Source organism: Nicotiana sylvestris, chromosome 4 (genome assembly GCF_000393655.2).
Source record: "Nicotiana sylvestris chromosome 4, ASM39365v2, whole genome shotgun sequence".
Classification (NCBI taxonomy): Eukaryota; Viridiplantae; Streptophyta; class Magnoliopsida; order Solanales; family Solanaceae; genus Nicotiana; species Nicotiana sylvestris.
In genome coordinates, this window is record NC_091060.1 from 36,810,168 (window position 1) to 36,882,256 (window position 72,089).

Sequence of the window (72,089 nt, forward strand, 5' to 3'; positions counted from 1 at the left end):
CGGTACCACTTCTGCAATTGATACTCTGCATCTGCGGAACTTCATTAAGTCCCGCCTGGCCGCATTTGCGGTCCAATAGCCGCATCTGCAGTCCCAACCAATCCTCGCCTTTTTCGTTTCTGCAACCCCCAACCCGCATCTGCGACACCGCACCTGTGGTCCCCAAACCACAGGTGCTAAAATACCTGAAGCACCAGCAAATCTGCAACAACACAAGTCCAAACTCTTCCCGTTAGCCATCCGAAACCACCCTGAGGCCCCCGGGACCTCAACCAAACGCACCAACGCATCTTAAATCATCATTCAAACTTGTTCCAATAATCAAATCACCTCGAACAATACCAAAACCGTCAATTCACATCGAATTCAAGCCTAAGTTCTTCTAAAACTTCCGAAACACGCATTCGATAAAAAACCCAACCAAATTACCTCCGAACGACCTGAAAATTTACACACACATCCCAAATTACCCATCGAAGCTACTGCAACTCTCGGAATTCCATTCTGACCCTCGGATCAAAATCTCACCTACCAACCAGAAATCGCCAAAATACTAACTTCGCCAAAACAAGCTAATTTCTACACCGGACCTCCAAAACCACTTCCGATCACGCTCCTAAGTCACAAATCATCCCTCGAAGCTAACCGAATCACCGGAAATCACATCCGATCCCTCTAACTCATAAGTCAACATCCGGTTGACTTTTCCAAACTAAGCCTTCCTTATAGAGACTAAGTGTCTCATTTCCTACCCAAACCAATCCAAATCGACTCGATCACACCAATTACAGATAATGAAGCATAAAGAAGCTAAAAACGGGGAAAACGGAGCGATAACTCATGAGATGACGGGTCGGGTTGTCACATCCTCCCCAACTTAAACAAACGTTCGTCCTCAAACGAGTCAAGAAACATACCTGAAGCCTCAAACAGGTGAGGATATCTGCTCCACATCTCCCGCTCGGTCTCCCAGGTAGCCTCCTCCACGGGCCGACCTCTCCACTGTACCTTCACCGAAGCTATATCCTTTGATCTCAACTTTCGAACCTAACGACCCAAAATAGCTACTGGCTCCACATCAAAGGTCAAATCATCATCCAACTGAACCGTGCTGAAGTCCAAAACATGAGACGGGTCCCCAACATACATCCGGAGCATAGAAACATGAAATACCGGATGCACACTCGACAAGATGGGTGACAAAACAAGCTTATAAGCCACTTCCCCAATCCTCCTAAGTACCTCAAAAGGCCCAATTAACCGCAGACTCAACTTCCCTTTCTTTCCAAATCTCATAACACCCTTCATGGGCGAAACCTTCAGCAAGACCTTCTCGCCAACCATGTAAGATACATCTCGAACTTTCCGGTCTGCATAGCTCTTCTGACGCGACTGCGCTGTACGAAGTTTCTCCTGAATCAACTTCACCTTCTCTAAGGCATCCTGAACCAAATATGTCCCCAATAACCTCGCCTCGCCGGGCTCAAACCAACCAATTGGAGATCTACACTGTCTCCCATACAATGCCTTATATGGGGCCATCTGAATACTGGACTGATAACTGTTGTTGTAGGAAAACTCTGCAAGCGGCATAAACTCATCCCAAGAACCTACGAAATCAATAACACAGGCACACAATATGTCCTTTAATATCTAAATAGTACGCTCGGACTGCCCGTCCCTCTACGGATGAAATGCTGTGCTCAACTCCACCTGAGTACCCAACTCTCACTGAAAAGTCCTCCAAAACTGAGAAGTAAATTGAGTACCTCTATCTGAAATAATAGACACTGACACACCATGCAATCAAACAATCTCCCGGATAAAGATCCCTTCCAGCTGCTCCGAAGAATATGTAGTACACACCGGAATGAAGTGCGCGGACTTGGTCAGCCGATCTATAACCACCTAAATAGCATCGAATTCTTCAAAGTCCGAGGAAGACCACTTATAAAATCCATAGTGACTCTCTCCCACTTCCACTCGGGAATAACCATCTGCTGAAGCAAGCCACCCGGTCTCTGATGCTCATATTTCACCTGCTGACAATTGAGACACCAAGCTACATACCCCACAATATCCTTCTTCATTCTTCTCCAGCTGCCTCAAGTCCTGATACATCTTCGCGGTACCCGGATGAATAAAGTACCGCGAGCTATGGGCCTCCTCCAGAATCAACTCCCTAAGCCCATCCACATTGGGCACACAGATCCAACCCTGCATCCTCAACACGCTATCATTACCTATGGTCACATCTCTAGCATCATCATGCTAGACTCTGTCCTTAAGGACAAGCAAATGCGGATCATCATACTAGTGCTCTCTGATGCGATCATATAATAAAGACCGAGAAACCACACAAGCCAACACCCGACTAGGCTCCGAAATGTCTAATCTCACAAATCGATTGGCCAAAGCCTGAACAAAAACTGCAAGGGGCCTCTCCCCAACTGGAATATACGCCAAACTCCCCATACTCGCTGCCTTTCGGCTCAAAGCATCGGCCACTACATTGGCCTTTCCTGGATGATACAAAATAGTAATATCATAATCCTTTAGCAACTCTAGCCACCTTCGCTACCTCAAATTAAGGTCCTTTTGCTTGAACAAATGCTGAAGACTGCGATGATCAGTGAATACCTCACAAGATACTCCATACAAGTAGTGCCTCTAAATCTTCAATGCATGAACTATGGCAGCCAACTCCAGATCGTGAACAAGGTAGTTCTTCTTATGGGGATTCAACTGACGAGAAGCATAAACAATCACCCTACCCTCCTGCATCAATACACAACCAATCCCAACTCTCGAAGCATCACAATACACTGTGTAAGAACCTAAAGCTGATGGCAAAACCAATACTGGAGCTGTGGTCAAAGCTGTCTTAAGCTTTTGAAAGCTTTCCTCATACTCGTCCGACCATACAAATGAAACTCCCTTCTGAATCAACTTGGTCAAGGGCAATGCGATAGATGAGAATCCCTGAACAAACTGGCAATAATAGCCTGCCAACCCAAGAAAGCTACAAATCTCTGTGGCTGAGGACGGTCCAGGCCAACTCTGAACCACCTCTATCTTCTTTGGATCAACCTGAATACCCTCGCTGGATACCACGTGCCCCAAGAAAGCCACTGAACCGAGCCAAAACTCACACTTTTGGAGAATTTTGCATAAAGCTTCTCCTCCCTCAATATCTGCAATACAACTCTCAAATGCTCCGCATACTCCTCCTGACTATGCGAGTACACCATAATATCATCAATGAATACAATAACGAACGAATCCAGATAAGGTCGAAATACACTGTTCATCAAATGCATGAACGCTGCTGAGGCATTGGTCAGCCCAAAAGACATGACAAAAAACTCATAGTGACCATATCTAGTCCTGAAAGCAGTCTTAAGAATATCTGAATCCCTGATCTTCAACTGGTGATAGCCAGAACGGAGATCAATCTTGGAGAACACCCTCGCTCCCTGAATCTGATCAAATAAATCATCGATGCGAGGCAAAGGATACTTGTTCTTAATGGTTACTTTGTTCAATTGCCTATAATTAATGCACATTCTCATCGTGCCATCCTTCTTCTTCACAAACAAAACTGGTGCACCCCAAGGTGACACACTAGGCCGAATGAACCCTTTATCTAGGAGTTCCTGAAGCTGATCCTTCAACTCTTTCAACTCTGCTGGTGCCATACGATATGGCGGAATGGAAATGGGCCGAGTGCCCGACACCAGGTCAATACCAAAATCAATATCCCTGTCAGGTGGCATACCCGACAGGTCTACAGGAAATACATCGGGAAACTCCCTCACAATTGGAACATAATCAATGCTAGGAGTCTCAGCTCCAACATCTCTCACAAACGCCAAATATGAAAGATAACCCTTCCCAACCATACGCTGGGCCTTCAAGAAAGAAATCACTCTACTAGGAATGTAATCAGTCACACCACGCCACTCGATCCTCCGTACACCTGGCATAGCCAAAGTGACTATCTTGGCATGACAGTCCAGAATAGCACGACACGGAGACAACCAATCCATGCCCAAAGTGACATCAAAATCCACCATGCTCAATAGCAATAAATCTATTCGGGTCTCCAGACCCCAAATAGTTACCACACATGACCAGTACATACGGTCTACAACAATAGTATCGCCTACCGGGGTAGATACATGAATAGGTAAGGCAAGAAACTCACGGGGCATACCCAAATAACGAGCAAAGTATGATAACACATAAGAAAAGGTGGAACCAGGATCAAATAATACAGAGGCATCTCTGTGGCAGACTGAAACAATACATGTAATGATAGCATCTGAGCAATAGCATCTGGCCTGCCTGGAAGTGCATAGAAATGGGCCTGACTGCCCCCTGATCAACCTCCCCCTCTGGGGCGACCCCTAGCTGCCTGACCTCCACCCCTAGCTGGCTGGGTGGGTGGTGAGGTAACTAGAGCATAAGTCGAGGGCTGACCCCTTTGCTGAGACGAACTAGTAATACGACGAGGACACTGCCTCCACACATGTCCAAACTCTCCACACTCAAAACAACTCCCAGGTGCTGGAGAATGGGACTGAAGGGAACCCCTCACACCGGAGTGACTAGCTGATCCACTCGGCATGGAAGAACCCTGAAAAGACAGGGCACGAGATGAACTCTGAGCTGGTAGGGCACTAAGTGAAGGCTGACCCTGCTGAGAACCATGATAACCACTGCCTGAAGATGCCCCACAATACTCGAGATGGGTCGACTGAGCGGGCCTGAAAGAACGACCTCTACCATGCTGGAACTGGCCCCTAAACGGAGCACCACGGAAACTGCCAGAACCTCGAGGCCTCTTGGCCTCCCTCTCCTCTGTATCCTGCCGGCGAGCCGTCTCAATCTCACAAGCGATATCAACCACCTCCTCAAATGAAATATCCAAGACTCTCTCTCTAGTCATCAGAATACAGAGATGATAGTTAAGGCCATCCACAAACCTCTTGATCCTCTCACAATCTATCGGGACCATCCAAGTGGCATGACGAGCCAACTCAGGAAATCTCGACTCATACTGTGACACAGTCATATCCCCCCGCCGAAGCCAGTCAAACTGCCTACGCAGCTCCTCCCTGCGGGACTGCGGTACATGCTTCTCCAAGAAGAGAGTGGAGAACTCCTGCCAAGTCAAAGGCGCTACACCTGTTGGCCTACACCTCTCATACGCCTCCCACCAAGTGAAGGCAGCCCCAGTGAACTGAAAGGTAGTAAATGCCACACCACTAGACTCAAGAATCCCTTCCGTACGGAGCATCCACTGACACTTGTCGAGAAAACCCTGGGCATCCTCACCCTCAGCACCACTGAATGAAGGAGGCTGGAGCCTACCAAACCTCTCGAGACGACGCTGCTCATCGTCTGGCATAGTTGGACCTACAAACTCCTAAACTGGTGCAATCGGCTGAGATGGAGGTGCTCCCGGCGTCTGCAATCCCTACACTACCTGCTCAGGTGTGCGAGCAGCAGGGGTCTGATTGCCTCCCCCGACCTGTGAAGTAGCTGTTGCTGTAGTAGTTGAAACTGCCTGAGCCAGGCCAGTGCAAACCGATAAGATCTGAGCAAGGGCCTTCTGAAGACCCGAAATCACGATGTGCACAGCTGGTGCCTGAACTAGTGCTGCTGGAGCATCCATAGATGGATCCTGGTCCTGAGCTGGGGCAGCTGGTGGATCAACAGGTGCTGCCCTCGCTGCTCTGCCTCTACCATGGCCTCGACCGCGTCCACGGCCTCTGGTGGCCTCAGTGGGGTACTGGTGGTTGTCCGCCTCGTCCGGTAGCACGAGTCCTCACCATCTGCAAGATAATAGAATATAATGTTTAGTTCTAGGACCAACAGAATCGCACGACAATAATTTCAAGGATATGAAGTTTTTCCTAAAGGTTCTGCAGCCTCTCGAGGATAAATACCGACGTCTCCATACCGATCCGCAAGACTCTACTAAACCTGCTCATGACTCGCGAGACCTATGTAACCTAGGATCTGATACCAACTTGTCACAACCCAATTCCCAAATTCGGTCGTGATGGCGCCTCTCGTGAAGACAAGGCCAGCTAAAACAAACGAAACACCTCTTTTAACATTTAATTAACATAAACAAGTCTAAAACATAATTAATATAGCCATAATTGTGGAAACATCGATAATATCAAAAGGAAAACCATCCCGACACAGCCCTCACTGGGGTGTTACAAGTCATGAGCAACTAAGAAATCCGGATACAAGTCTACTGAACACTAATTCCAATACAATAGTTCTAAAAACATGAAAATGATAAGATAAGGGAGGCACGGGGCTGCGAACGCCAACAACTACCTCGTAGTCTCTGAATCACTACTTGAACTGGAAAAATCAGCACTTAGGAGCGGACTCTGCGATGCCTGAATCTGCACACATGGTGCAGGGAGTAATGTGAGTACTCCAACTCAGTGAGTAATAATTATAAATAATGACTGAAAGTATGAAAACACGTAAAGGCACAAAGCAATTCCATATCAAGTAGTAAAATCACTTAAAGCAGTAAATCAGTAAAGAAATCAAATGATATTCCTTTTTAAAACAAGTAAAACATGTAATTTAACAGGTAAGTAACAAGTAGAAAATCCGCCCCTCGGGCACAGTATCAATCGCTCAGAACAGTATCAGCCCCTCGGGCTAACTCTCAGTACAGTATCAGCCCCTCGGGCTCAGTATCAATCACTCAGAACAGTATCAGCCCCTCGGGCTCACTCTCAGATCATAATGGGTACCCGCGCTCACTGTGGGTGTGCAGACTCCGGAGGGGCCCCTTACGGCCCAAGAGCTATATCAAGCTACCTCGTGGCATCATCACTCGGCACTCGGTGTCACATCACTCGGCACTCGACCTCACATCACTCAAGCCACCTCGTGGCATATAAAGTATCTCAGTCCCTCGGCCTCGTATCACACAACATATCCTCACATATGGCCCTCGGCCTCACTCAGTCCAAAAATCATCACAAGCCCCTTGGGCATTAGTAAAACAAGAGTTCTCAGCCCAAAACATGATGTAGAAATATCATTTAAGTTTCAAATCTGAGTAAAAGTGGTTGAGTTTGTAAAACAGTAGATATCAATAGGACTGAGTTCAAATAATAAGTCAAGCAGTGGGGAAACATTCTTGAATGCTGAACACCTGTATTTTAGTTCACGCTTTATGCATCTTTGGGCCTGAGGCCGCAATTATGTATATGTATACTTGGGCCCGAGGCCGCAGTTGTGTGTGCGCACACACACACACACATATACATATTAGGCCTGAGGCCGCAGTTTAATATTCAGTTAGACAGGTTGTTCATCATTCAGAAGAGGGAGCATTCACATCCTTACTTCCTTGTTCAATTATCAGTTTATCAGCTAGCAGTTCAGTTTCAATTTCAGTATTTATAGTTCTTTTGTTCAGCTATTTTACATACCAGTACAATTCAAATGTACCGACGTCCCTTTTGCTCGGGGTCTGCATCTCGCGATGCAGGTAACGATTTTCAGGTTGACGATCCTGCTTGCTAGGACATCTCGTATCAGCTATTGGTGATCCCTAATCTTACGGGGCCTTATCTATCTTTTGTTTTAGTCATTATAGTATTTAAGTTAATAAGGTATACTGGGGACCTTGTCCCGGTAAACAAATAGCATTTTCAGCATTCTTTAGAGGCTTCGTAGACTATAACCCAGTCAGTCAGATATTAGCTGGATTTCATGTGTTAGCCCTGTCGGCTACTTATTTATACTTGCAGACCTTTCAGTATTTTCTGCATCTATGATATTTCAGTCAGACTCTTTAGTAGATTATCATATTTTATATTTACCTCTAGCTCATAGTTATACCACGTGTTGATCCAGCCATGCAGTTGGTTCGCTCGGTCACATGCAGTCAGGCACCGAGTGCCGTGTTACGCCCAGACCATGGTTCGAGGCATGACAAAGCTTGGTATTAGATCCCTAGGTTCAAGAGTCCTAGAGAGTCTATGAATCCGTGTCTAGTGGGGTCTCTATTATGTGTGTGTGCGCGCCACACATGTAAATAGTTGACCACCAAAACATCTAGGATTGTTCCATTTCTTTCATACTCAAGGTCGTGCAATTAGAGCTATGATTTCATGAATCTTTCTAACCCGTGCGAATCTCGTATTTCAGAAAAATGCCTACAAAAAGAAAGTACACACCAGGAGGGCCACAACTACTAGCCAGGGGGCCACAACTAATGCTGCTCAGGAGGAGGGAACTCCGGCCCAGAGGGTTGCACTGGGCTCAGTGCCCAGTGATTCAGACATGGATATCAGGGGAGCTATCCAGTTGCTCACCCAAATTGTTGCTACTCAGGCTCAAAGGCAGGGAACAAGTGATGTTCATGAGACGGGTAGTTCCAAGTCTAGGGATGTGACGACCCAAAAGGGTCATCACCTGTTTCTAATTGAAATCTGTGTTTTCGAGACCCTGAAAACCTCATTTAGAGTCGCCTCAATTTGTGTGCGCAGTCCGGGCGCGTAGCCGGAAAGCTTAAATGTGAAATCTTGTAAAAATTGCTCAGTTTTGACCTCGAAATGAATACGTTTGACTCCAGTCAATATTTTGGGTAAACGGACTCGGACCCGTGATTTGACAGTCCCAGAGGGTCGAATTCCGAGATCCCAAGCCCGAGTTATGAATTTTTAAGTGAAATTGTTCTCTGAAAATGTTTAAAGAAAATGGAAATGAAATCTGATTAGAAAGCAATGGTATCGGACCCGTATTTTGGTTCTGGCGCCCGGTACGAGTCTTATATATGTTTTGAATCACTCCTGTAAAGTTTGGTAAAAAACGGACGTAGTTTGACATGATCCAGGCCCAAATTGCGAAAATTGATGTTTAAAAGGAAATCTGAGAAATTTCATGGATCTTGAGGCTCAATTCGATGTTCATGATGTTATATTGGTGATGTGATCACACGAATATGTTTGTAGGGTGTTTTTTAGGTAGTGTTCATGCTTGGTTTAGAGTTTCGAGGGCTCGGGTGAGTTTCTAGTAGGTTCCGGGATGCCTTAGGCTTTAAAAGATCAGATGTTGCAGGTTCAGGAATTTTGACAGGTCTCTGAACCCTTTTGCGCGGCCCGCGAGGAAACGTGTGTGGCCGCGGTCTCTTTTCCGTGGTCCGCAGTGGGTGTTGCGGTCGGTTTTGCGCGGTTCGCGTGGGGCATAGGTCCGCAGGCCTTCAGGAAGCCTGTGCGGCCGCGGTCCTTCTTGCGCGGTCCGCGGTGGGAGCTTCAGAGGGGTATAAATACACGTGAATTTCAGTTATTTTACACTTTTCAAAACCCCAAAACATAAGAAGCGATTTTCCAAACAACGTTTCTTCTCCGAAACGATTGGTAAGTGATTTCTAACTTATTTTCATCACTTCTTAATATCTTTTAACATGATTTCAACTTCACAACAAAGATTTTCATGGGGAAATTGGGTGATATGGGTAGAACCTAGGTTTTTCTAAAATTAGGGATTTGGACCTCAATTTGAGGTCCGATTTTAAAACAAACCATATATTTGAATTTGTGGGGGAATGAGTAATCGGGTTTTGGTCTGAACCTCGAGTTGCGACCACGTAGGCCCATGGGTGAATTTTTACTTTTGAGAAAACTTTGGAAAACTCATTTTCATGCATTGAGGTTGATTCATTTAGCATTTATTAATGGGATTAAGTAACTTATGACTAGATTCGAGCGGATTGGTGGTAGAATCAAGAGGTAAAGCTATAATTGAGACTTGAGTGGTGTTCAAGGCATCGAGGTAAGTGTTTGATTTAACCCTAGCTTGAGGGATTAGGAGTTGAGTCATATTTGCTACTTGCTTCTTGTTGAGTACGACGTATATGCATGGTGACGAGTATCTATACGTTGGTGTCAAGCATGACCATGGGTCTTAACTTGAAAGTTTTTGTGTTTTTGAATGACACCTTGTATACTTTAATTAATGATCCTCTATGATTAAGTATTTCCATTAATTGAACGGAGTACTAGCAAAGTAAGATTGGTTATAGCTGATTCTCCCTTGCCGGGAAGTTATTATATTACTTATGTTCCCTTGCCGGGATTTCTTGTGATTGTGTGATGAACCGAAAAGGGAGCGGGTGGTACGCCTACCACAAGATATAATGAAATGGGAGTGGGTGGTACGCATACCACAAGATATTATGAAATGGGAGTGGGTGGTACGCCTACCACAAGATATTATGAAATGGGAGCAGGTAGTACGCCTACCACAAGATTGATGAAATAGGAGCAAGTGGTACGCCTACCACAAGATATATGAAATGGGAGCGGGTGGTACGCCTACCACAACATTGATGAAATGGGAGCGGGTGGTATGCCTACCACAAGATATTTGAAATGGGAGCGGGTGGTATGCCTACCACAAGATATAATGAAATGGGAGCGGGTGGTACGCCCACCACGAGATATGAGAAATGGGATCGGGTTGCACGCCTGCGACAAGAGGAAACTGAAAGTGAAAGTTGCCTTTATTTTATTCATTTGTGATAGAAGTTATAGTGATAGCTTCTTTATTATTCACTGTTATTTCCTTTAACTGCTATCCCCGAAGCATGTTCCCCTTCCCCAGTTTAAACTGCTTATTGCTTGTTTACTTGTCTGCCACATATTATATAACTGTACAGGTTTATCTGGAGTCTGGTCCTAGCCTCGTCACTACCTCGCCGGGGTTAGGCCAGACATTTACCAGTACATGGGGCCGGTTGTGCTGATACTACGCTCTGTGATCTTTTGCACAGATCCAGGTTTGGGAAAGCAGAAGTAGCACGGGAGCCAGCCTTCAGTCCAGTGAGACACTGAGGTAGCCTTGGAGGCGTTCGCAGGCCCGACGTCTCCTCTATTTTTTATTTTCGTTTGTTATCTCATATATTCGAGACAAAACAATTTATATTTTCTTTCAAACGGTTGTATTTAGCACTCTTAGAAGTTCGTGAGTAATGTGAAACCAGTTCTTGGGTAGAGGCATTTGTTGATTCTTGCATTATTGATCAGTTTCTTTAAACTTAAGTCTTCCGCTTATTTATTTAATTCCATTGTTTTCATGCTATCGCTGATCATTATTAAAAGAAGTAATTGTTAATGAAGTAAGTAGTTAAGGATTGGCTTGCCTAGCTCTCATTAGTAGACACCATCATGACTCCCGAGGGTGGGAAATCCGGGTCGTGACAAGTTGGTATCAGAGCTCTAAGTTACATAGGTTTCACAACTCACGGACAAGCTCAGTAGAGTCTGAGGGATCAGTACGGAGATGTCTGTATTTATCCCCCAGAGGCTACCGAGTTAGGAAAACTTCACTTTTGTTCTTCTTGTCGTGCGAATTTGTTCCTCAAAATGCTAATTGAACTTTTTCTCTGTTCTTCGTAGATGGGTAGAACACGCACTTCCTCATCTACTGCTCAGCAGCCCGAGCCCCCTACAACAGCTCCCACTAGGGGCAGAGGGTGAGGCCGAGGTAGGGGTAGAGGTCAGCCTTGAGCAGCGACACCAGTGGCGGAGCCTCAAGTTGATTTTGAGGAGGAGCTTCCAGCCCCAACAGTTCTGGTGGGCCCAGCTCAGGTCCCAAAAGGGGTTTATCGCTACCCCAGTTCTTCAGGATGCTCTGGTTCGATTGGTGGGCCTTATGGAGAGTGTCACCCAAGCAGATTTGCTTCCTGTAGCACCAGCCACTTCTCAGGCTAGAGAAGGGGCTCAGACTCCTGCTACACGCACTCCGGAGCAGGTAGCTCCCTAGATTCAGGTTCCAGCGGTTCAGCCAGCGGTGGCAGTTCAGCCGGGTGTAGTGGCTCAGACCGGCGTTGGAGCGGCTATGTCCTCCAATTCTTTGTAGAGACTGGACAGATTCACCAAGATCTTCACTACTACTTTCAGTGGAGCTGCTTCTAAGGATCCCCAGGATTTCCTATACAGCTGCCACGAGGTTCTCAGGAACATGGGCATTGTTGAGACCAATGGGGTCGATTTTGCTGGATTTCGCTTATTTGGATCCACCAAGACTTGGTGGAGGGATTATTGCTTAGCGAGACCAGCCGGATCACCATCTTTGACATGGGAGCAGTTTTCAGTGTTGTTTCTGGAAAGGTTTCTCCCCGTGACGCAGAGAGAAGCCTATCGGAGGCAGTTTGAGCGCCTTCAGCAGGGTTCTATGACGGTCACTCAGTATGAGACCAGGTTCATCGATCTAGCTCGCCATGCTCTTGTCCTACTTCCCACCGAGAGAGAGAGGGTGAGGAGTTTTATTGATGGTCTTATTCAACCGATTCGTCTTCAGATGGCCAAGGAGGCCGGGAGTGAGATTACATTTCAGGAGGCGGCCAATGTAGCCCGCAGAGTTAAGATAGTTCTATCACAGGGAGGTGGTTATGGGTCGGATATGCAGCCCCATCATTCAGGTAGATTCAGTGGTACCTTGTCCGAAGGTAGAGATTCATATAGTAGAGGCCATCCTCCTAGGCCCTTTCAGTCAGCTCTTCAGGTCTCCCATGGTAGTTCAGGTGGTCGTAGTTATCAGATGCACTATTCTGATCAACATCCTTATAGTGCACCATCAGCACCTATCAGTGCACCGCCGCTTCAAAGCTTCTAGAGTCGTCAGCCCCAACAACCGAAAGCTTGTTTTACTTGTGGCGACCCGAGGCACATTGCTAGGTATTGCCCTCGAGCTTCGAGCAGTTTTTCGCATCAGGGTTCTCGTGTTATGGTACAGGCACCAGATGTCCCACAGCCTGCCCAGTCAGCTAGAGGTAGGGGCAGAGGTGTTAGAGGTGGAGGTAGAGGTCCTAGAGGTGGAGCTTAAGCCGCTAGAGGTGGAGGCCAACCAGCAGCAGGCCGTCCCAGAGAGGCAGTTCCAGGTGGTGGGGCCCAGCCCTGATGTTATGCACTTCCAACCAGGCCCAAGGCTGAGTCTTCAGATGCAGTCATTATAGGTACTATACTGGTTTGTGATAGAGATGCTTCAGTGCCATTTGATCTAGGGTGTACGTATTCGTACGTGTCATCTTATTTTGTCCCATACCTGGTCATGCCTAGCGATTCATTGAGTATTCCTGTTTATGTGTCTACACTAGTGGGTGATTCTATTATGGTCGACCGAGTTCATCGTTCTTGTTTTGTAGTGTTTGGGGTTCTTGAGACCCGTGTTGATTTGTTGCTTTTAGACATGGTCGACTTCGATGTTATATTGGGAATGGATTGGTTATCCCCGTACCATGCTATCTTGGATTGTCATGCCAAGACTGTGACCTTAGCCTTACCGGGTTTGCCTCGTTTAGAGTGGAGAGGGACCCCTGGTCATTCTACCCGTAGTGTTATCTCTTATGTGAAGGCTCGGTGTATGGTCAAGAAGGGGTGTTTGGCCAATTTGGCTTATGTTCGCGATTCTAGTGTGGAGGTCCCTTCTATTGATTTTGTACCCATTGTTCAGGAGTTTCCTGAGGTTTTTCCTTCAGACCTTCCGGGTATGCCGCCCGACAGGGATATCGACTTTTTCATTGATTTGACTCCGGGCACCCAGCCCATTTCTATCTCGCCGTATCGTATGGCCCCGCCGGAGTTGAAAGAGTTAAAGGAACAGTTGTAGGATTTGCTTGAGAAGGGTTTCATTAGACCCAGCGTTTCGCCTTGGGGTGCGCCGGTGTTGTTTGTGAAGAAAAAGGATGGTTCAATGAGAATGTGCATTGATTACCGACAATTGAACAAGGTTACGATCAAGAATAAGTATCCACTGCCGAGGATTCATGATTTGTTCGATCAGCTTCAGGGTGCCAAGGTATTTTCAAAGATTGACTTGAGATCTGGCTACCATCAGCTGAGGATTAATGCATCCGATGTCCCTAAGACAGCTTTCCGCACTCGGTACGGGCATTATGAGTTCTTGGTTATGTCATTCGGGTTGACCAATTCCCCAGTAGCGTTTATGGAGTTGATGAACCGAGTGTTCAGGACTTATTTGGACCTTTTCTTGATAGTTTTTATTGATGATATTCTGATATATTCCTGCAGCCAGGAGGAGCACGAGCAACACCTCAGAGTGGTTCTTCAGACTCTGAAGGATAGTCAGTTATATGCTAAGTTCTCGAAGTGTGAGTTCTGGTTGAGTTCAATGATATTCCTAGGTCATGCTGTATCAGTAGAGGGTATTCAAGTTGATCCAAAGAAGATTGAGGCAGTCAAGCACTGGTCTAGACCAGCATCAGCTACAGAGGTTCGGAGTTTCTTGGGATTAGCAGGCTACTATCGTCAGTTCATGGAGGGGTTCTCATTTGTTGTAGCCTCGATGACCAGGTTGACCCAGAAGGGTGCCCAGTTCAGATGGTCGGACAAGTATGAGACGAGCTTTCAGAGGCTCAAGACAGCCCTGACTACGGCGCCGGTGTTAGTTTTGCCCACAAGTTCAGGGCCTTACACCGTTTATTGTGATGTATCTCGCATTGGACTTGGTGTATTATTGATGCAGGATGGCAAGGTCATTGCCTATGCTTCGAGACAGTTGAAAGTTCATGAGAAGAACTATCCAGTGCATTATTTGGAGTTGGCAGCCATTGTTCACGCATTGAAGATTTGGAGGCATTACCTGTATGGCATGGCATGTGAGGTGTTCACAGATCATAAGAGTCTTCAGTATTTGTTCAAGCAAAAGGAGTTGAATTTGAGGCAAAGGAGGTGGTTGGAGTTGTTGAAAGATTATGACATCACTATCCTATATAACCCGGGAAAGGCCAATGTGGTGGCCGATGCTTTGAGTAGAAAGTCAGCCAGTATGGGCAGTCTTGCTTATATTCCAGTCGGTGAGAGGCTGCTTGCTATGGATGTTCATGCTTTGGCCAATCGATTTGTGAGGTTTGATATTTATGGGCCTAGTCGAGTATTAGCTTGCACGGTCGCTCGTTCTTCGTTATTGGAGCTTATCCATGATCGACAGTTTGATGATCCCCATTTGTGTGTCCTTAGAGACACGGTGCGGTGTGGGGGTGCCAAGCAGGTTACCTTAGGTGATGATGGAGTTCTAAGATTGCAGGGTCGAGTTTGTGTGCCTAGTGTGGATGGGCATCGAGAGTTGATTTTAGAGGAGGCCCATAGTTCCCGGTACTCTATCCATCCATGCGCCGTGAAGATGTATCAGGATTTGCGGCAGCATTATTGGTGACGTAGAATGAAGAAGGATATCGTTGCCTATGAGGCTCGGTGTTTGAATTGTCAACAGGTTAAGTATGAGCATCAGAGGCCTGGTGGTCTATTTCAGAGGATTGAGCTTCCCGAGTGGAAGTGGGAGAGAATCACTATAGACTTCGTTACTGGACTTCCGTTGACCCGGAAGAAGTTCGATGCAGTTTGGGTCATTGTTGATAGGCTGACCAAGTCAGCGCATTTCATTCCTATGGTAGTCTCTTATTTGTCCGAAAGGTTAGCTGAGATCTATATCCAGGAGATTGTTCGTCTTCATGGTGTGCCGATATCTATCATTTCGGATTGAGGTACGCAGTTCACCTCACGTTTCTAGAGAGAAGTTCAGTGAGGGTTAGGGACCCAGGTATAGTTGAGTACAGCATTTCATCCTAAGACGGATGGACAGTCCGAGCGGACTATTCAGATATTGGAGGATATGCTCCGATCTTGTGTTATTGACTTTGGAGGTTCGTGGGATCAGTTCTTGCCTTTAGAAGAGTTTGCCTACAACAACAGCTACCAGTCGAGTATCCAGATGGCTCCTTATGAGGCTTTATATGGTAGGCGGTATCGATCTCCGGTTGGATGGTTTGAACCGGGAGAGGCTCGGTTGTTGGGTACAGATTTGGTTCAGGAGGCCTTGGACAAGATCAGGATCATTCAGGATAGGCTTTGTACAACTCAGTCCAGGCAAAAGAGCTATGCAGATCGTAAGGTTCGAGACGTGGCTTTTATGGTTGTTGAGCGGGTGTTGCTCCGAGTGTCGCCTATGAAGGGCGTGATGAGATTTGGGAAGAAGGGAAAGCTTAGCCCTAGGTTCATTGGTCCATTTGAGATCTGTGATTAAGTGGGAGAGGTGGCTTATAGACTTGCATTGCCGCCTAGATTATCAACCGTGCATCTAGTGTTTCATGTGTCCATGCTTCGGAAATATCACGTCGATCCATCCCACGTGTTAGATTTCAGCACTGTGTAGTTGGACAAGGATTTTTCGTATGAGGAGGAGCCGGTGGCTATTCTAGACTGGCAGGTTCGCTAGCTGAGGTCAAATAACTTTCCTTCGGTTTGTGTTCAGTGGAGAGGTCAGCCCCCTAAGGCATCGACCTGGGAGTCCGAGTCCGATATGCGGTACCGGTATCCCCATCTTTTCCCCGACTCAGTTACTTCCTTCTTCTGTCTGTTCGAGGACGAATGATTGTTTTAGAGGTGGAGAATGTGACGACCCAAAAGGGTCATCACCTGTTTCTAAATGAAATCTGTGTTTCCGAGCGTAGCCGGAAAGCTTAAATGTGAAATCTTGTGAAAATTGCTAAGTTTTGACCTCGAAATGAATAATTTTGACTCTGGTCAATTTTTTGGGTAAACGGACCAGGACCTGTGATTTGACGGTCTTAGAGGGTCCGTAGGAAAATATGGGATGTGGGCGTATGCTAGGAATCGAATTCCGAGGTCCCAAGCCCGAGTTATGAATTTTTAAGTGAAATTGTTCTTTGAAAATGTTTAAAGAAAATGGAAATGAAATTTGATTAGAAAGCAATGGTATCGGGCCCGTATTTTGGTTCCGACGCCCGGTACGAGTCTTATATATGTTTTGTATCACTCCTGTAAAGTTTGGTAAAAAACGGACGTCGTTTGACGTGATCCGGACCCAAATTGGGAAAATTGATGTTTAAAAGGAAATCTGAGAAATTTCATGGATCTTGAGGCTCAATTCGATGTTCATGATGTTATATTGGTGATGTGATCACACGAATATGTTCGTAGGGTGTTTTTTGAGGTAGTGTGCATGCTTGGTTTAGAGTTTCGAGGGCGGATGCCTTAGGCTTTAAAAGATCAGATGTTGCAGGTTCAGGAATTTTGACAGGTCTCTGAACCCTTTTGCGCGTCTCGCAAGGAAACGCGTGCGGTTGCGAAGGGGCCAGCGTGGCCGCGGTCGCTTTTGTGCGGTCCGCGGTGGGTGCTGCGCGTTGTGGTCGACTTTGTGTGGTCCGTGCGGGGCATAGGTCCGCAGGCCTTTAGGAAGCCTGTGTGGCCGCGGTCCTTCTTGCGCGGTCCGCGGTGGGAGCTTCATAGGGGTATAAATACACGTGAATTTCAGTTATTTTACACTTTTCAAAACCCCAAAACATAAGAGGCAATTTTCCAAACAACCTTTCTTCTCCGAAACGATTGGTAAGTGATTTCTAACTTATTTTCTTCACTTCTTAACATCTTTTAACATTATTTCAACTTCAAATCAAAGATATTCATGGGGAAATTAGGTGATGTGGGTAGAACCTAGGTTTTTCTAAAATTAGGGGTTTGGACCTCAATTTGAGGTCTGATTTCAAAACAAACCATATATTTGAATTTGTGGGGGAATGGGTAATCGGGTTTTGGTCCGAACCTCGGGTTGCGACCACGTAGGTCCGGGGGTGAATTTTTACTTTTGGGTAAAACTTTGGAAAACTCATTTTTGTGCATTGGAGTTGATTCATTTAGCATTTATTAATGGGATTAAGTAACTTATGACTAGATTCGAGCGGATTGGTGGTGGAATCAAGAGGTAAACCTATAATTGAGACTTGAGTGGTGTTCAAGGCATCGAGGTAAGTGTTTGGTTTAACCCTAACTTGAGGGATTATGAGTTGAGTTATATTTCCTACTTGCTTCTTGTTGAGTACGACATATAGGCATGGTGACGAGTACCTATACGTTGGTGTCAAGCATGACCGTGGGTCTTAACTTGAAAGTTGTTGTCTTTTTGAATGACACCTTGTATACTTTAATTAATGATCCTCTATGATTAAGTATTAGAATTAATTGAACGGAGTACTAGCAAAGTGAGATTGGTTATAGCTGATTCTCCCTTGCCGGGATGACTATTTTGATATCCTTGTTCCCTTATCGGGAAGTTATTATATTACTTAGGTTCCTTTGACGGGATTTCTTGTGATTGTGTGATGAACCGAAATGGGAACGGGTGGTACGCCTACCACAAGATATAATGAAATGGGAGCGGGTGGTACGCCTACTACAAGATATTATGAAATGGGAGCGGGTGGTACGCCTACCACAAGATATTATGAAATGGGAGCGGGTGGTACGCCTACTAGAAGATATTATGAAATGGGGTGGGTGGTAAGCCTACCACAAGATTGATGAAATGGGAGCGGGTGGTATGCCTACCACAAGATATATGAAATGGGAGTGGGTGGTACACCTACCACAAGATTGATGAAATGGGAGCAGGTAGTACGCCTACCAAAAGATATATGAAATGGGAGTGGGTGGTACACCTACCACAAGATATAATAAAATGGGAGTGGGTGGTACGCGTACCACGAGATATGAAAAATGGGATCGGGTTGCATGCCTGCGACAAGAGGAAACTGAAAGTGAAAGTTGCCTTTATTTTCTTCATTTGTGACAGAAGTTATAGTGCTAGATTCCTTATTATTCCCTGTTATTTCCTTTAACTGGTATCCCCGAAGCATGTTCCCCTTCCCCAGTTTAAACTGCTTATTACTTGTTTACCTGTCCGCCATATATTATATAACTGTACAGGTTTATTTGGAGTCTGGTCCTAGCCTCGTCACTACCTCGCCGGTGTTAGGCCAGACACTTACTAGCACATGGAGCCGTTTGTGCTGATACTACGCTCTGGGCTCTTTTGCACAGATCCAGGTTTGGGACAGCATCAGTATCGCAGGATCCAGCCTTCAGTCCAGTAAGACACTAAGGTAGCCTTGCAGGCGTTCGCAGGCCCGACGTCTCCTCTATTTTTTATTTTCGTCTGTTATCTCATATATTCGAGACAAAACAGTTTATATTTTCTTTCAAACTGTTGTATTTAGCACTCTTAGAAGTTCGTGAGTAATGTGACACTTGTTCTTGGGTAGAGGTATATGTTGATTCTCGCATTATTGTTCAGTTTCTTTAAACTTAAGTCTTCCGCTTATTTATTCAATTCCGTTATTTTCATTCTATCGCTGATCATTGTTAAAAAAAGTAATTGTTGATGAAGTAAGTAGTTAAGGATTGGCTTGCCTAGCTCTCATTAGTAGGCGCCATCATGACTCCCGAGGGTGGGAAATCTGGGTCGTGACAAGGGAATTCCTCAACATGAAATCTCCCGTCTTCAGAGGGTCCAAAAAGGATAAGGATTTGCAAAACTTCATTGATGAGGTTTAGAAGATATTTCGAGTGATGCATGCTACAGACACTAAGGCAGTAGAGCTTGCTGCATACCAGTTGAAGGATGTTGCCAACACTTGGTATGAAACATGGGAAGAGTATCGAGGGGAGGATACGGATCCGGCGACTTGGAAGAAGTTTGCAGATGTGTTCCTTGAGCACTTTCTACCCATTGAGGTCTTGGAAGCGAAGGCTTTGGAGTTTGAGAGACTCAGACAGAATGATATGAGTGTGAATGAGTACTACCTCAAGTTCGTCTCTCTGACCAAGTATGCTCTAGAAATGGTACGTGATATGAGACTTAGTAGGCATGGATTTGCATATGTGCATTGACTATCGTCAGTTGAATAAATTCACCATCAAGAACAAGTACCCTCTTCCCATAATAGATGATTTATTTGATCAACTTCAGGGTGCCTAGTGTTATTCCAAGATTGACCTCAGATCAGGATACCATCAGTTGAAGGTTAAGGAAGTTGATATTCCAAAAACAGCTTTAGGACTCGATATGGGCATTTCGAATTTTTGTTAATGTCAATTGGTTTAACGAATGCACTAGCAGCTTTCATGAACCTTATGAATAGGGTCTTCAAGACTTATCTTGATTTGTTTGTTATCGTATTTATTGATGACATCTTGATTTATTCCCATAGCGAGATTGACCGTGCCGAACATCTCAAAATTGTGTTGCAGACGCTGCAGGATCACATGCTATATGCAAAATTTTCTAAGTGTGAATTCTGGTTGAAATCAGTAGCGTTTTTGGGCCACTTCATCTTAGGGGTAGGCGTGAAGGTGGACTCTCAGAAAATAGAGGCAGTGAAGAATTGGCCTAGACCCACCTCAGTATCCGATATAAGAAGTTTCTTGGGTCTAGCAGGCTATTATAGGCGTTTCGTAGAGGGGTTTTCTTCTATCTCGTCCCCTTTGACTAGATTAACTTAGAAGAAAGTCAAGTTTCAATAGTCGGACGTGTGCAAGAAATGTTTTGAGGGGTTAAAGAAGAGATTAGCTTCAGCTCCAGTCCTGACACTACCGGAAGGAACCGAAGGGTTCGTTGTTTATTGTGATGCTTCAGGGGTTAGTCTTGGGTGTGTATTAATGCAGCACGGTAAAGATATCCTATGAGTCGAGACAACTCAAGGCTCACGAGAGGAATTATCCGACTCATGACCTTGAATTAGAAGCTATGGTGTTCGCACTTAAGATCTGGCACCATTATTTGTATGAGGTACATGTTGATATTTTTACAGATCACAAGAATCTCCAGTACATCTTCAAGCAAAGAGAATTAAATCTACGTCAGAGAAGGTGGCTCGAATTACTTAAAGATTATGATGTTGATATCCTCTATCATCCGGGGAAAGCAAATGTTGTAGCTGATGCTCTCAGTCGGCATTCTATGGGTAGCTTAGCTCACGTTGAGGCATACAAGTGAACTATGATGAAGGAAGTCCACCGCTTAGCAAATTTAGGAGTTCTACTTTTGGACTCCGAAGATGGTAGCGTTGTTCTCCAAAACAGGGCTGAATCCTCCTTAGTAGCCGAAGTAAAAGAAAAACATTTCAGTGATCCTTACTTATTACAACTGAAGGAAGGAATTCACAAACACAAGACTATGGCTTTTGAACAAGGGGAGTTGATGATACTTTAAGATACAGAGGCAGACTATGCGTTCCAGACGTAGATGGGCTCAGAGAGTGGATTATGTCAGAAGCCCACAATTCCAGGTATTCTATTCACCCAGGTTCCACAAAGATGTATCATGATCTTAAAGTGGTTTATTAGTGGAACGATATGAAAACGAATATAGCATATTTCGTGGATAAGTGTCCAAATTGTCAGTAGGTGAAAGTCGAACACCAGAGACCAGGTGGTTTAACTCAGAATATAGAAATTCCCATTCAGAAATGGGAGATGATAAACATGGACTTCATAACAGGTCTACCTCACTCGTTCCGGAAGCATGATTCGATTTGGGTGATTGTAGACCGACTTACCAAGTCAGCTCACTTCTTGCTAGTGAAGATTACAGATTCGACCGAGGATTATGCCAAGTTGTATATCAAAGAAATTGTCCGATTGCATGGGACTCCTTTGTCCATTATCTCAGATCGTGGTGCTCAGTTCATAGCAAACTTTTGGAAATCCTTTCAGAAGGGATTGGGCACAAGGGTGAACCTCATCACCGCTTTTCATCCTCAAACAGATGGCCAGGCGTAACGTACCATTCAGACTCTTGAGGATATGTTGAGGGCATGTGTTATTGATTTTAAAGGTAATTGGGACGATCATCTACCTCTCATTGAGTTTGCTTATAATAACAGCTATCATTCTTATATCAAGAAGGCACTGTACGAAGCTCTATATGGGCGAAGGTGTAGATCACCAATTGGTTGGTTCGAAGTCGGAGAAACAGAGTTGTTAGGACCCAATTTGGTCTATCAGGCCATGGAGAAAGTCAACTTGATACAAAGGCATTTGAAGACGGCACAAAGTCGCCAAAAGTCCTATTCGGACGTACGGCGTAGAGACTTAGAGTTCCAAGTTGATGATTGGGTATTTCTGAAAGTATCTCCTATGAAAGGCGTTATGAGATTTGGGAAAAAGGGGAAGCTTAGTCCCCGCTATATTGGTCCATATAGAATCATGCGAAGGATCGGACAGGTGGCTTATGAGTTAGAATTGCCACAAGAAATATATATTGTACACCTAGTGTTTCATGTGTCCATGTTGAAGAAATTCATGGGAGACCCGTCACTTGTGGTTCCTACTGTGGTTATAGGGGTTAAAGACAGCCTGTCTTATGAAGAAATTCCAGTGGCTATTCTTTATCATCAAATTCGCAAGCTCAGAACTAAGGAAATTGCTTCAGTAAAAGTGCTTTGGAGGAATCAAAAGGTTGAAGAGGCTACATGGGAAGCCGAGGAGGACATGAAGTCCTTATATCACCATCTCTTTGAAGAGCAAAAGGAAAATGTGGAAGGTAATTAACCTTTCCATTCATGTCTTATATTATAATTTCCATGCCCTTCAGTATTTACTGAGCTTAGTATTTAGTGATTACCTGCTCGTTCAGTTTGATATACATGTATTCATGATATTTCAGTATTCTCATATCTCCATCACACTCGTTAATGTCCATAGATAGCCGTAGTTGCAGCCAGGACCATCATTCGAGGACGAATGATTCCAAGGGGGAGATAATGTAACACCCCGTAAAAATTCGGCTTAGGTATGAATGAGTTAAAGGAGTAGTAAGGATATATTTTAAACATGTGAAGTCCCATCGGGATGATTATGGGTGAAAATAGTTATTTCAAAATCAAGATGGAATGTGAGGTGCATAAGATTTGACAAAATCGACTAAGTGTGCAGAAGGTTCGTATTCCAGCAGGTTTTAGTGAAAATGTGTAAGGAATTTGGGAAAACTCAAAGCATAAAAGTAGGCCTTTGAAATAGCTTTCCAAAGATATATTGTGGAGTCCAAACAGAGCTCTGTTATGCCTGTTTTACAGAGAGATGTGCAACCACCACGGTCCTGCCGCGTTTTACCGCAGCCGCGGTGGCGAGGTAGTGTCTCAGCTATTTACCGCGGTCGGGACTGCGGTCGCGCCAACCGGGACGCGGTGGACGACTTGGGAAGTCATTTTTAGCCCTATTTCATCCCCTACAGACCCAAAACATGAAAACTTGTCTAGAAAGTAAAGCTCTCAAAAACCTAACTCCTTAAGGGTCCCTCCACCACCCAAGATAAGTTCTAATGGTGATTCTAACTCAATTTCAATTTCCCAACATCTTATTAACATGGCTAAACATATCATTAGATATTCGATTGGGACATCATTGTTGAGAGAAGGAAGCCTAGAACTCGAATTTAAAGGGTTTGAACTTCAAAAAGGTAATGTCTTTACCCTCTAATTGATTCTAGCATTGGTTTAATGATTATAAACCCTAGTTCATGAGATATGAGTTGATGGGTTTGATAGAAAAGCATGAACGATTATAGGGTTGGGGTGTCGAGTGTTGATTATTGGTTAAGGGTGTTGTTTACATTATGGGTGTGAGCACGTGATTTTTACCCTATGTGAATTACTCCCATAAATTCAAGGAAAATGAATTTTTTTCCACTATTTGCAATTTCGTAGATTTTTGTAGCATTTTTCATTATGTGCTTGCATTTGTATGCGCACGTTTATTTTATTTAAGTCATGAAAAAAAATACAAAAATATAATGCATTTGCATTTGAGATTTAATTTGGCATTTTGAATTAATTAGTAATTTAGTTGCTTTACAAAAATGGAAAAATCACAAAAAACAACTCATTTTTACGCTTTTTAATTTGAGTTTCGAATTTTGGGAGTTTTTCTTTCAATTTGGTATTCAATTATTTGTGGTAATTGTTAGTTAGAGTTAATTAATTTATTGTGGTAGGATTATTTGATTTAGGAATTAATTTAAAGGAAAATTGGAAATTAAAAGAAGAGGAAAAAAATGAAAAAGAAATCTGATTTTAGGCTTTTGCAATTAAATTTCCCAGCCCAAGCAATTTCCACCCAATACTCTGCCCAACCCACGCCTGACCCGGTCCAGATCCCCCCTCAAATGAAACGACGTCGTTTCAATCAGTGTCGATCTGAGCCGTTGATCCCCACTTGATCGAATGGCTCAGAACTAAAGCCTGGGGGTATATATATGTCCGAACACACCCTACCCCCCCTCATTTCATCGTCCCAACACCCCCGCCTTCAGAAACCTGCCCCCCAAACCCTAGTAGCCGCCCCAGAATTCCCCCACCGTCCGGTGGTGGTGCCGGCATCCACTCGCCACCAAAGTAACACCATGAACTCCCTTCCACCTCCCTATCCCAAATCTCTAAACAGTTCCTCTCAAATCCCTCTCCATCGCCTCGAATCTCAGATCTGAGGTTAGCACCTGAAACCCAAATTCCCAGATCCACCCAGAATCACACCATGCAACCCCTCATCTCCTTCCTGCCTCAAATACGTGTTTATTTCATTTCAAAATGGTCCATCAGTGGTAGAGCAGATGTCCGAATAGCCAAGTCTCTCCCTGAGTTCCTTTCTGGCTTAGCAAGGTTAAGTGAACCCAAAACCGTCATTAATCGTTTGCCTTTTGTTAAGGACAATCAATTAATGACCGTCAAAGGTTCACTTTCTTCTTCAAGGTTGTTCGAGTTCATGCAGTTCTTGGCGAAGCAGGTTTGGGATAATTTCCTTTGCATCGATTGGTTTCCTTTTGATCTTTTTTGTTTTTTTGCTTGGTTGTTTGTTTTTCCAGTTTTCATCCTTCAGAATTTTCGTTTCTTGCTTAATTGCATTATGTTCTGGTTGTAAGTTCGTTAGTTAGCTTGTTTGCTTATTTGTCAATGACAATCGGCTTCGTACGTTTGAGTTTAATTTGGTTTCAATTCATGAGATTTTCTTCTTTTCGCTAGGCTTCATTTCACATTTGTGAATTAATTTTGGAACTGAAGCATTGAGATTAGTTAAGTATAGTTCATCGTTCGCATTAATTCTTGTTTCAAGAACATTTTCTAAATTCATGTTTATGTGTGAAGGATACTCAAGTTAGTTTTTCATAATTTCAATAGTTGTTTTGAATTTTAATTTGTTTGAAAGTGTCAGCTCGTTTGTTTACTTTTATTATGATTGTGAGCATTCAGAATTTCGGGGGGGGGGAGGGGGTAAGTGAATAATGGGAAACTTTATGGGGTAATTTTGGAGGTGTTTTAACTTGAAAAATCTTTAATAACTGATGGGAAGCTTCCTAAATGGACAACTGCCCAAAATGGTTTGGGAAAACAGGCTGTAAATTGAAAATACTGAAGAAAATGGACAATTGTCCAAAAATCAGTTTTAAAAGATGCCCTATAAGGGTATTTTGGAAAATTTGATTGCCTTGCCTTGGAAGGCACACAACAGACCCTCGGCCTTATAAAGGAAGTCTTCTTCTCATTCAACAGACAGTTTTTTTACACCTTAGAGAGACCAAAAAGGCTGAAAATACAAGAGAAATCAGAACAACTGGAAAAAAACAAAAATCACTGTTCCATTGAAAGTTTTTCTGTAATTCTTGAGGCTCTCACTTCTGAAACGATCTCTGAACAATCGAGGGCTAAAATGGTTTGAGCTTGGTTGGTTTTCAAAAGTTTGGTTCAAATTTTGGCTGTTTTTTGATTGCTTGGTATCAGTGGTTATTTCTGCTGGTTTAAAGTTAGGTTCAAGGCTGGTTTCATTGGTCATTTCTGAGCTTACTACTGCTGCTGTTTTTGTATACTCCCAGCTCACTTTCCTTTTTGGTTTTTGCTATTGTGACCAGGTATTACTCAGCCCTTTGGAGTGTGAAATGGAAGAACACGTGTTTATTTGATTAAGTTGCAATCTATGTTTATCAAATGTTGTTTCCTATATTCCTGAAAATTACTAGACTTTACAATTAGCTTAGTTTCTTTATTACATTTGATATTTTCTGTTTCAATTTTGATTTGTAATAATGGCTGAATTATGATCTTTAGCCGATATGAGTTTAAGTCTGGAATGGACCTGTTAGAGTACTGCAACAAAAGGATTCATACCTGTTTTGGCTTTGTTGAAATCAGTGTTTGCTTGGTTTTGATTTCTACCTAAGTCTGCTAAATATCAAGCATAATTGGAATGGCTAGCAACTTTCGACTGGAATGCATCTCAGTGGTTGTAGCGTGCTAATTAAAGTCATGTATTACTTCATCTCATCGAAGTGTAATTGATTCATTTCCAGGACAATAGTCAGTATTTGGTCAGTTAGTGTTTGACTTCTACTAGGTTTTCTTCTTTAATAAAAGTCCGTAAGCATGAACTTTTCCCCTCACAGTCCTATTCCATGTTAATAGGTTTATTTTCTTGAAATCATGTCAATCTGGGGCTAAATTCTGACTGATCTTTACATTTGGTTTTCTTTTAGAAAATTTTAAGTCATGTAGTCTTGTTTAACGTGTTGATATAAAGTCAGAATTTAGCGTGAGTTCAGATCTCCGAGTTTCTGTTATTAAATGATGAATAATTGGCGCGAGGGTTTTGCTATCATGTTGGGAATCTTATTTTTAGTGTAGAATGTATGTGGTATTCAAATGTGATGTGTATGTGCTTAAGGTAGTCAACATTTAGTTCAGATTCAAGAATTTTATGAATGATACAGTGTTACCATCAATTTATTATATTTGGGCTCAATTTGGTCCCAGAACTTTAGAACATTTGGAAATAGTACCTGGCAGGCCCTGTTGCATGGATACTGTCTTGCTGTGGCCGCTAATGGGCCCAATCAGCTTTAACAACTGGCCTAATTGCCCAATCGCTAAAATTGGGTTAGGTCATTAATTAATTAGTCATGCCCTCTAGAGTTAATTTAAATTCCCTTTTAAAACGGAGTCGAGGTGTGCTACACCAAATAAAATTCCAAACGCGTAGTTGCTTTAGGCGCGTATTATAATAATATTACCTTCTTAAACTTGGGTGTGCATTTCATGTGACCCTACCATAACTATGAATATTAAAAAGTAAACATGTTAAAATACCGGGGTGCATTTCATGTGACCCGGTTCTAATTTCCAACAATGGGCATTTCATGTAGCGAGGCTTGCGATATGTTTCGAATAACTTTGAATTAATTCTTTAAATAAGTAAAAGCGATTGAAAGGTTAAATTTGCACATAGGTTCAAAATGTTCTAAAATCAGATTATTATGCCGAATATAACCGTTGAGCGACCGTGCTAGAACCACGGAACTTGGGAATGCCTAACACCTTCTCCCAGGTTAACAAAATTCCTTACCCGGATTTCTAGTTCGCGGACTGTTAAACAGTGTCAATATTTTCCTCGATTCGGGATTCAACCGGTGACTTGGGACACCACAAATCTCCCAAGTGGCGAATTTGAATCTTTATAATAAATCCTGTTTCGGTTGTCCTTTAATTGGAAAAATTCCCTTTACTTGTACCCTCTTCCAGGTGTGTAAGGTAAAAAGGAGGTGTGACAGCTCTGGCGACTCTGCTGGGGATCGAACCCAGAATCTCTGGTTCAGGGTTCAAGAATTCGAGCTTAGAATAATTGATATAGTTTGTTTTATCCATTGTCTGATTTTGCTACATGATTTGGGCCTGATGTGCTAATTGATTGCTTTTACCGCTTTGATATTCCGTGAACTGTATATAAATTGTTGCGAAATCCCTCTTCTCTCTGAGTCTTCTAAATCATGAAGAAGTGTGCACTTCATGTGACTTCTTTTCTGTTAGAGTCATATTCTAAATTTAGAACGAGGTTCGAATAAGTTGCAAAGCCAGTGAAGCTTCTATATTCCCGGTACGCTGCCCCCCCTCGGCTTGAGCTGTCCGTTCGGGTAAGCCAGGTCTAGAACAATAAACCTGAGATTTAAACCTAGCAAAACACAGCTTCATGACGAATCCCTAGTAGGAACATTTGTTTGCATCATGTGCATTTTGACTTTGGAGACTCAACACAGGGGTTGGGTCTGTCTAGGACAGGTGCACTCGGAACAAAAGACCATCCTGATGCATCTTACATGCTACTTGTGCATTTATTTGCTTCAGATTTGCGTGCTGACCGGCTTTTCAATAAAAGGAGAGAATTTGGGAAAAGAAATGGCAGTATGAGGGGTAAAAAGAGTTAATCGCCTGTTCTAAAAAAACAATGTCCAAATAGTGTCGAAACTCTGCCGAATTTTTGAGAACATAAAAAAAAGAGAAAGAGGTTTTGTTTTCAAAATAGTTTGTTTTATTTACCAATGAAATGAAAAAGAGAGAGAAAAAAGTTTTTGTTTTCAAAAATAGTTTTATTTGCCAATGAAATAAAAAAGAGAGACTCTTGTTTTCAAAAATAGTTTGTTTTATTTTCCCGAACTACGCCAGTTTAATTCTCACAGGGCGTGAGATACGTAGGCAACCCCCATCGGGTCCAACTTCCTTTTTGCAAAAATAGCCCAAAAGCCCAAAAATTTTACTTTGATTTGAAAATAATTAGGGTGATGCCATTCTTGTCAGAAATAGCCGAATGTCCCTAAAAGGGCGCCGGAAGGCTGTTTTTGCAAGAACAACCACTTTTGTCACTTTCAAAGGTTTTGGCCGGTTAGCTGACACAGCCTTAAAATCTTCGTTTTTGAAGTGCTGAAAGGCCGTGTTGGCAAGGCCGGATGTTTTATGGAAATTTTGGAAGTGGTCGTTTCTCTTAAGTCAAAACGAGTCATGGTTTTCTTTTAAACTAAAATTACCTTAATAAATGTGCAGGATGAGCACAAATCAAAATAAACCTTTCCCAGTCCGTGAAGAGATCCCTTTGGAGCTACATATGTGGTGGCATGATTTGGGGGATGACAGCAGAAAATTTGCGACAAAAGCACTGGGCGGTCTTATTGGGCTTTTGAAGGTCAAGCCCAGAAAAGACGTGATTGAGGCCTTAATACCGTTTAGGGACCCAGCACATAATGTGTTCCACTTTGCAGATTTTGAGTTAACCCCTACGCTAGAAGAGATAGCAGGCTATGCCGGTTTCGAAGGGAATCTCAGAAGTCAATACCCGGTAGCACCAAGAACAGTGACCCCCCACGAATTTTTGGACTTGTTAGGCATCAGTCGGGATGTCCAAGACGGAAATTTGGCCAAAGGATTTTGTACCTTATACTTTCTATACCTACGATACGGGAATCCACGTGGCTTCAAAACACCAGATATTGGTCTTACTCATGTTGGGAATCAAGACAAGTGGGAAGCTCGGAGAGGATTGGCTTTCATAGTAGCGTTCCTGGGTATTTTGGTTTGCCCAAGAAAAGATGGGAACATAGAGATGGGATTAGTAGGGATAACTGACTTTATGGTGAAGAAGGCAAATGGGACTATAGTGTCGTTGATCTTGGCAGAAATTTACCGAGCTCTTACTCGTTGTCGAGAAGGAGCAAAGTTCTTTGAAAGGTGCAATATGCTGTTACAAATATGGATGGAGGAACACCTTTGCCACCGTCCCAGATACTTGAATTGCGGTATGATTGGCCTCGAGTGCATCGGAAAACATGAAAATCGAGTAGAGGGTTATGAGTTTCCAGATGGTACGGAAGCATGGCATGCTCATTTGAGATCTTTGACCGCAAAAAAGATCGAATGGATATTCGGATAGCTCTCGGTCAACGAAGTAATCTATATGTCGGCTGAGGTGTGCTTTTTGCTGTTGATGGGTCTGCGGAGTATCCAGCCTTATGCTCCGCACAGAGTCTTGCGTCAGTTGGGCCGGTACCAGACCATCCCACACAATGAAGATTTGAGTCAGCAAGTCATTGAGTTAGATCCAAAAGCTGCCTTCCTAGAAGAAAAAGTGCGTCGAGATTGGCATCAGTGCAGATTCTTAGGGCCTAACACGCAAGTACGAGACCTATCCAGAGGCGAGGTGGAGCCCAATTATATTGCTTGGTATGGTAAAAGATCCCGAGTTCAACATGAGCCTGACAGGCCCGCAAAGAGACCCCATGTCCAGCAATTCACCGACGGAGCTCAGGTACAATGGGATTGGCTGACCAAAGAAAATGAGTACAGGGATACCATAAGCAAGTTGGAAAAGCAAGTCAGAGAACTTCAATTTGAGAATAGCTTGCAAGTGGCGGCGGATGAAAGGGAAAAGAAAAGGCTAGCCAAAGAAAATGAAGCCCTTCGAGCTCAAATTCAAAATTGAAAGTAGCAGCAGAAAATCCAGTCCAAAGTGACAGAGATGAAAAGCTCATAGCTAACCTGAGGCAGAAAGTGAGTGACTACAGTTTCGATTTGAACAAAGCAGAAAGTGAACTAGCCAAGGCTCAAAAACAATTGGCTAAGAACGCAGACGAACGGGTACGCCTGGTTAAGCAATTGAGAGAAAGGTACGATGATGAGGTCGCAGGGTTGAAGAAAAGGGTCATCGCCATGGAAAACAAAATGATCAAACAGGCCAAGGACTTTAAAGATGAAAGGGAACATTGTTATACAGCATTGGCGCAATTATAAATAGATTTGCATCAACTTCAGGAGCAAAATCATGCGGCTGAGAAAACTTTGGAAGCCAGGGCTGGCCCAGCAGATTGGGCGTTTGTTACAAGAAAAGGGCACCATAAGAGAGAGAATTAGAAGCATTGTCGACTACATCGTTATGAAGTGCCAGATTTGTGAGGATATGACTCGCACTACTTTCTTTGCAGCAGTAATGACATTTGTTAAACAGATAATGAACGACTTGGATCGACTTCAAAGGGATCTTGCACATAGGCCCGTGGCGAGACCGAATGTTGTCCCGCGGGCACTAGAGGCATTGATGTATTCATGACATTTTCGTTTGAGTCTGCATTTCCTTTTGTTAAGTGTCTGTCAGTCATGTTGAGTTTTCTTTCTGCTAGAGTCCGTCCAATTATTTTCGAGTCTGTATTTTCTTCGGTTGGAATATAATGTCTATTTTTGGAGTCTATATTTCATCTTTGCATCGAAATCTCACTACTAAAAAAACCAGGGTTTAGCGACGTATAAAATCTGTAGCTAAACAGAAAAATCCGTCGCTAATCTCATTTAGCGACGGATTAGCGATGGATTATCAAAAGATTCTTCTAGCAACGAGCATTTTAGCGATAGATTAGCGACGACGTTCGTAGCTAAATCCAGTTTTTTTTGTAGTGTCTGTTAGTCTTTTGGAATTTGTTAGTTTTGAGTTTGTAATGGAAGCATTTGTTTTATTTTATGAAAACTAAAAATCCCAAAAATGTTTTATTTCGCACTTATCTACAAGAACAACGCTTGATCTAATTCATGCGGAGTCATGCTACGTAGCCTATCTCCGTAGGATTCGACCGTAACCAAATAAAAGAGAGTAAAGAGAAGAAAAGAGCGGAAAAACAAAAGAGAAAGAAAATAAGAAATAAGAGAGAGTAAAAACAAAGAGAGAACAAAGGCAGGAATGAAAGGAAAGGAAAGAAAAGAAAAGAAAGGGGGATGTTTGCAATTAAAAGAAGGAAAAGGCCGGGATGACGCATGCAACCAATCAAATACACAATAGAGACGGTTAACTGTTTAGGTGCATTCATGCCCAATGTGCGGTTACCAATCTGTTAAAGCCTAATCGCTAACAAGGTTGTTTGTTTGATGTATTAAGTCCAGGCAGGTGGTTAGTTGACTAGCATTCTAGCAACTCACTCCTACAACACCCGATCGAAATATAGGCTAAATATGGTCGACAAGGAACCGGAAACCAGTATTGTCGATCCATCAAAAGAAGTGGAAGAAATGGACGTTAATGCAATGAGGGAAGAAATGTATAAGCTGAAATAGCAGATGGCTGAAATGTACCAAGCTTGGGCGAAAGGGCATCCACCACCGGTTTATCCCGCCAATCCTGCTTATATCCCACCATCAGCCCAATCTCCGAAGCCTCCCACTGTGAACTCATCTCCAGCCTTCCCCCTCTACCAACAATGTCAAGGCACCACTTCCCATACTTCTCAAGCTCCACCACACAAACAAGTCTCGTACCCTCCCCCACCAATTACACCTATTTTTGTGGCACCCCCACCTGCTACATTACACAGATCTTCCAGTAAACCCCTATTTCAAACTCACGACAACCAGTACTATCCCACTGAACCCACCTTCAAAGTTCCAGAACCATATCCTTACACTCCTCATCTTGATATCCTGGAAGAGACCGAGAAACCGCCCAAAAATCCTGAGCATGAAGAGATGATCAGAAAGTTCAAAAGCTTAGAGCAATCGTTCCGAGATATGAAGGGGTTGGGAGGCCAAGTGAGCGTGGCCTATAAGGATTTGTGTCTGTTCCCAGATGTTCAGTTGCCAGCAAGGTTCAAAATGCCCAAGTTTGATTTGTACGATAGGCATGGCGACCCGGTAGCACACATAAGAGGATTCTGTAGCAAGATGAGAGGGGCAGGTGGAAGAGACGAATTGCTGATGGCATATTTCAGCCAAAGTTTGAGTGGGTCGGCGCTAGAATGGTACACCAGACAAAATCATAGCAGGTGGTACACATCGGACAATTTGGCCCAAGCCTTCGCTTGTCATTTTCAGTATAATCTTGAAATCATCCTAGATCGTCTGTCATCGACGAAGATTGAGAAGAAGCCCATTGAGAGTTTCTGAGAATATGGGTTCCGTTGGAGAGAGCAAGCAGCGAGGGTTGACCCCCCGATGAAAGAAAGAGAGATGGTTGATTATTTCTTGTAGGCTTTGGAGCCCACTTATTTTGGTCATTTGGTGTCAACAGTGGGCAAGTCCTTTAATGAAGTTGCGAAAATGCGAGGCATGGTTGAGGAGGGACTCAAGTCCAATAAGATTATGAGTTATTCAGCAATCAAAGCAACCACTTAGGCCATTCAAAACGGTACTGGGGGTGTGCTCGGAAAGAAGAAGAAAGAGGATGTTGCGATGATCGAGTCGGCAGCTTGGGGTAGATCCAGGATCCTTCCACCATTCTACAACCAGCCTCGACCTTATCCCCAAACGTACCCCCACACTCCATATAGCCCACTACAACACTACTACCCACCGCCAGATCCCCATTTTTCTCTCTATCACGCGCAAACCTATACCCAACCTCCCGCTCACACGCAATGGCGTGCGCCAGCTTCACAAAGTCCCTACCAAGCTCCACAACATCCACCCCCAAAAGCCCACAAAAACCCTCCTGGAACAGGTTTTCGACCCAATCAAGCCTTTAAAAATGAAAGGTTGCAGAAGCAGAAGACTTTCACTCCATTGGGAGAATCATATACCAGCCTATTCCACAGACTGAGACAGTTGGGTATGTTGAATCCGATCGAGGCCAAAATGTTGAATCCCCTTCCCAGAAATCTTGATCACTCGGTGAGTTGTGAGTATTGCTCAAGGGCCCTGGGCCATGACACAGAGAAATGTTGGAAACTAAAAATAGCTATACAAGAGCTCATTGATACTCATCGGATCGAGGTTCAGGCCTCAGAAACACCAAATATCAACCAGAATCCGCTACCAGCTCACCATGAGACCCATATGATTGAGTTGATACACAAGGGAGGGGAGGCTAAGAAACCCTCGCAGACGGTGATGATGATCTGCTCCAGTGAAACCAGTTCAAAGGAAAAGGTAACCAGTGGGGAATCAGTGGTCCAGTTGAAAGGGGTAGACAATAAGCCAGCTGCGGTAGCCGAGAAAGGGTCTTCAAGCACTGTTGCAGTGAAACCAAAGAAAGCTAAAGTGGTGGTATCAGGGGTTACAAGTAAACATGTTGTGATCGTGAAGGGTGCTCGCACAGAGCCTGTTATTAAAAAACCAGTAACTCAGCTTCCAGTGATCAACAGCAAGGCGGTCCCGTGGAATTATGAACGAATGACAATAACCTACCAAGGGAAAGAGGTTAAAGAAGAAATGTGTGAGACTCATGGTTTGACTCGATCGGGGAGATGCTTTGCCCCCGAAAGGTTGAGAAAAGCTAAGACCTCAAAAGATAATCCAGTGTTGGTGAAGAAAACAGTAACTGAGGAAGAAGCAGAAGAATTCCTGAGAAAGATGAAAGCACAAGACTATTCCATTATGGAACAGTTAAGGAAGACACCAGCTCAGATCTCGCTCTTGTCATTATTGATCCATTCAGACGAACACCGTCGTGCTTTGATGAAGATCTTGAACGAGGCTCACGTTCCTGACAAAATCTCAGTAAACCACTTGGAAAAGATAGCTAACAAGATATTTGAGGTAAACCGAGTTACCTTTTCCAATGATGAGTTGCCCTTGGATGGTACCGAGCACAATAGAGCCCTCTATCTGACGGTGAAATGCGAAGACTCCGTGGTTACTCGAGTACTGGTTGACAACGGGTCTAGCGCGAACATCTGTCCTCTCGCCACATTGAACAAGCTGCAAGTGGAGGATGAAAGAATTCATAAGAACAGTATTTGCATTCGGGGATTCGACGGTGGAGGGAAGGATTCAGTCGGGGACATAATGCTTAAGCTCACAATAGGTCCAGTTGAATTTACTATGGAATTCCAGGTGCTCGATGTGGCTGTTTCGTTCAATCTGTTGTTGGGATGACCCTGGATCCATGCTGCCAAAGCAGTCCTGTCTACTCTGCATCAAATGGTAAAGTTTGAATGGGATCGACAGGAAATTATTGTACATGGCGAAGATAGTCTGTGTGTGCCCAATGGTGCCATTGTTCCATTCATAGAGGTTGATGATGGCAAGGGACCATGCGTTTATCAGGTTTCTGACACAGTATTGGTAGAGAAAATTCCGGAAGGAAAGTGCGTTCCAACTCCAAAGATGGTTGCGGCATCAGTTATGGTAGTTGTTGAAACGTTGAAAAATGGTTTTGTACCGGGCAAGGGTTTAGGTGCATCTCTGCAAGGTATTGTGCGGCCAGTTTCTCTTCCAAAGAATCTAGATACTTTTGGTCTTGGGTTCAAACCCACCGTTGCAGACGTGATAAGAGCTAGGAAATTGAAGAAGAAAGCATGGGCATTGCCAAAGCCAGTCCCGCGTCTGTCTAGGTTATTCGTCAGGCCGGGTACCAGAAAGCAACTGTTGTCAAAGGTCCCTGGACCACTGATTGGAGCTGATTGATACTTGGAGAAGGGGTTCGAAAGGTTATTCGCTGAGGTTAATATGGTTCAGGCTGGGGAAGGGTCCAGCAAGGCAGATGTGCAATTTGTGGGACCACGTGCAAAAGTCAACAACTGGGAAACTACTCCTCTTCCTACCCGGAGGGAATCTTGGTAGTGGGTTTTGATTTTCTTTTAGCTATCTGAATTATTCCAGGGACTGTAATTCAGATACTATGTTCCGTCCAGTTGGATGTGTTAAAACCCTGTTATCTTTATCTTCAATGAAATGCAATTGTTCCTTTTCCTTCATTTCTTCTAATTTTATTTTTGTTTTGTTTTCTTCTTTTGTACAGTTCTTTTTATGTTGATATCAATGACATGACATGCATGAGGAATCTTCGGCCCAGTTTTAAAAACCAATCCAACTCTGAAATAATAATACAAGAAATTGAGTGTGATGACGAGTTGGAATTTGATGATGATGAGGCCTATGAAGAAATTAGTAAGGAACTAAGTCATTTTGAGGAAAAGCCCAAACCTAATTTGAATGACACAGAAGCAGTTAATCTGGGGGACCAAGAAAATGTCCGTGAAGCTAAAATAAGTGTCCATCTGGAACCTCAACTCAGGGAAGAGATCATTAAAACACTGTTCGAATATAAAGACGTTTTTGCATGGTCCTATGCCGGGTCTAAGCACTGATTTAGTGGTTCACAAGTTGCCCATGAACCCGACATTCCCTCCTGTCAAGCAGAAGCTGAGAAAATTCAAGATGGATATGAGTGTAAAAATCAAGGAAGAGGTCACCAAGCAGTTCGATGCCAAAGTCATTTGGGTCACCCGGTATCCCACCTGGTTAGCCAATGTTGTGCCTGTGCCAAAGAAGGATGGCAAGACCAGGATGTGCGTTGATTACCAGGATCTCAACAAAGCAAGTCCGAAGGATAATTTTCCCCTACCAAACATCCATATATTGATTGACAATTGCACCAAACATGAGATTGGTTCTTTTGTGGATTGTTACGCGGGTTATCATCATATCTTAATGGACGAGGAAGACGCAGAAAAGACGGCATTCATCACTCCATGGGGAACGTACTGCTATCGGGTCATGCCATTCAGTTTGAAAAATGATGGAGCAACCTACATGAGGGCAATGACAATAATATTCCATGATATGATACACCAGGAAATCAAGGTGTACGTGGATGATGTGATCGTGAAGTCTAGAAAGCAGTCTGACCATGTCAGGGATCTGAAAAAGTTCTTCCGAAAGCTTCACAGGTACAATCTCAAGCTTAATCCTGCAAAGTGTGCTTTTGGGGTGTCATCTGGAAAGTTGTTAGGGTTCGTAGTCAGCCACCGGGGTATTGAATTGGACCCATCAAAAATCAAGGCCATCCAGGAATTGCCACCTCCAAAGAACAAGACCGAGGTGATGAGTTTGTTGGGGAGATTGAAATATATCAGCAGGTTCATCGCTTAGCTCACGACAACTTGTGAGCCTATCTTCAAGCTATTAAAGAAAGATGATGTGGTCAAGTGGACAGATGAATGTCAGGAGGCATTTGATAAGATAAAGGGGTATTTGTCAAATCCACCCATGTTGGTCTTGCCGGAACCAGGGCGACCTTTGATTCTATATTTGACGGTATTGGACAATTCAATCGTTTGTGTACTGGGTCAATATGATATCACTGGCAGGAAGGAGCAGGCCATATATTATCTCAGCAAGAAATTCACACTGTACGAGGTTAAGTACACTCAGATTGAGAGGACATGTTGCGTCCTAACCTGGGTGGCGCAGAAGTTGAAACATTATTTGTCATCTTATACTACTTACCTCATATCTCGCTTGGATCCATTGAAGTATATCTTTCAGAAGCCTATGCCCACATGGAGGCTTGCAAAGTGGCAGATCCTGCTCACAGAGTTTGACATTGTTTACGTGACTCGAACTGCAATGAAAGCACAGGCCTTGGTGGACCACCTGGCTGAGAATCCGGTTGATGAAGACTACGAACCTTTGAAAACTTATTTCCCTGATGAAGAGGTGTTTCACATTGATGAGTTGGAACAAGTTGAGAAGGCGGGATGTAAACTTTTCTTTGATGGGGCTACAAACATGAAGGGCGTGGGGATAGGAGCAATACTTATTTCTGAAACAGGGCAGCACTATCCTGTTACGGGTCAACTTCATTTTTACTGTACCAACAACATGGCTGAATACGAGGCCTGCATTCTAGGTTTGAGGTTAGTTGTGGATATGGGTGTCCAGGAAGTCTTGGTCTTGGGTGACTCGAACCTTCTAGTGCACCAAATTCAGGGAGAATGGAAAATACGGGATTTGAAACTCATACCGTACAGACAATGTTTGCATAACCTTTGTCAACAGTTCCAGTCGATAGAATTTAAGCATATCCCAAGGATCCATAATGAAGTTGTCGATGCTTTGGCTACACTAGTGTCAATGCTACATCATCCAGATAAGACTCATATGGACCCTTTGCAGATTCAGGTCCGTGATCAACACGCTTACTGTAATATGGTGGAAGAAGAACTTGATGGGGAGCCATGGTTTCATGATATCAAAGAATACATCAGGATGGGGGTGTATCCGGTACAGGCGACAGGTGATCAGAAAAGAACAAATCGACGATTGGCAAGTGGATTTTTCTTCAGTGGAGGGATATTGTACAAAAGAACTCCAGATCTGGGGTTGCTAAGATGCATAGATACAAGACATGCCACAGCTATCATGACCGAGGTGCATGCCGGAGTTTGTGGACCGCATATGAGTGGGTACATTCTGGCAAAGAAGATTCTCCGAACAGGTTATTACTTGCTCACTATGGAGCGGGATTGCATCAGTTTTGTGCGTAAATGTCATTAGTGCCAAGTGCACGGAGATTTGATTCATTCTCCACCATCTGAATTACATACAATGTCTGCACAATGACCTTTTGTTGCTTGGGAATGGATATCATTGGGCCAATAGAGCCAGCAGCATCAAACGGACATAGATTTATTCGGGTAGCCATCAATTATTTCACCAAGTGGGTGAAAGTGAAAACTTTCAAATCTGTGACCAAGAAAGCAGTGGTCGATTTTATGCATTCAAATATCATCCGTCGATTTGGGATTCTGAAGGTAATCATCATGTACAATGGTGCTAATCTCAACAGTCATCTGATGATAGAGACATGTCAGCAATTTAAGATTATACATTGCAATTCCACCCCATATCGCCCTAAGGTGAATGGAGCAGTCGAGGCAGCCAACAAGAATATAAAGAAGATACTTCGAAAAATGGTGGAAGGTTCTAGACAGTGGCATGAAAAGCTGTCGTTTGCATTGCTGGGATTTCACACTACTGACCATACTTCAGTAGGGGCTACTCCTTATTTGTTGGTGTATGGCACGGAGGCAGTAATACCCGCAGAAATTGAAATACCATCCCTTCGGATTGTTGCTGATGCAGAAATTGATGACATTGAATGGGTCAAAACCTGCTTGGAGCAGTTAAGTCTAATTGATGAAAAGAGATTAGCGGCAATATGTCATGGCCAATTGTACCAACAGAGAATGGCAGGGGCATATAACAAGAAGGTATGTCCACAGAAGTTTGAAGTGGGTCAGTTAGTGTTGAGACGTATCTTGCCTCATCAAGTTGAAGCAAAGGGAAAGTTCGTCCCAAACTGCCAGGGGCCATTTGTTATAACTAGAGTGTTTTCCAATGGCGCGTTATATTTGACAGATGTGGAAGGGAAATGTGTAGAAATGGCTATCAATTCCGATGCAGTCAAAAGATACTATGTATGATTTCCTTGTTTGATTGTACTTGTTTGTATTTGGCATATTGTGAAGATTGAAATGACGAAGGCGTTTTGTTCTGCTATCTAAACATTTCATCCTTTCTCACCCCCTTGAGCCTTATTTACTTTCTTTCATACCCCTCTTTCGGGATCAATGGCACAATTCAGAAACGCACGTGCGGAGGATAATTAAGTGAAAAGAAAAGAAAGAATGAACAAGAAAGGAAAAGGAGAAGAAAAATGAAAAGAAAGAAGAAAGAGAAAGAAAAGAAAAGAAAAGAGAAAAGCAAACAGGAAAAAAAAGAGAGAAAAGAAGAATAACAAAAGAAAAAGAGAGAAAGAAAAGAAAGAGAGAAAAGAAAAATCGCAACAACAAAGTAATTTCTATGACATGAACTATGTCACACCTCCTTTTTCCGCCCCCGCGAGGGGTGTAGGGAGTTTTCTCCAATTAAAGGACAGTCGAAACAGGATTTGTTTGTTTGTTTCAGAGTCGCCATCTGGGAATTTTAAGGCGTCCCAAGTCACCGGTTTTAATCCCTGAATCAAGGAGAATATGACTCTGTTTGTTATTCTGCGAACCAGAAATCCTGAGTAAGGAATTCTGTTAATTCGGGAGAAGGTGTTAGGCATTCCCGAATTCCGTGGTTCTAGCACGGTCGCTTAACCATTTTTATATTTGGCTTAATTATCTTGATTTACTAAATACCTTTTTTCTTGTTGCCCGATTTTATTACCGCTTTTGTTTAGATTGTTTACAATTATATAAACGAATCACGCGTACGTATATTCATATTATATACCTTTTAAAATTGTAGAGAATCGTGCCACGCATACGTGTACACAAAAAGGTTGATAATATTTTTATATTTTTATTATAAAAAATTTTATTTGATATTCGAAATTGTGCTTAAAAATAAAATTAAGAACATTCGCCTTTTCTTAAATAGTGAATCGCACATCTCGGGTTTTATGAAATTAATTTAATATCCTCCGACGAATCTTTTTTATTAAAATTTTGGCTCAAAGTTGCGCGAACGCATAATCCGAACTGCCTTAAAAAATATAATTTAGGCCACGCGAACGTATCCCTAACTTCACAAAATATTCTTGATAAAATTCTCTACAATTTGTTTATTGCATCCACTTATTTTTATATGAAAGCCATAGAGAAACACTGATTTAGACGTCTCTAAATTTTCTTGAAAAGAATTCAAAAGTTATTATGTGTTGACCGCATGTCTTATTTTACGCGTATGAATTATATACCTCAAAACTATTCAAATTTTAAAGAATTAATGATATGAAAAAGAAACAAGCAACATGTAACTAAAAAAAACTACCATTTTTATCGTGGATACAACATTAATATATCCAAAAATCGAATCTCATATAAAACTGGAAAAGAATTAATTTGATAAACAAATTAATAGTTTCTGAATAATTTTCATTGTTATATTTAATGCGAACTCTATTTCTACATATCCTTGACATAAAATGTTGCAATTCGTGCTTATAAATCCCATATCCTTCTCATATACTTGTTTTTAGTCCAAAGTTATAATTGTTTGGTTAATTTGTTTACAATGGTAGATAAGAATCAAGTTGATAAGAAAGAGAACTATTATACAAATTGATTCAATAAAATTGCATCACATGCAATATAGTTGTACGTCTGAACCATTCCTAATATTCTAACCTCGTAACGAATTATATCAACTCACCTTTCACTTATGGTTATACATGTAACTGTTATCACGCCATGTACGAACAACATACAACTTACATCAATCTAGTTTTAAATAAAATCGGACTTTTGTGACAAAATATGCTAGTAATGTAGTTTCTTGATAGTTCCATACTATTCCATACTTAGCCAACAATATCATAAGATTTAATTAATGGCTAGCTTTCTGCCATGTTCCCTATCTTATAATTTGAATATAGCTATACTTAATGAAATTCTGAAATAAATAACATTATTACAAAGCTTATGCGAATTTCAAAGGGATGATTAACTAACAGTTCTCACATCAAATGTAAGCTACTATATTAATCAACTGAAACAAAACTGAAATTTAAACTAATAGATTTAAACGAGTAAAAGACATAATTATAATTCCGAACTTCATTTATTTGGCAATGTTGAAGCTTTCCACAACATGAGTCTAAAATATATACCTGATATTGGAAGCAAAAGAAAATGAAGATGAGAATCAGCAGCAGTAATAACAGTACAACAGCAACAACTAGCCCAGCAACAGTAACAACCCAGGAAAAGAGTTTGCAAACCAATAGAGCAGTAATCCCAAAAAACAAAAGCTTCAAGCTTTGATGAAACAACAATTAATTCTGATTTCAAACAATGAAAGAAAGCAGAAGATTTTATTTTTATTTTTTTTATTTTGAAAGTTTAAATATTTTTCGGAATTTTCTCTCTCTTAAATGTTCAGCCCTTTTTTCTCTCTCTTATTTTCTTTTTTGTTCTTCTCTATATTCAGATTAGTTCCTCTATCTGTCTGTGTGTGTTGTGTTCAAGACTTCCTATATATAATCACATCCCATAAATCTTTTAATCAATTAAAATCAACCCATTTTCTCTACCAAACCCATTATCTTCCCACTCATCCCCATTACATTAAATAAATATATCACACCACCCCATTATATTTTGTCCCCCATGCTTCACTAAATAAATACAAGATTCCTCCCCACTAAATTTTGTCTTGTCCCCCCTTTATATTAAATAACTATATCACAACCCACCCCATTTCATTTTGTCCCCCCATGCTTCACATAAAAAATTACAAAATGTACAATTCCTAAACTACCCCTCCGACCTTATTGCAAATTACTATTTTACCCCCGAACATACTACAAATTACCAAACTACCCCATCAGCTATAACAATCAATTAATCAAACTTAACCAAAATATAGACAATATGATCAATTTCTAACAATGTTCAAACAACAAATCACATGAACATGATTTCTTCAATATTTCAACAACAAATCACATGAACACAAATTGAACAACAAAGAACAACTAAAATTTGATTGAAACAATATTTTTAGCAACAAACAATCCTATTTTCGGATTCAACAACAACAACAAACAAGTATATTTAGATTTCTAAATTCAATCATATTGAACTTAAAATCAACTCTAACAACATTACAACCAACAATTCCTATATTAAACTTTAAACAAGATTATGAGACAAATTCAAGAAATAATCATAAATGATAAACAATAAAACAAGAAATCAAATTATACAAATTTCGGATTCAAGATCAACCAAACAAAGTATAAACATGAATGAATCCATTTTTTTTAAAACAACAAAACATGATGGATTAAATGACTAAACCAACATATTTCTCTAACACAACTAAATTTTTTTAGACAAATAACAATATTGACGAAGAAACAATTACGAACTTAAACTTGAACTTAACAATATTAACAATTTCTAAAAATACATAAAACACATGAAACAAATTGAAGAAATAATCAATTAAATTTCAATTTGAATCTAACAAACATTTAAACTAACAAATTTTTACCTTTTTTACAAAATAAATAAAATTAACATGACATAAACATGAAAAACAACTAATTAAATTTCCATTTGAAATCTGAAAATTAAATCACATGAACAAACAACACAAAAAATCAAATATCTAACGATTTTAGATTCGAGAAATATCAAAACGAAATACAGACAAACATAAAACTCAAAATCTACTAACCGGATCGAACGACATACGTACGGACTGTTTTGATGACCAAAGCATCGAACGAATGACGATGAACTTGGATGGAAACAATCTGTCCAGAAACGAATCTCGCACCAAGATAACTTGACGCCGAAGACGACCACGAACGGACGACCAAAGAAGGTGGTCGTTTGGCATCGTTTAAAAATGAACAATGGCAGCCCGTCACAAGCAGAAGGCAGCAGCAGCTCGATTCGTGAAGAAGACGAATGTGAGGCAGCATTGCGGCAGCAGCAGCTCGGAGGAAGGAGGAGAAGCAGCGGCGACGAAGGAGCTTGGTCAACGGACTATGGTGAAGCAGTAGTGTTTGGTCGACGCCAAACAGCAGCAGCAGTGGCATGTCGAGCAGCAGCAGTGTCGACGCGGGCCAGCAGCAGCAATGGCGTGTCGAGCAGCAGTAGTGGCGACGCGGCTGAAGCGAGCTTCGCTTTGGGTTGTTCATGGTTTTTTGAGGTCGTTCATGGGAGGGCAGCTTGGAGGTGTTGGTGCGTGTGTGTGTGAGTGTGACGTTGGGCAGCCATGGTTGAGCTTTGAGGGGGAAGCCATGGATGACCTTGGAGAAACTTGAGGAAGAAGAAGAAGATAGGAAGGGGGTGGCGGATAGCTTAGTCTTTTAGGGTTTTTCTTTGGTTTTATTTTTATTTTTTTGTTTTGTTTTGTTTTTATGAAAAATGAAAGACAAATGGGGTTTGGGTCTTTTGGGTTATGGACTGGGTCGTTTGGGAAGATTGGGCCATTTTTTGGGCCTGTGGCTTGAAATCGAAGAAGAGGCCCAATTCCGACTTTCTTTATATTTTTGCTCTCTTTTCTTCTTTTATTTTTCTAAAACTAAATTATAAAAATACTTAAACTATTATTAAGAACTAAATTAAGTTATAAAAGCGCAAATTAACTCCCAATAACAATTAACGCACAATTAAGTAATAATTAAGCATAAAATTGTATATTTGGACATTAAATGCTAAAAATGCAAACGATGCCTATTTTTGTAATTTTTATTTTTTGTAAAACAAATTTAATTACTAACAATTGTAGAATTAAATCCTACATGCAAAATGTGACATATTTTTGTATTTTTTATTAATTTAGCAAATAAACATGCACAAACAAATACAAATAATTATTCAAAATATCATAAAATATCACAAAAATTGCACACCAAGAAAAATTATTTTATTTTTGAATTTTTGGGAGTAATTCTCATATAGGGCAAAAATCACGTGCTTACAAACTACATTCGACCTGATTCCTTTTAAGGATACGTAGGCAGCCTCACGATGCGGTCTCATCAAAACAAAAGCCCAAAAGTCCCCATGAAAGGAACTGGGGTAGAAGTTGTGGATGTTGTGAGAAACCTGATTCCGAAAGTTGTAAGTTGAACCCATTTGAATTGTTTTCGACCCTTTGATACCCTTTATTTTTAACCATGTCCAAAAGCCCACATTACGGTCCAAAGAAAGACCTTCTGATCAATCTTTGAGAAATGCCAAGTCAAGCAGGCAAAGGTAATTCTTGTCAGGGGCAACACTCTGGTTCAAGTAGAAAAAAATAAAAATGAGAGAGTCTTATTGGTGAAAACCTTCACAGGCACCGTAAGGCGACGAGAGTTTAGAGAAATAAAATGAGAGAGTCTTATTGGTGAAAACCTTCACAGGAATCGTAAGGCGACGAGATTTGAGAGAAATTAAAACGAGAGAGTCTTATTGGTGAAAACCCTCACGGGCACCTTGAGGCGGAAGTGAGTTGAAAAGTCAACAAGTGGGAAAGGTCTGTTGGCGGGAAAACTGTTTCAAGGCACCGCAGGACAAACTAGGTCAAGGTTTGGGCGAAGTAATTAGGTCATGGAAAATTCGGGGCAACAAAGTACGGCAACTGAAAGTTGATTGGTTGGACAGATTGGGCCGATTAATCCGAAATGCATATCATGATCATTGGTACCAGCCGTTCAACTCAGATAGGTTTCTTTTTCTTTTTCCCTTTCGTAGCAGTCTTCTGGTTTTGGATTCTTCTTATCCTTAACCCGCAAAGTCATTGCATTTCATTTCTTTTGGGTTTATCTGTCTAAGATGTTTCAATGTCAGTCTTGTTCAAAGCAAGTCAAAACTCACTACCAACTTCCAAAATTGCAAAGCACATTGTGGTCGGAGCATACTAAGGATAACACGATGTAAGGGGAGGGTACAAGGAATCACCGGAAGTCTCATCGGTGGAAGGGACTGGTAATGTCATGGGGGATGCAAAGGTTCAGATAAAGGGGTCAGAGGAAAACAATAGCAGGGGTATAGAACACTCGGTTCGTTGAAGGTCATGGGGTGCGAAAGTCAGTCAGAAAGTCAAAGCGGTTCAAGGCCAGTTCGGGGAAGTCAGTCAGAACAAAATAATGCAGCGGAAAGAGCCACCATTTTAAACTGACAAATTTTCTTTGATTGAAACAGGGGCAGAAAAGTTTGTTTGTTTTAGAGGAATTCTCCATGGAGAAAGGCAGTCACCAAACAGGTTTGACTTTTTTGATTTTCAGGACCCTCCTGGAAAATGGGACCTAGTTTAAATGTTCAGAAATAGCATAATCTAGCATAAATGTATCCCAAAAGAATATAAGTTATCTTAGAAGTTTGCATGTTCGACATAGGATTCAATTATGAATTTTCAGGACCCTCCTAGATAATGGGACTTCGCTTTAAGATTTCGATCAGATAACAACATTTAGTGTAAAGTCTGTTGTAGGGTAGTATAATTCAGCCATAAAAGTTGTCACTCTTAAGATAAAATTGGACTTTTGATTTTCAAGACCCTCCTGGATAATGGGAAGTAGTTTAAAGAAGATCCTCTTGGATAGCAAGATTTAGCAGAAGTCACACCTGTAGAAGATATAACTTAGATTTTAAATTGTCGTTTAGTTAAGAGTTGTCAGGACCCCCCTGAATAATGGGACCTAGCTTTCAAATCCTTAGTAATACTTGGTAATATGATTTAGTTTTACAATCACATCTGTCCCCAGCCACCAAACTGGGGCAGAAAATTTTCTTTGTTTTTGTTTGTTTTGTTGAAGTTAGGAGCCCGCCTGGAGAGCAGAGAATACATTTCAAGTTGAAGTCAGGAGCCCGCTTGGAGAGCATGGAATACTTTCAAGCGCAGCAGTTAGGAGCCCGCCTGGAGAACAAGGGAGTATCATTTAAGTTTAGCTTTCAAATTCTTTGTTTTGTCAAGTTGAAGTCAGGAGCCCAACTGGAGAGCAGGGAATACTTTCAAGCGCAGCAGTCAGGAGCCCGCCTGGAGAACAAGGGAGTATCATTTAAGTTTAGATTTCAAATTCTTTGTTTTGTCTATGTTGAGGTCAGGAGCCCGCATGAAAAGCAGGGAATACTTTCAAATGCAGTAGTCAGGAGCCCCCTTGGAGAACAAGGGAGTACCATTTAAGTTTAGCTTTCAGATTCTTTGCTTTGTTTATGTTGAAGTCAGGAGCCCGCCTGAAGAGCAGGGAATACATTTCAAGTCAGCAATCAGGAGCCCGCCTGGATAACATGGGGATACATTCACGTTTTGAAATCAGAAGCCCGCCTGGAGAGCAGGGAATACATATCAAGTTCAGCAGTCAGGCACCCACCTGAAGAAGGGGAAAACATTTTAGTTTACAATTCAAGGTGGCAACAAACGGATGTCTCCGAAAGAATGGAGAACAACAAGGCAACAAGAAGCACAAGATCAAGTTTGAAGATATAGATAGGATTTTTGTATTCCATAGATCATAGTCTAGACTAGCTTCTTGTTTTATTTTGACATGGTGTAATAAGGAGGTTCAGCTAGCAGTAGCAGCAGTAAATCCCAGCTTCATGGTAGTCCCAGCTACCGAAACTTCCCGAACTACACTGACCTGATTCCTTTATAGCCAAGCATATGTAGGCAACTTCAGAAGCAGGGTGCGGTCAAATCTTTCAAAAAATGCTTCCCCTGGAGTATTCAAACGGGCAAAATTCGCTCGTATCCACTCACTTTATCTATGCACGAAAACTCTTCGTGTTTCCGGGTAAAGAGGGGCATCTGTGAGCACGTGATTTTTGCCCTATGTGAATTACTCCCATAAATTCAAGGAAAATGAATTTTTTCCACTATTTGCAATTTTGTAGATTTTTGTAACATTTTTCATTATGTGCTTGCATTTGTACGCGCACGTTTATTTTATTTAATTTATGAAAAAAATACAAAAATACATTGCATTTGCATTTGAGATTTAATTTGGCATTTTGAATTAATTAGTAATTTAGTTGCTTTACAAAAATGGAAAAATCACAAAAAACAACTCATTTTTATGCTTTTTAATTTGAGTTTCGAATTTTGGGAGTTTTTCTTTCAATTTTGTATTCAATTATGTGTGGTAATTGTTAGTTAGAGTTAATTAATTTATTGTGGTAGGATTATTTGATTTAGGAATTAATTTAAAGGAAAATTGGAAATTAAAAGAAGAGGAAAAGAATGAAAAAGAAATCTGATTTTAGGCTTTTGCAATTAAATTTCCCAGCCCAAGCAATTTTCCACCCAATACCCGGCCCAACCCACGCCTGACCCGGTCCGGACACCCTCAAACGAAACAACGTCGTTTTGATCAGTGTCGATCTGAGCCGTTGATCCCCACTTGATCGAATGGCTCAGAACTAAAGCCTGGGGGTATATATATGTCCGAACGCACCCTACCCCCCCCCTCATTTCATCGTCCCAACACCCTCGCCTTCAGAAACCTGCCCCCCAAACCCTAGTAGCCGCCCCAGAATTTCCCCACCGTCTGGTGGCGGCGCCGGCGTCCACTCGCCACCAAATTAACACCATGAACTCCCTTCCACCTCCCCATCCCAAATCTCCAAACAGTTCCTCTCAAATCCCCCTCCATCGCCTCGAATCTCAGATCTGAGGTTAGATGAAACCATAAAAATTCCCAGATCCACCCAGAATCACACCATGCAACCCCTCATCTCCTTCTTGTTTAATTGCATTATGTTCTGGTTGTAAGTTCGTTAGTTAGCTTGTTTGCTTAATTGTCAATGACAATTAGCTTCGTAAGGTTTGAGTTTAATTTGGTTTCAATTCATGAGATTTTTCTTCTTTCCGCTAGGTTTCATTTCACATTTGTGAATTAATTTTGGAACTGAAGCATTTAGATTAATTAAGTATAGTTCATCGTTCGCATTAATTCTTGTTTCAAGAACATTTTCTAAATTCATGTTTATGTGTGAAGGATATTCAAGATAGTTTTTCATAATTTCAATAGTTGTTTTGAATTTCAATTTGTTTGAAAGTGTCAGCTCGTTTGTTTACTGTTATTATGATTGTGAGCACTCAGAATTTCGGGGGGAGGGGGTAAGTGAATAATGGGAAAATTTATGGGGTAATTTTGGAGGTGTTTTAACTTGAAGAATCTTTAATAACTGATGGGAAGCTTCCTAAATGGACAGCTGCCCAAACTGGTTTGGGAAAACAGGCTGTAAATTGAAAATACTGAAGGAAATGGACAGTTGTCCAAAAATCAGTTTTAAAAGATGCCCTATGAGGGTATTTTGGAAAATTTGACTGCCTTGCCTTGGAAGGCACACAGCAGACCCTCGGTCTTATAAAGGAAGTCTTCTTCTCATTCAACAGACAGTTTTTTTTTGCACCTTAGAGAGACCAAAAAGGCTGAAAATACAAGAGAAATCAGAACAACTGGAAAAAATCAAAAATCACTGTTCCATTGAAAGTTTTTCTGTAATTCTTGAGGCTCTCACTTCTGAAACGATCTCTGAACAATCGAGGGCTAAAATGGTTTGAGCTTGGTTGGTTTTCAAAAGTTTGGTTCAAATTTTGTCTGTTTTTTGATTGCTTGGTATCAGTGGTTATTTCTGCTGGTTTAAAGTTAGGTTCAAGGCTAGTTTCATTGGACATTTCTGAGCTTACTACTGCTGCTGTTTTTGTATACTCCCAGCTCACTTTCTTTGTTGGTTTTTGCTATTGTGACCAGGTATTACTCAGCCCTTTGGCATGTGAAATGGAAGAACATGTATTTATTTGATTAAGTTGCAATCTATGTTTATCAAATGTTGTTTCCTATATTCCTGAAAATTACTAGACTTTACAATTAGCTTAATTTCTTTGTTACGTTTGATATTTTCAGTTTCAATTTTGATTTGTAATAATGGCTGAATTATGATCTTTAGCCAATATGAGTTTAAGTCTGGAATGGACATGTTAGAGTAATGCAACAAAAGGGTTCATACCTGTTTTGGCTTTGTTGAAATTAGTGTTTGCTTGGTTTTGATTTCTGCCTAAGTCTGCTAAATTTCAAGCATAATTTGAATGGCTAGCAACTTTCAATTGGAATGCATCTCAGTGGTTGTAGCGTGCTAATTAAAGTCATGTATTACTTAATCTCATCGAAGTGTAATTGATTCATTTCCAGGCCAATAGTCAGTATTTGGTCAGTTAGTGTTTGGCTTCTACTGGGTTTTCTTCTTTAATAAAAGTCCGTAAGCATGAACTTTTCCTTTCAAAGTCTGGTTCTAATCCATGTTAATAGGTTTATTTTCTTGAAATCATGTCAATCTGGGGCTAAAATCTGACTGATATTTACATTTGGTTTTCTTTTAGAAAATTTTAAGTCATGTAGTCTTGTTTAACGTGTTGATATGAAGTCAGAATTTAGCGTGAGTTCAGATCTCCGAGTTTCTGTTATTAAATGATGAATAATTGGCGCGAGGGTTTTGCTATCATGTTGGGAATCTTATTTTCAGTGTAGAATATATGTGGTATTCAAATGTGATGTGTATGTGCTTAAGGTAGTCAACATTTGGTTCAAATTCAAGGATTTTATGAAGGATACAGTGTTACCATCAATTTATTAGATTTGGGCTCAATTTGGGCCCAGAACTTTAGAACATTTGGAAATAGTACATGGCAGGCCCTGTTGCATGGATACTGTCTTACTGTGGCCGTTAATGGGCCCAATCGGCTTTAACAACTGGCCTAATCGCCCAATCTCTACAATTGGGTTGGGTATTTAATTAATTAGCCATGCCCTCTAGAGTTAATATAAATTCCCTTTTAAAACGGAGTCGAGGTGTGCTACGCCAAATAAAATTCCAAACGCGTAGTTGCTTTAGGCGCATATTATAATAATATTACCTTATTAAACTTGGGTGTGCATTTCATGTGACCCTACCATAACTGTGAATATTAAAAAGTAAACATGTTAAAATCCGGGGGTGCATTTCATGTGATCCGGTTCTAATTTCCAACAAGGTTAAATAGAGCGTGTCGTGAACCACGGGTGCATTTCATGTAGCGAGGCTTGCGATATGTTTTAAATAACTTTGAATTAATTCTTTAAATAAGTAAAAACGGTTGAAAGGTTAAATTTGCACATAGGTTCAAAATGTTCTAAAATCAGATTATTAAGCTGAATAACAGTTGAGCAACCGTGCTAGAACCACGGAACTCGGGAATGCCTAACACCTTCTCCCGGGTTAACAGAATTCCTTACTAGGATTTCTGGTTCGCGGACTGTTAAACAGAGTCAATATTTTCCTCGATTCGGGATTCAGCCGGTGACTTGGGACACCATAAATCTCCCAAGTGGCGACTCTGAATCTTTATAATAAATCCCGTTTCGGTTGTCCTTTAATTGGAAAAACTCCCTTTACTTGTACCCTCTTCCGGGGGTGTATGGTAAAAATGAGGTGTGACAATGGGTGATGAAGGATAATGTTGGTATAATCATTTGAGACTTTACAATTTATCTAGGAACAAGAGAATGGGTTGTTGGGTGTAGAGACACCATTAATAAGGACTATGAAGCTTTATTTTCACCAAGTGTTTGATAAAATGCCTAAGTGACCAAAACATGAGCATCATAGCTAATATGGAATCCCTTTGACTTGTATTGCTATAGATTAAAGTTGAAAGGGTTGACAAACATTGTATTACGCTCAAGGGCAGGAAGTTAAGGTATATAAGGCTAACTCTTTACGTTTGGGAATGTCTATGATTCTCCCTACGTCCCATTCATTTTGACCATTACTAGTTTCCTCAGAAAGTAACTATGACTTAGTTCCCTGAATAGTAGTAGAACTTCTATTCTCTAGATGGCATAGTCTCATAATCATTCGATATTCTATGAGTTTCAGTTATGATAAATCAACTTATTATGAATACTCATCTCAGTCTAATCTTATTCACTATTCCAGTATCATGTAACTTGGTATGACTCATTATTTCAGTATCATGTATTGTAATATGATTCACAGTTCCTGATGTTATATTCTTGAATGCTGAACACCTGTATTTGGGCCTAAGGCCGCAGTTCACGCTTTTTGCATCTTTGGGCCTGAGGCCGCAGTTGCGCGCACACACACACACACACACATACATACATACATACATATATATATATATATATATACATACATACATATTGGACCTGAGTCCGCAGTTTAATATTCAGTTAAACAGGTTGTTCATCATTCAGAAGAGGGAGTATTCACATCCTTACTTCCTTGTTCAATTATCAGTTTATTAGCTAGCAGTTCAGTTTCAGTTTCAGTATTTACAGTTATTTTGTTCCGCTATTTTACATACCAGTATAATTCAAATGTACTGACATCCCTTTTGCCCTGGGCTTGCATCTCGCAATGCAGGTAACGATTTTCAGGTTGACTATTCTGCTTGCTAGGACATCTCATATCAGCTATTGGTGATCCCCAGTCTTCTGGGGCCTTATCTCTCTTTTGTTTTAGTCATTATAGTATTTCAGTTAATAAGGTATACCGGGGACCTTGTCCCGGTAAACAGTTAGCATTTTCAGTATTCTTTAGAGGCTTCGTAGACTATAACCCAGTCAGTCAGATATTAGCAGGCTTTCATGTGTTAGCCTTATCAGCTACTTGTTTATACTTGCAGACCTTTGAGTATTTTCCGCATCTATGGTATTTCAGTCAGACTCTTTAGTAGATTATCATGTTTTATATTTACCTCTAGCTCATAGTTATACCACGTGTTGATCCAGCCATGTAGTTGGTTCGCTCGGTCACATGTAGTCAGGCACCGAGTGTCGTGTTACGCCCAGACTATGATTCGGGGCGTGACAACAACTCAATCTAAACACATTACTTCCTTTTGATATATATATATATATATATATATATATATATATAACTAGTCCTGGGCAAAAAAATTTAGAACTGCTATGTTTTTAACATACAATATTCTAATGCATTCATCTCCGCACATTATTGAACAACCATTAGGATTTTCATCTCTAAACTTAGAGATGAGCGTGTTATACACACTATTTGTAAAAACTTTCTTTATACTATCATGTCATCTAATGATATCGGTAAGTAAACTTTATTAAAATATAAATTTAAATTCTTGAAAATAAGGCAGATTATCTGCTACAACAAGTAAATATATTTTTACAGTGTAAGAAATTAAATTCTTTACACCAACGATGTATATAATCTAAACTTTGAAAACGCTCCATGATAAATTTGTTCTAGTTCAGCATAGAAATATTTTTTTGGCTACAAAAGAACACGAGAAAGTACTTCCTATACAACTCAACATCTAAACATATTTTTAACATATACTAGTCTAAGACAAAAAATTTAAAACCGGCACGCTATTAGTAACATATACTACAAAATTCTAATGCATTAATTTCTTCACATGATAGAACAAGCATTAGGATTTTCATCACTAAACATGGAGGTGAGTGTGTGAGTAGGTGTATTTGGTACTATTTGAAAAGCTTGAGGTACATCCCTCACATAGCCAGAAGGTGCTTTCTTGTCATAAACTCCTGGTGCATACGGATATGATACCAAATTGTATTCTACGTATGGCCAAAATTCTGCTTTCTTTCCTGTGTTCTGCACTTTCTTTAACACCTTCTTTGGTTCAACATTACCACTCACTGTTACTCGGCTTTGTTTTCTGCTTACATCCACTGATTTCACCCCTACAACATACAATTAAGCAATTAGAATATAAAAACTCAATACAAAGAATTTTGTGGAAGTTACATATTTGGCTGGTAAAAAAAGTTATATTCGCTAGTCAAATATACAAAATATACATTAATTATGTATAAAATATGTATATTATATGTATATTATACATTAATATACAAACTATATAAATTGTCGGCTGTTATTTTTTAAAACGGTTATAATGTAGAAAGAGTCTAATTACAAAATAAGAACTTGAACCGTCGAAGCTATGTGATAAATTTTAAGTAATGAATTTAATTTATATATATTGACATAGTATAAAACATTATTTATTCACTTATTATTCTTGATTTCTTTTATGCATAAGAGAGATGAATTAAACCTTTCATAGACGAAACTGCATTTGTAACCTTCCTTTCACAGCCATCACAATCCATTTTCACCTTTATTTCAACTGTCTGAAATGGGAAAAGAAAAAAAGAAAAAAAAATTAGTTTCAATATCACGAAGCCTTAAAATTTAATAAAGGAAAAAAAACAAAAAGAATTAAGGGGTAAAACACATGGAATTAGCATGCAAATTTACCTGCATTGGTTTGCGTTTGCTTTTTCTTGTACTTGTAACCTCAAACATATCTGATATGTGATCAATTATACCCATTTTTTTCTTTCAAAAATAATATTTCTTGTGTGAGAAAGTAGTAATTAAAGGGAAGAAAGAGAGGTTAATTAAGGTTCATGAACTAAGAAGCTTGCAGTATATAAGGAAACTTGGTTGAAAATGCTAGTATTTATTACACTAGATTTATCAAACAACACTTGAGGAGTTGTCAACAAGCTGTTTTTGAAGAAATTATAAACAATATTTTAAACTTAAGAAAGTGACTTATGTCGGCTAATCATAGAATGAACCCCAAAGATATCAAGTTAACTTGGACAACTAGACAAATTGGAGGGGTTTTGGTTGGACCCCAATTAATCAATAACTAGGTAATTACTTTTTTTTTTTTTTTGGTTTATTTATTTGTTGAAAACTTGTACAAACTTAACATAGTTGCCATAATGCCATTAGATATTGCAATATCCTTTGCATAATGTTTCTTCTTTCTTACGTCTCACCTTATATTCTTGGAGATGATTGTTCTGGTTTTCTTAGTTCAAAGATACACATTAACCATTAATATTAATTGTACTAATTTGAACTTTTTAAAAGTATGAATGCAAAGGTTGGATTCGTTGTGAACTCGTTCACAATCATTCATTCATGTGATTTATCCACTGTGTCATTCTGTCAAAGACCAACGCGTTTAGGATACTCGGTCTATCATAGCTGTAACAAATTATTTAGTAATGATTTTCTTTTCACCACTACCAAGAAGTGTGCACGAATGGATGAGACCACTTCATTTTTAACTAGAGATCCCGGGAGCGCTCTCCCTATTAGTCGGGGACGTGAATCCTGATTATTTGGGACGATAAGTTTCAAACACAATAGATAAAGCAAAAGGAAAATATTTTCTTTTCCCTTTCTTCCAAATTTTTCTTCCGTTAATCCTTTTCCCCCCTTCAAACAACGTTAGTGTCCAGTTCAACTTGTGCATACCTTTAACTATAATATTGAGTACACGCTATCTTCCACTTGTATATACACCAAGTAACTCTATTAACTTAGGCTTAGGCCGATAAGAAAAAATTATCTACCGTGTTTTTAGTTGCTGAAATTTAAACTTTGGCATCTCATAATTTTCACTTGCTTCATTGGCTATGCAACGTTAAACGTTTTATTTCTTGGGTCTATCTTAACAAATTAAAAATCTAGGACTCTATGTTTATCCAAGAGCTACAGCTGCACAGTAAATAGCTAAATTAAACTAGGTAAATTTTCGAATAATCATACAAGTAATCGGCAAAATATAGGCCAGACACATTTGCTCTTCAACAAAGACATCTCTTTTTCCCCAAGTGCCAAGTGTGTTTTCTTCTCTATTAAGCAGATCTACTTTGCATAGTTGCTGTTCAATAGCAGTGATTGGCATTGTTGGTTTTATTATACAATCAATGACCTGGAGCCCATCTTTTTGCATTATTTTTATGAAGAAATGGCTGCTATGAATTCTTAATACTACTTCATGTCCGTCAGCCCCTTCCAACGAGGGTTATAGTAGAGTAGTGAATACTCTTTTATCTTTAACTAACAGTTTCGGATTCGAGCCTTGTTTATGGAGTGATATTTGTTAGAGAGTGTTTTACTTTTATTGCTGAATTTTTCGGTATAAATCCAAATTTAGTCGAGTTCCAATACAGATACATATCTTGATAATAAAAAAAACCCCTTTCATCATTACTACCGATGTGACATTCATGTAAACCATGAGCTTATTACCCCGCTCTTTTCTGTTTGAAAGACATCCTTCAATTTTCTTTACTAGTATAAGTCATCTATCAAACACACAAAAAGAAATAAGGAAATAAAAAAGGAAAAAGTTTGCCACATATCCTTTGCCCAACTTATAGGCTATCTTTTTTTTTTTTCCTCCCTTCTTTTAATTATGTGGCGTATACCCAGATGAAGTGTATAATTATACAATATGATGTGGCTATTTTTAATGGGATAGCTGAATGAATTATTTGAGAACTTAGATACTGCTGAAAGAAATGGAGAAGATTCATGTTATCCAATGTGCTAAAACTATCCTCATGTTTCCTCTATAGTCCAATCATTGATCTCCAGCCTTTTTCTCACCTACTCTTAGAAATCTTGATGGGTGTGCAAATAATAGAGTTTTTCAACAATATCATCCTTATTGTTTAGCGATTTTTTTTTACTTCATCCTTGTAATATCTCATTTTAACTGATAATATTACTCAAATTTCCCAAACTTAACCAAAAACATCACTCTATTTAACTTTTCCATCTTGTCTAACGGATGGGAAAAACAAGAGCCTCGCATTACCTTCTACTTCTCTAGAGGAGTTCGTGAATTCTCTAGAATTGAGGTCCCACTCATGTCCCATCCTTAAGAATATAGCCATATTAGGTGTAAAGCAACTCTCCAACATTGCAGGAAACTCATCGTGCATTTGCTGGTCCAATTTATCATGACCATCATCTTTAACTAAGTCATCAATACTTTATCGGAACATACAATATATGGTGAATGTTGAACCAATGTGAAAAATATAACTCTGGACATTTGGGAGTCCAGACTTATAATCTCTATTATAAAGTCATAAATTATGACCAATTTCTTTGCAGTTGTGGAGAGGATAAGCAGGTTCTTCGAACGGATAGTTGTGTTGAGATGGCAAGATCCAAAAATTAACAAACCAATCTGAAAGTACAAGCGGGAGTGAATTGTATCCGATTTGTAAATCTTAGTTGACTATGTAAGCAATTAGTCGACTAGACTTTACATAGTGATTAATCGCAGCAGAAATAAACTGAGCAAACAGAAAAGTAAAGGAGACACATCAATTTTTATACTGGTTCAAGTACCAGTGTGGTACCTACATCCAGTTCCCTTGGGTCATAAGGGTTCTCTTAGATATTCAGTAAGAGTTTACAACAGTGATGGTTTTAGTACGTTCACCACCGACAATATATAGCAACAATATTTCTTTCTAATGTTGACACAACTCTCGTTTTATTTTTAACTCTTCTTATTTTTTGCGATACTTGTAGACTCAAGAATACACTGTTTGTACTAAGAACTAGAAAGGTGTAAAAATAGATGATGTACTTGCGTGCCCTTCGATGTCCTTCTTCTTCCTTTATAGCTTGATGAGTCTTCTGTTTCATTGTCTTCTGGGATTGTATGGCAGCAATTATTGGAGACCTTTCCTTGTGAGGCATATACATCTAAGAGTGAGACTCAAAGGTAGCCTCATGAATCTAGCTTGAAAGGGTAACTAGATTCATTCTTAATCTTGAAGAATTGGTTCCTCCATTTCTCCTTGATTAGTGCTTTCGCAGATTGTTCTTGATTTGGTCTCTAGCCGTGATTTTCTCTCTTTCTTTTCTTGCACGCTTGAGGATCTTTGGCAAGGCTGATTGATTGATTGATTTTTCTTCTTTGTTCTTTGATTGATTGATGTTGTTGTTGTTGATGTAAAGTTCAAAATATATAGCCGTTGAGTTCCTCTGATTTCCCATATAATCTTCTTTCCTTTCATCAATGTCGTTCCTCTAGATCTGCACACAATGAGATTTCATTAGTCAATGCTTCTTTAGATTGTTGAACATTATTAAAATTCTAAACTTAACAATCTCCCCCTTTTTGATGATGAAAATAATATAAAAAGAGTTCGACTAATTTAAGGGATACTTCCCCTTTTCGAGTGTACTTCTGCTCCCCCTGTCTTGGAGCTCTGCCTTGTTTGTTGCTCCCCCTATCTTTGTACTCTTTTTCTTCTGTCCCTTTGACATCAATCAAAAAGAGCAAGAAAAATAATAGCTAATAATAGTACTAGTTAAGCAGGCAAAAAATATATACAGCTAGCAGTTTTACTGCGCATAGTCGACTGACATGCCCATCCAGACACAACCAAAAGAAAATGTTTTAACATCCACCACATAAAACAAAATAAAAAGATTGCCTAAATAGCTTAGACAATTAGTTCCTTCCAAGGAAATACTTCAAGGTGTTGATCACTTTGGTAAGAAACTGTCATAGAAGTCATTAATATCTTTGGTGACTTTGGTCAGCTTCTTAGTTACATCCTGCATAGCCCTGATTCCTTGCCTTTTTATTGCTTGGAGAGTGATACTTATCTTAGACACATCTGCTCCAGTTTCCTTGGTTACTGTCCTGATCTTGTCCACATGTTCCTGCATAGAGGTTAGCAATTTCTTGATACCTGCAATATTTTGCTGCATTAGCAGCAACTGATCTGAGGAAGAGGATTTGTTGGCTTCAGATTTAATCCATCCAGTGTCCTGTTGAGGGATGAATTCAGGTGCCTTGTCTTTCTTGAGCCACGATCCCTCAATCAAGGTATATCCCATCATGGCAAAGGAAGTCTTGGCATATGTGCTGGAGATGGTTTTAGGAGCATAGAGAGACAGATTCACTTTCATAACTTTCAAGATGTGAGAGATTAGTAAACAGATCTCTGATAGATATGGTGCTAAGTGAACCAATACATGGTAACAATAATGTGGGCTAGTACACGGTGTTCAAATTTCAAACTTTTTGGACCAATATTTAGGGGTTTTCAGACCACACACTTTTAGCTTCCTCAAATGACACTTCAAAATTATCAGGTCAAGAATGTTGTACAAATAGACTATACCCAACAAACTTTGTTGCAAAGATTTTCTCAAACTGATAAGCGTCAAGAATAATACGAGTTCCTAAAACCATGGATTCTAGATCATCTTTATCATTCACAAACAGATTTGCAAAAATTATACGCACATGCTCTTCATAGATAGTGTCACCAAAAGTAGCAAATAGAGAGGCAAGTTTTTGAGTTTCAAACACAGAGATAACATCACAGTGAGAGTTTTGCATATATTTCAAACTTGCAGTGCGACCAAAAGCAATCGACTTTCCTTTGAAAGCAACAAACTTAGCCTTCTCTTCGGGGCCATAGAAATTCATCTTGTCATCAGGGCCAAAATTTATGATTTTAGTTTTCCCTCTTTTTCGAGAAGATTGTTTGGGGAAAAACTCCATTAAACGCTTTCCATCCATCTTTTTGGGAGACGAGAATAGCTTCTTGAGAATTACTATAATCATCCTCGGACAATAGACAATCTATGTTTTCTAAGAATTTTACATCAACAGGATCATCAGTTTGATGGTTTTTCTTGAATCGATGGCTTTTTCTGGGTATGGAGGAGGAATGAGAGGGTTTGGTTTATTCCATGAGTAAAAGAGAGCAGAGAGAGACTGATTTTCTTTGAGAGAATGGGAGATGAGGGAAGGGGTTAAAAGGAGTTTGAATGGACGCCTCGATTCTCTGAGAGATGTGTGAAGAGCAACTGAAAAAGTTTCTTTCTGCAAGCCCAACGTTAATTCAACAATTAATGCATGTACATACTAATCAAGTACTAGAAGATTTTTCGGGCAAAAATTATGAAGAATAATTATGGAAAAATTTATAAACTTAGATAATTATGAAAAACATTTAGCACAGTTAGATGGGAATTGGACAAATACCAATTTTGTCACGAAGGAAAAAAATCTTTCTTCAAGCAATGGTTTTGTAAAAATATCCGCTAACTTATTTTCAGTATGACAAATTCTAACACAATATCGCCTTTGGCAACATGATCACGTATAAAATGATGCTTAATCTCAATATGCTTAGCCCTAGAATGATACATAAATTTTTTTGAAAGACAAATAGCACTAGTGTTATCACACATAATAGGAACAAAGTTAAGGTGTAAATCATAATCTAATAGTTGATGCATAATCCATAGAACTTGTGTGCAACAGTTGCCTACAACCAAATATTCTGCTTCAGTAGTAGATAGGTCTACACAGCTTTGTTTCTTTCTGTGACAGGATATAAGATATTTTCCAAGTAATTGGCACGTTCCACTCGTGCGTTTCCGGTCAATTTTATCTCCTGCAAAGTCAGCATATGAAAAACCTTTGAGATCAAAGACATCTAAACTTTCGTACCATAATACATAGTTGACTGTCCCTATCAAATATCTGATAATACGTTTGACAGCAGTCAAGTGAGACTCTTTAGGAGTTGACTGATATCTTACATATTTATAAACACTGAACATAATATCAGGTTGACTAGCCGTAAGATAGAGTAGAGAAACAACCATACCTCGATACATTATTTCATCGACACTCTTACCATCTTTATCTTTATCCAAGGTAGTTGACGGACTCATAGGCATCCCTATGGCCTTTGCATCAGATATGCCAAACTTTTTGATGAGCTCTTTTGTGTACTTTGTTTGACTAATGAAAATCCCTTTATGTACTTTCTTGATTTGAAGCCCAAGGAAGAAGGTTAATTCTCCTATCATACTCATTTCAAATTCCCCTTTCATGATGTTTGAAAAGTCCTTGCATAAAACAGGTTTAGTACTGCAAAAAATAATATCATCTACATAGATTTGTACTATTAAATTACCTTCAGTCGATTGTTTGATAAAAAGAGTAGTATCAATATTACCTTTGTCAAACCCATGTTCGACTAGGAATTAAATCAGTCTTTCATACTAAACTCTAGGAGATTGCTTTAAACCGTACAAGTCTTTGGACAGTTTGTAGACATGATTTGAAAATGATTCATTTACAAATCCTGGAGGTTGCTTAACAAACACTTCCTCAGAGATGAACCCATTTAAGAAAGCAGTTTTCACATCCATCTGAAATAGTCTGAAACACTAGTTAGCAGCATGGGCTAATAGGATGCGAATAGATTCAAACCTGGCAATAGGGGCGAAGGTCTCCTCGTAGTCAATTCCTTCTTGATGTGAATAGCCTTGAGCGACCAGTCTAGCTTTATTTCTTACTACTTGTCTAGACTCATTTAACTTATTTCTATACACCTATTTTGTTCCAACAATGGATGCATTTGGAGGTGTAGGAATGAGTTCTCATACCTTATTTTTCTCTAATTGATCAAGCTCTTCCTTCATTGCAGTTGTCCAGCTTTCGTCCCCAAAGGCCTCATCCACCTTTTTGGTTCGAACTGGGATATGAGAGCAATATTTGATGTTTGCTTTAGTGATCTTATAGTTTTCATTCCTTCTTGAGGATCTCCAATGATGTACTTATGTGGATATCCAGGATCACTTTTCGATTCATTTGGAACAACTGATACTGGCTCCTTTTCAACAGGATTTAAGTGTTCAATTATAGAAGGTTTCTGATTGTCTACAGGACTTTTAGTCAATTGATCTTGCTGATCAGTCACCTCATCACGAGTGTTTTCACCTGTATTGATAGATTTTGGAACTATGAAAATTTCCTCATCTTTAGGAAATTTTTCATTCCTTAAGCGAGGGTTAGTGTCCACAAAAACAACATGTATGGATTCTTCAATGAAAAGAGTACGCCTATTAAAATCTCTTTCTGCTCTACTAGAGGGAGAGTATCCAAAAAAACGACCTTCATCGCTTTTCTGATCAAAGTTACCAAGATTGTCTTTTCCTTTGTTGTGAATGAAGAATTTGCAACCAAAATGATGAAAATAAATGATGTTGGGTCTTTTACCTCTCCATAGCTCATATGGAGCCTTCTTGAGAATAGATCGAATTAAGCATTTGTTGATGATGTGATATGCTCTGCTTACAGTTTCTGTCCAGAAGTGGTGTGGAAGTGAATTTTCCACAATCATAGTTCGTGCCATATCTTGCAAGGTTCTATTTTTGCGTTCTACCACTCTATTTTGTTGAGGTTATCTTGCAGATGAAATATTGTGGGTGATCCCTTGATCATTGCAGAAGTTCTCATTGCTTTCAAATTCTCCTCCATGATCTCTTCTTATGGAAGATATGTAGTAACCTTTTTTCCCGCTATACCCTCTTGCAGAAGACTTCAAAATTCTTTAATGCCTCATTTTTATGACTTAGAAAAATAATCCAGATAAATCGAGAAACATTATCTATTATAACAAAGACATATTTTCTACCACCTATACTAGCAGTTCTAATTGGACAAAAAGGTCCATATGCAAGAGTTGAAGAGGTTTTGTAGTAGAAACAATATTTTTAAATTTAAAATAGGACCTGGTTTATTTTCCTAGTTGTCTAGAATCACGGATTTGATCTTTTGTAAAATCTACTTTTGGAAGGCCAATGACAAGCTCATTTTTGAAATATTTATGAATAGTATGCATGCTAGTGTTGACACCCAATTTTTTCCTATATATTTTCAATATGTAAAATAACTTCAAAATAGCATATATATGCATATATAAGCATGTCCAAGGATTTTATTATTTTAAAGGGTTTTAATGTATTTATTTCCCCCTTTGTTTATCTATAAAATCCCAACAATTATTTTCAAAATTTACTATCTTGATAATTCATCTATTGGATTTTTTATATTTATGCCAAAATATGGCTAAAGTAATTTTTACAATTTCATTTAATATTTTTAAAGCTAAATTACACATAATTACAATATTAGCCATTTTAAGACTTAATTATATTTTATATTCTTAAAATTGAGTCTTGTATTTTTATATTGTTAATTATGTACTGAAAATCATTTTAGCCCTTTCAATTTAGTTTTCAGAAACTATTTACTATTTTTATAAATTTAAAAGAGAAACCTGGCTTTTTAAATAACAACCCTTTTTGCATTTCAATTATAACCTAAATTGAACCCCAATTCCCCAGCCCAATTTTAATTTAAACTCGACCCTTACCCAATTAAATCCTACCCAAACCCGGATCCCCACCTACCCCTTTTAATCTAGGTCGTTGATCATTCAGATCAACGGCCACCGTTCTACCTTACCTTTTTAACCCAAAACGACCCCTAACCTAATTCATTTGTTACCTACCCGCCGCCCTTGAATCCCCTCTCCTCTCAAACTCTCTCTGAAACCTAAGGCTAAATCTAGCTGCCGCCACCCAAATCCACCCTAAAACCCTTTGATTCTCACTCAACCCTTGGGCTCCCATGGTTGTTTGAGACATATACCAGTCTCTTATGTCTCCTGCGTGCCTGTTTTCGTGATTTCATGGAAAGATCTTGAAGAGATCTAACCCAGATCCGGCTCGACTTCTATCTTTTGTCTTTTTCGGCCATCCATGGTCAATCGAGTCAGATCCACGGCTTTTCCGGGTAGATCAGTAGCTTTTCGAAGTTTTTCTCACTTTTCTAGGTTCTCTAACACCCTAACCTATTAAGATCTTTCGATTTTCTTTTAGATCTACCTTAGATCTATGTATGTTATGAACCTCTTAAGTGTTTTCCTCAAAAGATTTCCGATTTTTTTCCAAGCGACTCTCCGTCTTCAAAAATTAGGGTTTATTAAACTCTTTCTTTTAAAAAAAAATCTCTTCTCTGATTTTAGTGTTGTTTATGATTTTACTGTGTTCAAACTATTTGTTACGCTTTTATTCTACATGATTAACCATGTTGAAAACCCTAAGCATCTTTGATATTATCCAAGGTTTTGGAACTGCCTTTATTTGTTCTGTATGAATACTGGGTTCGATTAACTTCTTTGTGTTTGAATCCTTTTCCTTGATTGACTTGTTTGATTATGAGTTCTTACCATCTTTTAAACTCGACTATTGTTAAAACCCTAATTTCTTAAAGGGTTTTCTCATTTATTACTGTGAGTTCTTTACTTGTTTCTGACTCTCTTTACCTGTTATACTGGTTTCTTCACTTTGGTTCTACGTGTGAGCCATGACTACTTGACCTTGTTGATTACCATGCTTTGAATAGTCCCTAGCCTATTCATGTCACTCCTTTATGTTTATGTCCATCTAGTTTGCTCCTTTTTGTCAATATGTTTGACCCTACATGTCTAATACGCTTGTTCATTCCCTTCTACTTATATGTTGAAGTGCAAAATCATGACCACTTCTTGATTGATCTTGATTTCCTTAAGTGACGGTTTAATTGCAAGGTTTTCTTATAAACCCTAATTTTACTCGTTTGTTTAAGTTGATTGATTCTTTCCTTTATTTGTTGTGATATTTTACCATGCTGAATCCTTTCCCAAAATTAAGTATATCTTGTACTTAGACTCAACTATTTACCCTATACCTTTACTACCCCTTTTATGGCAAGAATCAATCTTTCTCAAACTGATTTCTTTCCTTAATTGTCCCTGTCAGTATCGTTTGAATAGTAATCCCTTGATTAAAGGGAAGTACTTTTATTAATGGGATTCTGATTGTGATTATTGCCATATTTGTGTCAAACCTTTACTGGTTACCTTATTTTTCTACTCATTTTCAAAGCTATAAATACCCTACTCTCTTTTCTTTAAAGACACGAACAATTGAGTTCAGAATACACACTTACACACTCAATAATCTCTCTTTCTCTACTATTACTTGTGCTACCGCTTTGTCTAGCCGGTTGAAAGTCAAGGCTAGACTATAGAATCCTACTTGCCTTATCTTTTTGCACTTTGCTTCTTTAACTGGTATGTCCTAGTTTAATTTTAAAGCTTCAACAACAACATTCTTCTTTATTTGTTTCAGTTTCCCTCATTTTTTCTACTTGTGGTTCTGTTAAGTTACATTACCAACATGCTATAATGTTTCCCCTTCCCTTTAGATTAATGCATGTGTGTCTCCAAGCATGCCCTATCAATCACTTATTGTGTACTTATCATCCCAAGCCCCCTATCCCTTCAATGTGCTTATGTTCTTTCTGACTAGCCTGTGATCATGCCAGTATCAGCTATTGTTGTGCATGTCCTACTAGTCCTAAGACCCTTGATGGGGTTATATGTTGCAGTCAATGTCTGTGTATCCCCAGTCCCTTGACCCCTCTGTGTGCTTACTGATTCTGTATGTGATCCCATCTTGGGAGTTTTAAGTTTTATTTACTACTACAACTGATTTCAATCACCTCTGTTACTGACTGCTTTCAAAATGGACTATCAGTCCAGCTTTTTTTAAAAAACAAATCCCATTCAACATGTGTTCTGCACTTTTACTATACTTTTAGAATATAGGTTCTGCCCCTTTTGTGTGAGCCTTGCTTTGGGATGCTTGAGCTCCCTCTGAACTTGGACACATAAGGGTTGGCTCTTCCACACTGCACTTACTCTATTTGGTTATGCAAATCTGGGTGTGAGCACTGCCTGTAATCCCTTGAGATCCTTAGGGAACTCTGACACACCTAGACATGAGAAGGTTTTGGAATAACATTTGGCATTTGAGGTGGTTTATTCCATAACTCAGAGAGGAAGTCAGAATCAGGCTTTCTATGGTTGTAACATCTTATTTTTGCATTTCTTATGTAATTCAATCATTTGGTTTGTAATAATTTGTAAACAAGTATGGGGTTGACTAGTGAAAAAGGATGGGGAAATATGCATGCTATATTTATTAAAGGGTAGAAAACATGTTCCTAGGTTTATATTCCTACTTGCGCAATAGAAATCATGCTTAGGACTCATTTTATGCATTAGAGATCATGCTCCTTAGGACATACGCTTACTGTTTTCAGCATGTCCATTTCACTAACATATCACTTATCAAGTCCTACGTTAATAATGGTGTTTCTACAATCATATTCCTACTTCCATGTACACTTAGAGATCCTGTTTAGGCTAAACAACACTAACAAACATATCATCTCTGCATATTCTAGAAATCATAATTAGACACTGTAATATTTATGCATATAGAAATCCTGCTTAGGATTCTGCATACACATCATTTTGCATCTCCGTACATTAGATACATGTCTTTAAGATTTCATTTATATTTGCTTTAGCACGCTTAGTCTAACTATGAATCATAAAAGGGAATAAAACAATTTTACTCAGTCCTTTACGACCAACTGGAGATAATTCTATGTGCTGAAAACCTGGAAAAACATGCTTTAGGTAATAAAAGTAATCTCCAAACTGTCTTAATAACTTGGAACAACTGCTGCACCTCGCTTTGCGCCTAGGCAAGCCTTAGGTAAAAATGATAAAACTGGAATTGCCTTTGTTTAATTATCAACTGCTACAACCAGCAGGCAGGCCTGATTCAGACTTCTTATCTGAGTCATGTAATAAACTTGGTTCTGCTTCAACAACTTAAACATCCTGCCTTAGGATTTTAAATTCAGACCTTAACTGTGTAAAAGTCATGCTGTTTACGTGTATTATTTGTGGAGGTATAACTGATCCTTCTATCTGCTTGTATGTTTCCCCCTAATTGCAATCTTATATGTTTTGTACGTCGCTTTAGCATTTTTACCTTTAAACCTGAGGTCTACCTAGAACCTCCTTCTTTTAGTAATAAGAGTCCTAAAAATTCCTCTGGGACTAATAGGAAAGGACGGATAGTAGCATGCAATAAGAGTCGAGACCAATCATCGCTCTAATTACCTTTACGGGGTGGGAAAGGGTAGATATGGATATAATGACCGGTGCGCTAATACCACGTGTAGCCCCTCTTTTGAGAAGTGTCATACCAGGTATTGCATCGATGTGATCCACATTACAAACAAACCTAGGACACCCCTTCCCCCTTTTCTTACATTCATAAGCATGCTTTAGATTGTAACTCTTTTCAAAATTTAGCCTTTCAATAATTGTTTTCAAACTTTTTGCGTGTTTAATCTTAAATCCCCTCTATTTGAGTCAATACTTGTCTATTTGTACAAATTCATAAAAACTGTCTAGCCGGGAACCACACTAGTGGATCCTGAGGGGTGCCTAACACCTTCCCCTTGGGATAATTTCAAGCCCTTACCTATCTCTGGTTACCAAACATAGTTAGAAATGAACCCTATATGTGTCCTACTATGCCTTAAATCATTAGTTGGCAACTCTTCAAAATGAAAACCCCGTTCCCAAAAGGAATGTGTTGTCCCATACCGAATGTCATAAACCCGATTTTTCGATGTGTAGAGGAAAAAAGGGAATGCGACAGCATGACGACTCTATTGTATTTATCGCTTTCTTAACGTGCAAATACATGTCAACATGTTTTTTTAATTGTTGCATAATCATACTCAACATCATACTTCACTCGTGCCAAACAAATACTATAGCAACGCTTTTAATAAGTGGTGTCGCTCTTCCTATATCATTACCCCCTAAATTCGGAAAGACATATTTGTGGTAAAACTAGTCTATCAGTGGTGCAGTCGACAGTTCCGTACCTTCCCCCTTGAGTTGTCCGCTCAAGGGTTCCAGTCTAAAACCTCATAGAAACCTTACTCTGTTTAAATTGTGCATGCATCATGGTCAAACCTAGCCGAGTTAGTTATGTTGTCCACATAATGATCCTTTAAGATAGCCTTGTCCAAAGTCCATTGCATTTCCCTAAACCCAAACGGACATCATCACGTTCTGTGCATTTATTTGGAGAACTAAATGCTTCCTGCTAATTGTTGATATTAAATAGTTGAGTCTGGTGGGGGTAAGGGCCTAACCTTATTTGTCTTGCAAAAAATGAGGCACGAGGTTCCCAGTTTTGGTATAATTAGCATGCCCCCGCTCTTGCTAGATTGGTGGAGGAATATTTCGTCAAATGACCAAATCAACGAATGGAAAGAGAGGGCCGCCAAATCCAGCAAAAAGCTGGAATATCTGGAATACAACTTGTTGGAATTGGAAGGAAAGGTGAGGAAGAGAGTCACTGACTGCCAGAACGCTGAGGAAAATAAAGGAGAACACCTGGCAAAGGTATTTTTACTGGTGAACCTACGCAAACTGGAGGATTTGATCAACGAGAGCATTCAACTTGAGGAAGGTCCTTCTAGGACCAAATATATAGGAATTTACTTTTTCGCTTATGAATGTAATAAGGCTAATGGCCATTAGTGACTTTTATTTCTTGTTTATTTAGTGTCGATTCGCCTATCTTTATCAATAAAATAAGGCATTTAGCATTCTAAGTTCTCCAAATCAATTTGTCGCTAGGCCTACCTCGGGCACAAAGAGGTTCCCAAATTAGGACACGATTTACATTCCCGCACTATGTGTTTAAATATTGCAATACTTTTTATAATCCTCACTGACTTAATTACCTTTGTTTTTATTTTGTTTTCTTTCTTTTATCGTTCCCTTCCCCAAAAGGTTAGTTCGTGCACTCTGGCATCATCATCTTATTCCACGAGATCCAAGGGCCCTCCACCCACTCCTCCTCTTAGTCCTGTTAAGAATAAGAACAAAGGCAAGATGGAAGATTTGAACAATGTCAGGAAGGAGAACCCAACTGAATGGGTAGAGGCCATTGATGGTCATGGTATTCGGGTTCCTAATGAGAATGTTTCCCAACTGGAACAGAAACTGCTGAAATTCTAAGAAGAGCTCGATCAGGTTCAAAATCTGGCAAACCTGTCATTTTCCCTCATCACCCCAGATATCAATTTCCCCAACACTCAAAACCCTACACCTCCTTAAAATATCCCAAAGCAACAGAATCATCCCGCACCTCACCATCACACAGCTCCATCAAAGAACCAATGAAACACCTGCCATACCCAAACAACACTCCACTACTCATCCCAGAACCTCAGAACTCTACAAATGACCATTTCCACACCCATACACCAGGCCACCATAACAATCCCATCTATGTGGAGACCATGCCACACTCTACCCAACCTATACCATACACACCTGAGTCTGACGAAAAGGACCTACTTATTAGGAACCTGGCCGAGAACCTTAAGAAACTGACCAGCCTGATCCAAGGCGTTGAGAGAAGCAAGGGAATTGAGGGGCTGAACTATGAGGACCTTTGCATACAGCCTGCTGTCGAACTGCCCGAGGGGGTACAAACCTCCTAAGTTCAAGATTTTGATGGTATGGGTGATTCAAGTGTCCATCTGAGGACATACTGTGACAAGCTAGTTGGAGTAGGGAAAGATGAAAGGATCCGCATGAAGCTGTTCTTGAGAAGTCTGAAGGGAGATGCATTATCTTGGTACATTAGCCAAGATCCCAAGAAGTGGTCAAGCTGGGTAGGCATGGCATCTGACTTTATGGATAGATTCAGGTTTAATACATAGAACACACCAGGCTTGTTCTATATTTAGAATTTGAAGAAGAAGCCCACGGAGACATTTCACTAGTATGCTACTCGTTGGAGGTCTGAAGCTGCTAAGGTCAGACCTGCCTTAGAAGAGGAACAAATGAACAAGTTCTTTGTCCGGGCTCAGGACCCACAGTACTATGAATGGCTAATGATGATTGAGAACCACAAGTTCTCTGACATTATCAAGTTGGGTGAAAGAATCGAAGAAGGTATTAAAAGCAGTATGGTTATACATTTCAAAGCCTTGCAAGCTACAAATAAGGCTTTACAGTCCGGTGGTGTGTCAAAGAAAAGGGACGTAAGGGCCGTGATGGTTGCACAAAGGACCAAATCTCCTCTCAAATACCAAACTTACCCAACACCTCCACTCACATACCAGCCAACTCCAAATTACCAAGAACCCTCACCCTCATACCAAGCTCCACCACCAACTTATTACTCACCTCCACCTCCTACATACCAACCTACTTCACCCAGATACTCCCAACCCGCTCATGTCTACCAAACTTGCTAAACCATCCCACTATCAATCACCCCCTACACGCCAAAACTTCCCTAGGCCTCGACCCAACTTTGATCGCAGACCTCCAAAATAATATACCGCTAATGCTAAACCCATTGACCAGCTATTTGAAAAACTCAAAGCTACTGGTTATGTCACCCCATCCCTGGTGCAACCCCTGAGAACCCTTCTCAGTAGGTTAATCCAAACAAGTCCTGTACATACCACTCTGTCTTGAAAGGACACACCATCGATGAATGTCGTTCCTTGAAAGATAAGATCCAGTTTTTAATTGACAATAAGGTCATCATGGCTAAAGAACTCGCTCCGAATGTCCGCAACAACCCTCTACTAGACCATAAGTGTGGAGGTATCCACATGATTGAAATAGAAGATGATTGGGATCCCGAAGGATCAATCTGGTTGATCACAGAAGGTGATGACCCAAAGAAACCAACAATTACTCTCAACCCAATCATAGTCCAGATCCATCCATCTAAGGACACTGAGGTGAATATGTCTATACCTTTTGAGTTTGAAGCAGCGCCATCTGCAAATGCACCAACACCAATTGAGGTTGAATTCATGTCTACAACAAATGCACCCGCACCATTTGAGGTTGCAGTTTTGCCACCCAAGGCACAAGTTCCATTCAACGTGGGGATAGCTGCAACGATCCCAGTGGCGATGTTTGCCATGATACCATTCTATACGAAAGCTGTACCTTGGGACTATACAGCCGAGGCAAGAAGGAAGGGTAAGGTCCAGGCTGAAGAAACTATCGCAGCATAGGGTATGACAAGAACTAGTAGAGTCTATACCCCTTAATACCTAGTTGAATCAAGCAAGCAGGTCTCCAATCGGCCAACCCTCATTGAGATAGGTCCAGACGACCTTTGGAGGAAAATACATGCCAATGAATATTCGATCATCCACCAGTTGAACAAAACTCCAGCACAAATATACATTCTCTCTTTGCTGCAAATTTCCGAAACGCATAAGAATGCTCTGTTAAAGGTACTAAGTGAAGCATACGTACCAAGTAACATCACTGGCGGGGAAATGACTAACATGATAGGACAAATTCTGGAAAGACATAATATCACCTTTCATGAAGACGAGCTTCCACCTGAAGGGCTGGGGCACAACAAGGCACTGCACATCACTGTGCAATGCGAAGATTATTTCATCACCAGAATCCTGATAGATGGAGGTTCCAGTCTCAACATTTGTCCGTTTGTAACACTCAAGAAGCTGGGTAAAGGACTGCATGAGATAAAGGATGGAGCAATCAATGTGAAAGCTTTTGATGGTTCTCAGAGGTCTACCATTGGTGAGATTAGTTTGTGCCTGCAGATGGGACCAACCTAGTTCGAGGTTGATTTCCAGGTGATAGATGTATCAGCATCTAACAACTTGCTGCTAGTACGACCATTGATTCATTTTGCTAGGGCCGTAGCATCCACGCTGCATCACGCTATAAAGTTTGAATGGAATCACCAGGAAGTGATCATTCACGGCGACGGTAGCAACCCCATATACAATCACCAGACCATTTTGGCGATCGAGGGAAGAAGGAAGCTGGGTGGAGAAACTTACCTTCACACTGAACGGGTAAATGCTGTCGACAAAGACAAATGGTAGGATACCAAAATCGAGAGTATACTAAATTGGAGTGGGTACGAACCTGGCAAGAGGCTCGGCAAGAACCTCCAAGGAATGTCTAAACCCATAAAACTCAAGAAACATGGCACTACTTTCAGTTTGGGATATGATTACACCTGGGAAGAGTTCAACAACTGGTCGCCACCATGGCGCGGTCCTTACTATCCATTAGAGTAGTCAATACCACGTCTGGAGCAGACCTTGCAACAGGCCGACATCATTTATGGGTCAGATGAAAAAGAAGCACTTGCAGTAGTAATAATTTGTTTATAGGGGATGATGGTATGGACTATTGTGTTATTCTCGGGGAGGAGGAGAGGAAGGCCCTTCCATACAAGCTGTGAGCAGAGGGGCCTATCTCAAGAATTGGACCATCAGGATAACCAAAGCCCGATGTGCCTCAGGGTAGCAAGGCTAAAACAAGCATTATCCATTGTTTTTACTAAATGATTTTCTTTTCATATTTTCATTTCCCGCAATAAGATCTTCAATGTTCAAAACAGTTATGCAATTTATCAAAGCGTTTTGACTTTTCTCATGAATTAACACTTATTACTATCGTTTTCTCTCATTACTTTACTTATACATCATTACTATTACTTGTCTTAATGAACCAATGATTGTGACATGCAATGAGGCAACGCAACAAACAGACATTGATTTAGAGGAAGATGACATACCAGACGAGATTGTCAAAGAAGTTGAGAACTTTGAGAACATACCTAAGTCCAACCTGGACGAGACCGAAATTGTCAACCCGGGAGATGTAGAAAACGTCAAGGAAATACGAATTAGCATTCACCTATCGCCATCAGAGAAGAAAGAGTATACATAATTCCTAAAAGAGTATGAGGACATATTCGCCTGGTCGTATGATGACATGACTGGTTTGAGTATGTCTATTGTAGCTCACAAACTGCCAACTGATCCAATGTGTCCACCGGTGAAGCAAAAGCTCAGAAAGTTCAAGCCTGATATGAGTTTGAAAATCAAGGAGAGAGTCAACAAGTAGATCAAAGATAAGGTTCTAAGGGTAGTGGAGTACCCGACATGGTTAGCCAACATCGTGCTAGTGCCAAAGAAGGATGGGAAGGTCAGAGTCTGTGGGCCAGTATGAAAGACGACTTCCATTTGCCAAATATACACATATTGATTGACAATTGCGCTAAGCATGAGTTACAATCATTCGTAGATTGCTTCGCTGGTTATCATCATATCTGGATGGATGAGGAAGATACTAAGAAAATGACTTTCATTACGCCATGGGGAATGTACTGCTATAAGATGATGCCATTCGGCCTGAAGAACGCAGGGGCCACCTACATAAGGGCCATGACTACCATTTTCCATGATATGATACACAAGGAGATAGAGGTATATGTGGATGATGTTATCATCAAATCCATGAAGGCCACTGACCACATGGAAAATTTGAGGAAGTTCTTCAATATATTGCGGAGATACAACATGAAACTAAACCACGCAAAGTGTTCATTTGGGGTTCCTGCTGGGAAATTGCTTGGGTTTATTGTGAGCTGTCGAGGGATAGAACTGGATCTGTCGAAAGTCAAAGCTATTTAGGAACTACCACCGCCAAAGAACAAGAAGGATGTGATGAGTTTCTTGGGAAGGCTTAACTACATCAGCC

General features: G+C 40.5%; 1 protein-coding gene across 1 annotated transcript; it reads right to left on the reverse strand.

The window, feature by feature from the left end:
* Nucleotides 1-52,138: 52,138 nt before the first annotated feature.
* Nucleotides 52,139-53,359, reverse strand: LOC104238370 (heavy metal-associated isoprenylated plant protein 20-like). The gene is made up of 3 exons (XM_009792710.2): nt 53,194-53,359; nt 52,991-53,066; nt 52,139-52,616 (listed from the first exon to the last, which is right to left on the reverse strand). Exons 1-3 carry the CDS (start codon nt 53,266-53,268, stop codon nt 52,321-52,323), a joined length of 447 nt encoding a protein of 148 aa, XP_009791012.1. The 5' UTR covers nt 53,269-53,359; the 3' UTR covers nt 52,139-52,320.
* Nucleotides 53,360-72,089: the final 18,730 nt, after the last annotated feature.

What these genes read in the sequence shown, in the direction of transcription:
- LOC104238370 (XM_009792710.2), bottom strand. Translation starts at nt 53,268, where the DNA reads ATGGGTATAATTGATCACATATCAGATATGTTTGAGGTTACAAGTACA. An exon ending in GCAAACGCAAACCAATGCAG is followed by an intron (nt 53,067 to 53,193) that starts GTAAATTTGCAT and finishes TTCCCATTTCAG; the next exon opens with ACAGTTGAAATAAAGGTGAA. An exon ending in TGCAGTTTCGTCTATGAAAG is followed by an intron (nt 52,617 to 52,990) that starts GTTTAATTCATC and finishes TGTATGTTGTAG; the next exon opens with GGGTGAAATCAGTGGATGTA.